Below are 71897 nucleotides of genomic sequence, written 5' to 3' on the forward strand. Positions count from 1 at the left end.
TTGAGTGGCCGGCCACCCCCTCCCAAACCCTAGCTTTGCTCCTCCACTTCATATTGTCCGGTTTGCTTAGCGAAGCTCCGCCGGACTTCTACACCGCCACCGACACCACGCCGTCGTGCTGTCGGATTCAAGAGGAGCTACTACTTCCGCTGCCCGCTGGAACGGGGAGGTGGACGTCGTCTTCATCAACAACCGAACGTGTGACCGAGTACGGAGGTGCTGCCCGTTCGTGGCGCCGGAACCGATCGTGATCAAGATCTTCTACGCGCTTTTGCAAGCGGCAAGTGATCGTCTACCGCAGCAACAAGAGCCTCATCTTGTAGGCTTTGGAATCTCTTCAAGGGTGAGACTCGATACCCCCTCGTTGCTACCGTCTTCTAGATTGCATCTTGGCTTGGATTGCGTGTTCGCGGTAGGAAAATTTTTGTTTTCTATGCAACGTTATCCTACACTTCACTCCCCGGCAACGGCGCCAGAAAATAGTCTTGATGACCCACAAGTATAGGGGGTGTATCGTAGTATCTTCGATAAGTAAGAATGTCGATCCCAACGAGGAGCAGAAGGTGTTGACAAGCAGTTTCGATGAAGGATTCACTGTAAATGCTCAGAGACAAGTATTCAGGGGGTTTTGATGTAACAGATGAATAAAGTACGAGTAAGTAAAGTGCGAGAGTAATAATTGCAGCGAGTGGCCCAATCCTTTTTAGCACAAAGGACAAGCCGGTTTGTTTACTTATAATGACCAAACGTTCTTGAGGACACACGGGAATTTAGTCTAGTGCTTTCGCTACATACAGCTGATTAATCTTCATTGTTTTGATAAGTGTTGTGTGGGTGAACCTATGCTAATGTACCGCCCTTCCTAGGACTAATACATACTTGTGATTATACCCCTTGCAAGCATCCGCAACTACAAGAAAGTAATTAAGATAAATCTAACCACAGCCTTAAACTCTGAGATCCTGCTATCCCTCCTGCATCGATATACCAACGGGGGCTCAGGTTTCTGTCACTCCGGCAACCCCGCAATTGGCAAACGAGTACAAGATGCATTCCCCTAGGCCCATAAATGGTGAAGTGTCGTGTAGTCGACGTTCACACGACACCACTAGAAGAATAACACCACAACTTAAATATCATAACATTGAATATTACTCAACCATACTTCACTACTAACATTTAGACTTCACCCATGTCCTCAAGAACTAAACGAACTACTCACGAGACATCATATGGAATATGATCAGAGGTGATATGATGATGAATAACAATCTGAACATAAACCTTGGTTCAATGGTTTCACTCAATAGCATCAATAACAAGTAGAAATCAACACCGGGAGAGTTTCCCCTATCAAACAATCAAGATCCAACCCGAATTGTTACAGCGGTGACGAGGTGCAGCGGTGGAGATGGCGGTGATGATGATGGAGATGATGACGATGGTGATGGAGATGATGTCCAGCTCGATGACGGTGACGATGGCGTCGATTTCCCCCTCCGGGAGGGAATTTCTCCGGTGGATTCCTGCCCGCCGGAGAGCTCTTTTCTCTCTGGTGTTCTCCGCCCCGCAGAGGCGGTTGTGGCTCTTCGTGATGTACCCTCTGGAGCTTAGGTTTTCGGGACGAAGACGTACGCGAAGAAAAGGAGGCGAGAGAGGGTTGTGGGCCCCCTCCTCACAGGGCGGCGCGGCCAGGCCTTGGGCCGCGCCGGCCTATGAGGTGGGCCCACCTCGGGTCCCCTCGGCTCCCCCTTCTGGCTCCCTTCGTCATCTGGAAAAATAGGATTTTTCGTATAATTTCCGTCAACTGTTGATCTTCCGAAATATTGCATTCTGACGGTGCTTTTTCCAGCAGAATCCTGGCTCCGGTGCGCGATCCTCAAATAATCATGAAACATGCAAAATAGATGAAATAACATAAGTATGATTTCCAAATATGAAATATATCAATGAATAACAGCAAATTATGATATAAAATAGTGATGCAAATTGGACGTATCACTTTCCTCATTATTCAGAAAAACACTTCAACATCGATAACTTCTAGGTTTGTTGGTCAAATACCAATAACCTTGAGGTTCTTACTTTAAAGTTGATCATCATATGACAAGTGTTCCGGATTTCACTATTAGTAACCTTTTAATATGATGAACAATTTCACTCATAATTTTATCATATCATGAAGACTTTTCGAGACCATGTCTGTACATGCTAGGCTCGTAAAGTATAACCTCAGTATTCGCATGTGCAAATCTGGCTTGCCCCCGTTGTATGCACACGTAGAATCTATAACACCCGATCATCACGTGATGCTTCGAAACGACGAGTCTTAGCAACAGTGCATACTAAGGACGATCACTTCATGGATATGCGAATATTGTTAGTGCCCCAATAGTTGGAGGATTGGGACGCCTTGCGTCTTCAACCTTCCTACATTCCCATAAAACTTATGAGTTTATGTAGTCTCACCAAATTATATTCTATCATCTTGCAATAAGGTCTTAGATATCACATATATCTCATACCTTGATTATTTCTGAAAACAAAATTTTCAGCTCCTTACTTTTCAAACAGATTTGAACTTCAAGTTTCACGGAGACAAGATAACTTTAGGTACTAATTGAAACCATAGCTCTTTGAATCAACAATGTGAGGTTTACTAAAAGTTTGCAATAGGACTTAATCATTTCTTGATTCCTTAACAATACGGTACTAGTCCGTAAAGTTTCTTGTCAGATTTTAACAGTATTTCTATCTCAATTACAAGACTAGCGCATGGTAGAAAATGGATGCCAATACTATAAAATTAATTCAAAATACTACTCAGACTATGTTTATGATAATTAGTTCATGTTTTAATCTAATTACTAATGAACTCCCACTTAATACAACATCCCTCATAGTTGTTAAGTGGTACACGATCCACATCCAATACACCAAAACCGATCATCGCGTGAGACGATGTAGCTTCAATGGTGAACATCAACATGTTGATCATATCATCCATATGACTCGTGTTCAACCTTTCGGTTTTCGTTGTCCCGAGGCCATGTCTGTACATGCTAGGCTCGTCAAGCAAACCCAAGTATTCCGCGTGTGCAACATGGCTTACACCTGTTGTATGTGAACGTTGAGTCTATCACATCCGATCATCACGAGATGCTTCGAAACGATGAACTGTGCAACGGTGCATACGAGGGGAGAACATTTTATTACCTTGATATTAATGTGAGGGATCATCTTATAATGCTACCGTCGCGATCTAAGCAAAATAAGATGCATAAAGGATTAACATCACATGCAATTCATATGTGATATGATATGGCCCTTTAGTCTTTGTGCCTTCGATCTTCATCTTCAAAGCACGGACATGATCTCCATCATCAACGGGCATGATCTCCATCATCGTCGGCGTAGCGTCAAGGTCCATGGCGCCGTCTTCATGATTGTTCACCTCATGTAGCAACTATTACAACTACTTTGAAATACTACTCAACATGAAATTTAAAGACAACCATAAGGCTCCTGCCGGTTGCCACAATACAATAATGATCATCTCATACATATTCATCATCACATTATGGCCATATCACATCACCAAACCCTACAAAAACAAGTTAGACGTCTCTAATTTGGTTTGCATATTTTACGTGGTTTAGGGTTTTCGAGTGAGATCTAATCTACCTACGAACATGAACCACAACGGTGATACTAGTGTTGTCAATAGAAAAAGTAAATTGAATCTTCACTATGGTGGGAGAGACAGACACCCGCAAAGCCACTTATGCAACACAAGTTGCATGTCGAACGTGGAGCAAGTCTCATGAACGCGGTCATGTAAAGTTAGCCCGAGCCGCTTCATCCCACCATGCCACAAAGATGCAAAGTACTCGAACTAAAGACAACATAAGCATCAACGCCCACAAAACAATTGTGTTCTACTCGTGCAACCATCTATGCATAGACACGGCTCTGATACCACTGTAGGGATTCGTTGCATAGAAAACAAAAAAATTTCCTACCGCGAGAACGCAATCCAAGCCAAGATGCAATCTAGAAGATGGGAGCAACGAGGAGATCATAGAGACTCACCCTTGAAGATTTCCAAAGCCTACAAGATGAGGCTCTTGTTGCTGCGGTAGACGATCACTTGCCGCTTGCAAAAGCGCGTAGAAGATCTTGATCACGGCGCCACGATCGGGCAGCACCTCCGTACTCGGTCACACGTTCGGTGTTGATGAAGACGACGTCCTTCTCCCCGTTCCAGCGGGCAGCGGAAGTAGTAGCTCCTCCTTGAATCCGGCAGCACGACGGCGTGGTGGCGGTGGCGATGGAGAACTCCGGCGGAGCTTCGCTAAGCGTTGCGGGAGAGGTGGAGGAGAGGGGGCAGCTAGGGTTTGGGAGAGGGGGAGGTGGCCGGCCACTATGAGGGGTGCGGCCACAATGGCTTTGGTGTAGCCGGCCCCCTCCCCTTGCTCCTCATTATATAGGTGGAACACCCAAGAGTTGGTCTACAAGTCTTCGAATAAGACCCCAAACCAAAACCTTCCATATGACATGAAACCTACCCAAGGTGGGATTCCCACTTGAGGTGGGATTCCCACCTTTCCTTGGGAGGGGGTGGCCGGCCACCTTTGGTGGAGTCCACCTGGGACTCCACCCTCTAGGGTTGGCCGGCCATGGTGGTGGAGTCCCTCCGGGACTCCGCCTTCCAAAGTGATTTCTTCCGGACTTTTCTAGAACCTTCTAGAACCTTCCATAAATGCACCGGATCATTTTCAAACTTATAAAATGACTTCCTATATATGAATCTTATTCTCCGAACTATTCCGGAACTCCTCGTGATGTCCGGGATCCCATCCGAGACTTCGAACAATACTTCGAACTCCATTCCATATTCAAGTTCTACTATTACAACATCAAACCTTAAGTGTGTCACCCTACGGTTCGCGAACTATGTAGACATGGTTGAGATCTCTCTCCGACCAATAACCAATAGCGGGATCTGGAGATCCATAATGGCTCCCACATATTCAACGATGACTTAGTGATCGAATGAACCATTCACATACGATACCAATTCCCTTTGTCACGCGATATTTTACTTGTCCGAGGTTTGATCATCGGTATCACTCTATACCTTGTTCAACCTCGTCTCCTGACAAGTACTCTTTTCTCGTACCGTGGTATGTGGTCTCTTATGAACTTATTCATATGCTTGCAAGACATTAGACGACATTCCACCGAGAGGGCCCAGAGTATATCTATCCATCATCGGGATGGACAAATCCCACTGTTGATCCATATGCCTCAACTCATACTTTCCGGATACTTAATCCCACCTTTATAACCACCCATTTACGCAGTGGCATTTGATGTAATCAAAGTACCTTTCCAGCATAAGTGATTTACATGATCTCATGGTCATAAGGACTAGGTAACTATGTATCGAAAGCTTATAGCAAATAACTTAATGACGTGATCTTATGCTACGCTTAATCGGGTGTGTCCATTACATCATTCATATAATGATATAACCTTGTTATTAACAACATCCAATGCTCATGATCATGAAACTATGATCATCTATTAATCAACAAGCTAGTTATATAAGAGGCTTACTAGGGACTCCTTGTTGTTCACATAACACACATGTATCAATGTTTCGGTTAATACAATTATAGCATGGTATGTAAACATTATCATAAACACAAAGATATATTATAATAATCATTTTATTATTGCCTCTTGGGCATATCTCCAACACCCCCCCCCCCCCCACGACATTGGGACGCCGGCATCCCAGAACATCTGAGGCCACCGCTACGGTGACGTAGATATGGTCGCGGATGGGAGGAGCCGGCGGCCCCATCTCGAACGCCGTCGGCGTGATTCACCGGCTGCTGCCGGCCTCGTGGTCGTTCGCGGATGGGGTCGCGTGCGTGTGGCCGGAGTGGAGAGTGGGGACTGGATAGGGACAGTCCCCCTCCCCCGGTCCACATTTAATAGGACTGGGGCACCGACAGCTGAGCCAGCCACGCGGACCAAGCAGACACGCGAGGATGCCGCGTGCCATCCGTGGCCACGCAAACCTGGCCCAGATTTGGGCCGGGTTTGCATCGTTCCGGACGCCGTGGCCATCCGCATTTGCGGTGCGTCGCCGCGTTGGGCCGCGTTTTTGTACGGCTGGACCCATCCGGACGCGCGGGCGCGGGATGGGTCGCCGCGTTGGAGATGTCCTTAGGCCGCATTGTCCGGATCTCCGAGGGAGCGGATCATTAAACTTCTTGATAATTGAATCTAGGTTTCCCATCTATGCTCGGAAAGAACTAAACATTTAGGTGAGATCCCATGAAAACATTGGCAACTAAACATTTTTTCTTTGCACAATATTATAAAGAGATAGGTATTGTTTGGCCGACGGTGTGTCACCTAGCCAAGTATTCTCCCAAAACCGAATCTTAAGGCCATTTCCTACGCTAACATTATGCTCCTCCGTGCGCAACTTTGTTTGCGTCCAGCCGGCATGCCCCGAAACAGATGCATGTATGCGCGCAATAGCTTGGCATGCATCCATCATTCAGTGTTGGATAATCTACTCTAACCTTGATCAAAGAATAGCTTGCGCACTGCGCCTGTTTAATTTCCTGAGCTGTCGATTCTGCATTTAGCAGTTCATTGTTGCTGGCTTGCTGCATGCATATGTGTAAAGAAAATGTGCCCTGACGTACGGCGCAAGCTTTTGTGCGGTTGATTTCAGCGGTTTCCCTTGTCGGAGGATGCTCCACAATTCCATTATTCTACTTTCGAGACGAGATAGATTCTCAATGATTTTGGCAAAGAGGCTTGAGGGAGAAGAAAGCGTGTGGGCGACATGGGATCAAAGAAAAAAGCAAAAGATAAGAAAAGGAGAGCTGCACACAGACGGAAAGAGCATTTCTTGGCCTCTTCTTCCTCTCTTTCCTCTTTATATCAAGGACCATGGATTGGTGGAAAAGGAAGAAAGCCAGGGTACGTGGAGCACACGGCCAGATCCTACTAGTAACGAATCAAATCATGGGATCACGTAGGCGAGGTAGGTTGTGTAGGATAATGCAGGTTGCGCTAGGGATTCGGGAGGCTACCAAAAGGAAAACATCGAGGCTTATATGCCTGGGGTCCTATCCAATCCACCAAAGCGCGCGCATTTTCAAAGCAAAAAAGCTATACCAGCATCTTTGAAAAGACATAACCTAGCAAGTGGAACTGGTATTGGGACTTGAGATGTCAAGATATACTACTACGTTAGGGATACTCAATTTAATCATACGTCCAAATGACATCTATTTGACCATAATTGCATCGCTTTGTTCAAAATAATAACAAGTTCGAACTATACAAAAGAAACATGTATGCAAACATGACTGATCGTCCTAGGAAAACTACATATGGCATTAACCAACTTCATCGTTCACCGTCCTAATTAAGATGCAAGTTTTCAGCCGGAACTCATTCTACAGATCCATTTAATCACAAGTGAAAACAAAACATATTTTGGCTTTAGGCGCTTTTTTATTGCTTTGTTTTGAAGAGAGGGAGCATAATTATTTCTCCTTGGCTAATGGCGAACGAGCTCTCTCATAAAACGAATAGCAAATTCTATGAGGAAACTGTTCTCACAAAGTTAGATATGAACAAATCTTCGACATTTTAGATTGGCCCTTCCTTTTCTGAAGTATTGGCAATATTAGGTAAAGAAAGATGGATAGACTATGTTCGTTTAATTTTTACTAAGTATTTGTTTTCACTGCTCTATAATGCATGGTTGTGTGCATGAAAGAATCGTCATGGGGATAATCGAGACATGTCCAACAAGGATTGTGCGCATGTAACCCTGCCGTTGGGGAGGGTATGGGTACATACGTGCTTTTGCCCACACCCATGCACACGAAGCACCCTACCCATTCCTACCCTCCCCATTTATCCATTGCACATTTAAAATCAGATTTACCATATCCATTGAGTATTTGGGTAGGAACGAAAGAATGAAACAAAGAACTGATTGCCGTCCTAGTGCATGAGCTCATAAATTCAGAGGAGGGAGATGGCGTGGACCTAAGAAGAGGGCCTATGGGTCATCGGAGCCCTGAGAGGCGGACCGCGTGTTGTGTCCTCTCCGTGAATCAGAGATGGAGCTCAGGCTCACAAATGGAAAAGATGCGGAGGAGAGGAGCCGAGATCTCGCGATGGAGGCCAGAGGTGCGGGCAGACGGAGCCTTGGGAGGCACGAATGTGGTGGCGGTGACGGAGGAATGCGTGAAGGAGGCGGCGGAGCGGCGTGACAGAATGACGCGGCGTGAGAGTGACGTGAGGGAGGCGGCGTCCACAGAGGAAGGAGCAAACCTGGAGAACCAATCTCTTGCCACCACCCGTGCAGTATGGTCGCCGTCGAGCAGGCCGTTATCGTTATCGATTTTGGAGAGAGAGAGAGAGAGGGGGCAATGAATTGGATGAAACAAGGATTCACATCGTTACCCTCCTAGTTTATGGATATTCCCTGGGTTTAGGCACATGTTGGTGTCCCTTACTATCATGTTACAAAGATGTTAGAGGTACAACCTAGTATGTTAGGGTTTCCCGCCTTTCTTTTTTCTACATTGCGATTGGGTCGAAAATATAATTTTAATTGGTGACAAATAGAGGAACTACACGTCTAAACACTCTAGGCTTCAGTCGAAGGCCCAAGAGGTGGATCAAAAACTGTGAACGGTGACAGCTCGGTGCATGTTGGTAAATTTCAAAATCTATGCATGATGGTAAGAACATGCAGATTTGAAAAAATGTGCATTGGCTTTACCAGTTTACCTAGCAGTTTATAATGGACAATGAAAAACCAATCAAAAAGATAATTACATTGTTTTGCCTAACCCTTTGGACGGAACTGTAGTTGAGGACCTTGATTGTTTTTTTTTTGAAACTTAAACCCATATATTAAGTTCAGCAAGCCGCCTCATTAAAAACCTTCCAGCCCCCTTCGGTACCCTGGAAGGAAAAGAGTGCGTCTGAAACATGCTGCCTACTAAACATAGTATTGTTACATTGTTGTGAACAACGTCATATCATTCATTACAGAAGACAAAATAAAACTTGGGGTATCACCCTCCCAAAACTGATTCTCATTTGATCTATAAGCATAATTTGCCAAATCATGAGCCACTTGATTAGCTTCCCTATGGAAGTGAGTAAACGAGATCTCCGTCATGTCACTATCCTTCTGGAAGCATTCAACTAGAATAGCAGCATAAGGGCTATTAATCTCCACTTCACCATTGCATGTTTTGATAATTTCCAGGGAGTCCGTTTCTACTTGACAGGAAGTACAACCCAGCTTCTCCAGAAGTTCAAAACCCCTAAGCATCGATGTTGCCTCCGCGGTCGCCGGGCTGAGCACGCATATTATCAAGTGTACAATAGTACCCCGCCATTACCTCCCCTTTATCATTTCTCAGAATTCCGCTCGTCGCACCAGAACCATCTGCAAAATAGGATGCATCAGTATTAAGTTTTAGCTTTCCCTTTGTCGGTTTCAACCACTTGAACTCCTTTTCCTTCGACTTCCCCTGGCTGGCTCCAAAATTTGCAGTGGGTGCCTTAATAGCAAAAGCTGAACTCTTTGGAGGGCTAACCCTATCTCCTTTCACTGCTTCCCTCCTGTGCCACCAAATATACCATCCTCCCACCGCTATTAATTCATGTAATGTGACCTGCTCAAGGTTAGGAACATCTTTATTAGGTGATCGGAGGATGTACTCAAGAATAACAGAGCCTGAACGATCAGCTAGAAGTGCATGTTGTATCTCATCCGTTAACCGCAATTCACTCCAGATTTCTTTTGCTCTTAAACAGCCAAACAGAATATGGCATATGTCCTCCGGGCCACTCTTACAAATTGGACATTGTGGAAACACCTTTATATGACGTCCTGCCAAGATGGCCATACCAGGAAGTACACCATGCAGCGCCTTCCATAGAATTTTTTTCACCTTACTTGTAATATTTAACTTCCACATATAATGTCCCATACTGGATTAATTAGAGCTGATCCCTATCCATCTCTTCTTCTTGTCATATGTCCAAACAAATGCTCCCACTGAATATGATAAGCAGATCAAACAGAAACATAAATTGTTCGTATAATGCCAAGCCACGAAGTCATCTGACAGCTGATGACTCAGAGGGATCCTCAGAATTCTTTCTACATCTACCTGCAAAAAAACTGATCTCACAAGCTCCTCATCCCAACTATTTTTAGCCGGATCAATAAGATCATTGACTGTCCTTAACAGAATATTTCCCCTTCTCGTGTACACTTTTCTTATCGGGCTTGATGGGATCCAGTGATCCTCCCAGATATTCACATTTTCACCAATACCGATTCTCCATATATGGCCCCTTTTAAATGTGTGTAAACCCTCCACAATACTTTTCCCAGTAAACGACGAACCACTCTTTGGACCCGCATATAAGAGGCTAGTATTTGGGTAATATTTGGCCTTGATCACCCTTGCACACAAAGAATCTGGCTTTGATACTAGCTACCAACTTTGTTTCGCTAACATGGCTAGATTGAAGGAGTGTAGGTCTCAGAACCCCATCCCTCCCATATTTTTGGGATACACATTTTTCACCAAGCAAACCAGTGCATCCTCCTTTGCCTCTGTATCACCCCGCCAGAAACCAGCCATTGCATCATTGATGTCTTTGCAAAGTTTTTTTTGGAATTTTGAACATCCCCATTGCAAATACTGGAATGGCCTGAATAATTGCTTTCAACAGAATTTTCTTGCCTCCCATGGACAGAAAGCGCTCCTTCCATCCTTTCAGTCTTTCAATAATTCTTTCCATTAAGTAGATAAAGCTATCAATACGATCTAACCCCACCATGGCCGGCAAACCAAGATACTTCTCAGATATAGCTTCTGTCATAATATTCAACTCCTGGCAGATATGAGCTTTCACATCCACCTCCACATTAGGACTAAAGAAAATACTACATTTTGCTTCACTCACCAATTGACCTGAACTTGCACAGTATTTTTTTGAAAGGAATACGGTAGGGGAAGCCCCTACAGTGATTTTATTTTTAAATTATAAGAACCCAAATTCGCATCTCCGGAGACTTGAACCTGGGTGGCTGGGTTGTACATCCACTTGAACTTGCACAGTATTGATCCAAAACTTGTCTCAAGGAGGTTGCATTTGTTAAATTCGCCTTCAACAGTATTAGGGAATCATCAGCAAATAATAAGTGGGAAACTGATGGTGCATTTCTGCAGACCCAAATACCTTCAATGCCACGAACATCCTCTCTATGAGTCAAAGCACTAGAAATCTCTGCACAAATAAGGAATAAGTAAGATGAAAGAGGATCCCCTTGGCGGAGACCCCTAGTGGGAATAAATTCTTCCGTCTCCTGGTCATTGTACCTCACTCTATACTTTACCGAACTCACACAAGCCAATAACAGATCCACAAAACCCCTGTCAAAACCAAGTCTTGTAAGCATTCGGTCAAGAAAGCCCCATTCAACACGATCATAAGCCTTGTGCATATCCAATTTCACAGCGCACAGACCCTCTTTTCCCAACTTCTTGTTCTTTATTTTATGCATGCATTCTTAGGCCAAGAGAACATTATCAGTTATAAGACATCCCGGCACAAAGGCGCTCTGAACTTGAGAGATAACTTCATCCAAGATCAGTTTCAGTCGAGCTGCTATCATTTTGGAGATAACCTTATAGAGGACACTACAGAGATTGATGGGCCTGTACTGGGATATGTTCTCTGGAGACAACTCCTTTGGTATTAGAACAATAACCGTGTCATTCCAACCTTGTGGTATAGTTTTATGATTGATAGCATCCAAAACCTACATTGTCAGACTCTCCCCTAGCAGGTGCCAACATTTCTTGAAGAAAAGCGCATGTAGACCGTCCCTTCCTGGTGCCTTCATATCTCCAATAGAGAATAAAGCCTTCTTCACCTCCTCTGCAGTATATGGCTTTTGTAAATTTTCATTCATCTCATTGGTAACCCTGGGCATCACTTTCTCCAAGAGAGCCGGATCTGGTTCGGCCACTTCTATAGCAAATAAACCCGCAAAGTATTTAGATATCATCGGATTCAGTTGCTCCGTCCCCTCAACCATATTGCCGTTCAAATAACTGAGACTTCTAATTCTATTTCTAGCCCGTCTACTAGTGGCAGAATTATGGAAGAAATTTGTATTTTTATCACCCCATTGCAACCAGTTTACTCTACTACGCTGTGCCCAGTATATTTCTTCCTGCTTTAGCAGCTTTTCCAACTCCGCAACCAAATCTCTGTCACGGGCAATATTCTCCTCTGTCATCTCACTTCGGGTAATATCTTCCATCTCTTTTCTAATTGAGTTAATCTTCCTTTGAGGTTTCTTTAGAATCATACGATCCCATCTGTGTAAATTATCATGTACCAAAGCCAACCCCCCTACCAGGCCATTCTCCACTTGATGGGCTGACGCCTCCCATGCATCCTTGACTATTTCTTGGAAATTCTTTTCTTTTAGCCATCTAGCCTCAAACCCAAGCAACAACGACCCCTGCAGCTCATGGTCTTGCACTTCACCAAATTTCAACAAGATAGGCCGATGATCCGACCTGCTATAATCAAGATTCTCAACCGTAGCGTCAGGGAATATTGATCTCCAAGCATCACATGCCACTGCTCTATCCAGCCGCTCCCTTATGCCTCCTCTATGCCAGGTGAACTTATCCCCTGTATACCCCGGATTAGAAAGCCCAGAATCAATTAAAGCATCCTGAAAAGCAAGCAAAAATTTGTTAGGCCTTATTTTCCCTCCCTCCTTCTCAAAAGAGTAGAGGATCTCATTAAAATCTTCCATCACCACCCAGGGCATTGATGTAACTCTTTTCATCTCTCTAAGACGCTCCCAAGATAAGTGTTTATTTGCCTAGCTAGGTTCACCATAAAATCATGTGAATCTCCAAATATTATCCTGCCCCAGCCCAATATAAACATCGATGTAGTGATCGGTTTTATGCCTCATGGACATCACCACCTCCTTCTTCCACATAAGCAATAGGCCACCCTTCCGTCCATCACTCCCCACAATTTCCTTTTGATCCATATTTAATCTTGTTTTCAGACATTCTGCCGGCCACTCCTCTAGATGTGTCTCCATAAGAAAAATAATATCCGCATTTTGACGCTTCTGAATTTTCACAAGCGTCGTGACAGCCGTAGTTTTCAGAAAACCACGGCCATTGTAACTTAAGAGTTTCATTGCTCCCGGACAACCTCCGATCCAGAGGTCGCCGATAAATTTTGGTTGTTTGTATCTTCTCATGTTCGTGTCCGTTTGGGAAGCTGAATCTTCTCTGGCGATGCCAAAGCAGCAATAGCAGCCCCTTTCCCCGGCTCCAATTGATTTATAATCCCTACCACCACGCTGGTTTTTCCGAGGTCACCCAATCCTTCACTATTACCCGATCCGACAGTACTCCTCTTCCTCGCATTAAACACATCGGCCATTTCTTCATCATCACGTTGGGCACCAGAGCCCCATGCAATATGGAGATTATCATATGTATCTTGGGTTGATCGCCCCTTCCTCTGCCTGATGGCATTCTTCCGCTTGTCTGATCCAGGCCACTGCCCCATCCTCTACCTCCTTGTGAATCCCGTCCTCTACTCCAACCTCTACCACGACCACGGCCACCAACTGCCAACATAAAATCACCCCACTCTAATTTAGATTCATCATGTTCACATGTCCCACATTCTTTGTACCAATGCCCTAGAATACCACATGCACCACAAAACAATGGTAGTTTCTCATATTTCAGCTGGTACCAATCCTTCTTCTTTTTGTCTTTTGTTATTGAAACAAATCTGGACAGCTTCTTTGTAACATCAATCTTTACCCTTACTCTAGCAAACTCACCGACGAAACCTACGGGGAGAGTAATCTGGACATCTTTTACTTCACCACTACACATACCTCGAATCACCGGTTCCTTAAGATATATAGTTATCCGGGAGTTGGAGCACTCGCACCCAGACGACAATCTTATTAAGAACAATGGTCCTAGGGTTTTGGAATCCATCATACTCTTCCATCAGCAAAGCAAAATTGTTAAAAAAGCGCCAAGGCCCCATATTCATCGCTTTATCCCAGTCTTCTAGGCAACCGAATTGGACAGAGAACAGATTCTCCTCGAGTTTTCTCTAGATTACCTCTTTTGCTGGATTCCATGAAGACCTCATGTCGGCGTATAGGGCGCTAGGGCTGAAGCCCCTCGTCGTGTGAACCTTCGCAACAGCAAGCCACTTCGTCTTCACATGTGGATCGGGCGCTTCGTCTTCCCACACAAAACCCTCTTCATCCTCTTCATGCAGATTCAATCTACCGAGGAGATCATCCACATCCTCTTTCCCTCCCGTTGTCGATCTACTCGATTCCGCCTTCTCTTCCATCGCGACCCTGAGGGGAGAGAGCCGCCGGCTTGGTGGAACTACGGCAAGAAGTCGTCGGAGGACAGAAACCCTAGCTTTTTACGCTAGGGGACAACCACGAGGAGGACCTTGATTGTTGACATGTTGTATCGTGGTCATTGCATATGAGCTACGGACAAAGCTTCGTTGGTCCGTGCTTTTCCCTGCACTGAGGCCATCTCCAACGGGGCGACGTATATCAAATGCCCAAAAGCGATCACACGCGTTCGTTTGCGTCACCCCGCGGACATATTTTGATCACGCATCTGTTTACGTCTGGGTATGCTCCCAGCAGGGCGACCCATTTTTTTGTTTTCCGAAATATTTAAAAAACATAATGTACTATAAACTATACAAATTACAGTTGGTAGAAGCCTAGACTACTTGCTGCCCGACGGTCTGGTCCCGTCGTTTCGTTCCTCCCTCGTCTACTTCTCCGCCGCCTGCCGTGCGGCCGCTAGAGCTCGGTGCGCCGCCGCGTCCTCTAGCAGGCACCGCCGCAGCGTCTCATTCGCGGCATCCTCGGTCTTCTTGAGCGTCTTGAAGGATTCTCCGCCGCCTTCAGGATCATCAGAAGAGCATGAGATGTCGGAGAAGTCATCCTCTGCGGCGGCCGCCACCCTGTGGAACATCTATGTGTCTCGGCGGAATATTCATTCAGTGGGAGGCGACGTTTTTGTCGACAGTGAGGCGTCTATGGTGACTTCGTCAATTTCAAGATCCAATCCGTCGGCTCAGGTTTTCGAAGGTGCTCATAGAGGTGGGTGTACGTGTGTGTGTTCATATAAGTGAGTGTATGCACGTGTATGTGAGCGTCTATGTTTTAACTGTGTTTCTCAAAAAAAAAAATCCAGATCGAGCCAACAACAGAAAGGGTACTAAGATCAGGGAAGCAAAATTTAGTAGTAGTAGGAGCAGTGGAAAAGGGGTTTGCGGGCTCTCTGGGGCGACAATACAATTTCTCGGTGTTCTTCTATGTACACGAGCCGCTAACGTTCGGCTGTAGTTCCTGCCAGCCATGTGCAGCTGGGCTTAATGTAGTTGGCAAAGGCCCATAATCCAGGGGCATTATCAAAAAACCATACAGGCATACACTGCACTGCAAGAAACAATGCAAATGGTACGAAGAAAGAAAACAGCGCAGCATCGAACAAACAAGTCGATTTATATATAATATTATTATTGCATGATATGTTTTAAACAAAACAGAAACTACATATTACAGCAATGAGTAGAAATAAAGCGAATCGGATTTTTGAAAAAAATATGATAAAAGCAGCACGGCATTGTTTGATGCGACGCTGCTCCCTCCTCCTCTCCCCACCTCCATCATATAGCAGCAGCAGCAGCCTAGAACGAACGAACGAGCGCGCGCGAACGAGTCGACGCCGGCATTGAATCAGTGGAGGTAGTAGGCGAGGAAGGAGACGAGGAGCGCGACGGGGGCGGCCGCGGCGGTGGAGGCGCCGCTGGTGGCCGGGCCGGCAGCCGCGCCGGCGGCGGCGCCGGCGGCGGGCGCCTCGGAGGGCGCGTCGGTGGTGGCCAGCACCGCGGAGGCCGAGGCGGCGGCGACGACGAGCGCGACGAAGACCATCTTCTTCATCTCCATCGGGTACGTACGGCGGGCGAGCGACGGAGTTTATTCGTCTCCGATCGAGCAGACCGAGTTTATTTGGTGGGCTCGTGAGTAGCTTAGGCGTTGCCGATGCGTGGAGCTGGGGATTTATAGTATGGTGCAGTTGGGGACGAGTGGTTAGCAGAAGATTTGCTAGGATTAGTGCTTGCTTAATTTGGGGTGGAAATGCAGCGAATTGTGGCTGGGGATTGTGCGAGGTTAGCGCGCCGCTGGACACGGCTGGTGGTGCCTTAATTTGGTGCCTTTTGGAGAGAAGTTTGCGGCGGATTCGCTGGATCGGTTGGGACGTCAGTACGATGAACCAGCAAGAAGTGATTATCAGTGTCTGTCTGGAAATGCAGGAGACGGGACATGTTTTCTACCACCTCGCAGAGGCAAATTTTGGATTCGGATAGAATGTATTCTCGGATATGACCTTTTCGCTCATACCAAAAGGTCCAAATGCATCTATTATATATATATAAATATTAAATGTATTTTAAAATGTCAAAACACTCTGAAAAAAAAAACAAAGTTTACATCCGAACATTTTGTAGCGGGGAAAGACAGTTTTTATGGGCTATATAAAAAGCAGTTAAAAACTTTGTGTGTTGACATAGAATATACAGATGAACACCACGAATGTATTGTGTTTCACAAAAAAATCGAAAGTAAGAGTACTCTGCTTAGCTCTACATGAATACGGACATGTTGAATGGAAATATGCGCCTTTTATAAGGAGAAATGTGAGACTAGAAACAAACACGAGAGCGGAAATTGCAGGAGTCAGTAAATGAACAGATTCTGATAGAAAAGGATAAAACATGTCAGGACACACTAGCAAAACAACACATTGGTTCGCAACTGCAGAAGGTTTCACATAAAGTAACAGACATAATTTAACACCTTTTTTTTTTTGAGAAAAACATAATTTAACACTAAAAAAAAGTATCAAGTTGCATGTACTATATGGGCTGCCAAGAGCGGAATGTACAATCAAAGGCGGACCTAGGATTTTTGTGAAGCCTGGGCATACAACAAAGTTGGAGTCTAATTAAAAGAAAATATCAAGGGAAGATGCAATTTTAACCAAGGAATTCAAGACTGAAGCCTGGGCAAGTGCCCAGGCAACAGGGATGCTGGATCCGCCCCTGTGTACAATGCACTGCACGGGCAAGAATATGGGCTACCAAGAGCGAAATGTACAATGCACTACACGGGCAAGGTGAGCTGTCCAGGTAGGTGAGCTGAAAATCTAAAGCATTCCCTCCATTTCACTAGAGTTAAACCTTAGTAGCTTTTCTGGCAAATGCATACGCTTTAGTCTGTGCGTTCCCTCGTTTTGGTCGATACCTCTAATCCGTTTTAAAAATGGCGAGTGCTGAGCGTCCCCCGGGGGATCCCACGCGCCGATCCTCCGGGTCGCCAGCCGTTCGATTGATCCGTTGGATGAGAACCCGCGTCTCGGTCTGTTGTGTCATGTCTACGACACTGGAAACCAGCAGGTCCCACCACGTGCGGAGCCCTTCCTTGACTTTTCTCGTCCACACACGAAGGTTTTCTTCCATCTCACCTCCATATGCTGCCATGTTTCTATCGCATGGAGCTCCCCCTCCAGCTAACGTGTAGCCATGGCTGCCCTGTAGGTGCCCATGCACTTTGCTGCCGCCTGTGGCTGCTGCAAGCTGTGAGCCATCTGTCGTGGGCGCTGCTGGAAGCGGAAGTGACGGGACTCGCCGGCGCTGCTAGACGATGGGAGGCGAGCTGCAGGATGGACGCCTCGTAGTTTTTAGTTGTCCACCGGCGGGTGCTGCAAGAGGCAGTGGCGGGTGCTACCTAGGGCGTCGGCGGCTGCTAGAATAGTCGGCGGCGAGTGCTACAGGCGGCGGCAGCTGCTGCTGCTACCAAGGACGTCGGCCGCTGCTACCAAGGGTGTCGGCCGTTGCTACAACAGGCGACGGCTGCTACTACCAAGGGCGGCTGCGGCTGCTACAATAGGCGGCAACCGCTGCTACCAAGGTCGTCGGCCGTTGCTACCAAGGGTGTCGGCCGTTGCTACAACAGGCGGCGGCTGTGCTGCTACAAAGGGCGGCCGTGTCTGCTACAAGGCTACAATATGCGGCGGCCGCTGCTACGGCGTCGGGCGCTACTACCAAGGTCGTCGGCCGTTGCTACAACAGGCGGCGGCTGCTGCTACCAAGGGCGGCGGCAGCTGCTACAACAGGCCGCGGCGAGTGCTACAAAGCGGCGTCGGCTGCTGGTACCAATGGCGGCCGCGGCTGCTTCAATGGGCGGCAGCGAGTGCTACAAGCTGCGTCGGCGGCTGCCTACAATGGGCGGCGGTTGCTACAATGGATGGCGACGACTTCTACAAGCGAGCTCGCCGAGGTAGAGTGCAGCGACTCAAGGGCGACCTTCCTCGATCATGAAGATGGCGGCCAGCGATGGGGCGACCTCACGGAGGTGGAGGACAAGGGAGATGCCCCCATGGGGCGGCGCGGGCCTGGTTGCCGAGATGGCCGCCGGCTGGCGTCGAGGCGAGCTCACGGAGGTGAGGTTGAGGACGAGCGAGATGTCCCCATGGGCCGGCGCTGGTATGGTCGCGGAGATGCTGGCCGGCGGCGGGGCGAGCTCACGGAGGTGAGTTGGGAGGACAAGGGAGATGTTCCCAAGGGGTGGCACCACTGGCGCGGGCGTGCTCGCCTAGATGGTGGCCGGCGGCCCGACGAGCTCACGGAGGTGGACGGGTCCCCGTGGGTCGGTCGGTGCGGGCGTCCTCGTCGAGGTGACGCCGCCGGCGAGCAAGCTCTGTTTCTCGAGGAGAGAGGAGCATCGGAGAAAATAATTTGGGAACCTGTAGCTCACCGAGGAAGAAGGCGATTAACGCAGGGAGAAGATAAAGACCGGTTGTTGTGGGCCCAATAGGACACGTGGCTTGCAACGGAGGCGGAGGATAGCACGAACGGATCCTCCGGGTGATCTAGAGCATTTTCCTTTAAAAATATATCTAAAAAAAATCTCACATTAGTGAAAAGAGGAAGTACGTTCTTCAGTGAAAACGGTACAACATGGTAGTGAATGTTCCACTGGCGATCCGTGGGTGACGTGGTGCCTATGGAAATAGGCAGTGGCCCATCACGGTCCATGCATCAGTCTAACCCGAATACCAGGCCGGAGCGCTAGTTTCCCAGGATGGGCCTGAACGAGACGGCTAGAGGCCCATGTAGGTTGTACACCTTCACTCACCTCTGAAGAAAAAACTTGAGCGTCCGTAGCGGCAGCGGGCCCACCTTTGAGACCGCCGCAGGCTGGCGCCGTCGCGTCGCAGTGGCCTGTGGGGTTCGCGTAGGTTTTACGGGCAGCGCGGGTGGCCCACCATCGCCGTCACCAAGACACGTCGGATTGGATACTCACTCTGCATCGCCGAGCTGCTACGCCACGTGATTGGTGATTCCCTGGAGCGATGATCAGCCGTCTTATCAAAGAATCGCGTGTCAGTCTGTGAGCAAAATTCAGCGTGTCAGGATTTAAGAAAGTTAGTGCAAAAATAACCCATCGCTGGAATAACCACAGTCCACAGGCTACGCGTATCGGCGTATGCCAGATCGAAATCCCGAAAGTGACCCGGCCACCTGGGGCAGTATTTGGACTTTGGAGGCGTTAACCCTCTTTTCCTTTCCACTGCGCTTCATCAATTATAATACTATACTAACTCTGTTCATGGAAAAAAATATCCTAACTTTGTCCGTGTTGGCACATCTACCCACATAATTAATAAGAAAAGCTAGTAAAAGACCCTGATATACTTTTTCTACTCAATAGAAAGACTACCGATGATCGATCTATGAGTCAGTACGTACTTCCACTAAGAAATCGTACTTGTAACAATTCGCCAAAGCTAAGTTTGTCAAGTTTGACGGGCACGAAAGTGTGATTGAGAATTTAGAAGCCACAAGAGTGTGATTGAGAATTTAGAAGCCACAAAGTGTGGCAAAAGCTGGCGATAAGTGTGATTGAGAGTTCTCGTTTGTTACTTTAGTTTTTTTTTCATCATCTTCTTCGATATGGTGAAGTGGTAGTGTCGTTGTCTAATCGACGGTACCTCGGAGGAGGGATCCTCACGAGGGGGAGAAGAAGTAGGGGCCATAGGGCGGAGTGCACACGGGACGGTGGTACGCGATTTACCCAGCTTCGGAACACCTGCACGATGACAGGGCCTACTGCTGCTTGTCTGGAATTATCTGGGCGCTTTCGCGATGTTACAATGAGTTGTGATTGTGCCTTTAGGGCTCCCGGGATCCGGCTTATAAAGGCGCATGGATCTAGGGTTTACATGGAGAGTCCTACCCGGATACAGGTTGCCTAACTACGATACAATGTCTTGCCGTGTACGTCAAGGATCCGCCCTTCCATCTATGTCGTACCGAATCCGGGTCCCTTAATGGGCCTTCGAGGATCCGGGTTCCTCCTCGAGGTCGGTCGGATCCGGCTCCCTGCTCCTGGGCCGGACTTCTTCCGTCAGGATCAACAGCAACTGGGCCGCCCGATGGGCCACATGCCTTATCACCATCTGTGGGTCACCCGGGCTTGCCGGATCTAGGCACTGTCGATGGTACACCCATGAAGTATACCCACAACAGTAGCCCCCAGAGTTCTCCGAGTTTCGCCTGCTGTTTCCGCCTTGCTAGTCCATTATGGTCTCCGGCAATGTTGGTAACGCGGAGAAACTTAAAGAACTCCAACTTCACATTTTCTTCTCTTCCCAACCTTTAGTCGGAAAATACTCCCATCCTGCGGGACTTCATCCATCGACGGTTCAAAATACGTCTCCGGGTTACTCCCCTGCTTTGCGAATGAGAGCTATTGATCTTCACGCGACTACCCGGAATCTTAAAAGACTCAAACGGTTCCGCCAATTCTGGCGCCATTTTCGCGCGATTTGCGCGGTAACTTATCTCTAGCCATTTTTACCGTTTAGGGTTTTGGACACGTGTCACGCATCCAACGGTGCGACGCTTGCGTTTCGACCACGGGATGCGGAGCACGAATCTCGTCCCTCCGGCCTATAAATATCCGCCGTCGACCCCTAATCCTCATTCACCCCCCTTTCTACCTCTCTGCGAAGCGCCGCCCTCGAGCTTTCTCTCCGCCGTGCCGGAATCTGCCGGAACCTCACCGGAGTTTCGCCGGAGCTGCTTCGCCACCGCACAGAGTTCGTCCTGTTCTTAACTTCAGCGAGCCACCGCGCAAAAACCTCGTCGCCGGCGACTCCGACCACCGCGGAATCCATCACAGTGAGTCCTCGCGCTTCGTCCTCGCGCCGTAGTTGGTAGGGATGAACTTTAGGATGACGACGTTGGATCCGACTAAACTTTGCATTTCCGCGATCTTTTTTATCTTCAGATGTCTTCCGCGACTCCGCCTCCAACCGCTGAGCCAATCTTGGCAACCCCAATCTCCTCCGCCCTTCCACCCTTCGTCCCAGTCCAGCTGGATCCTTCAAAGGATTCCGACAAGGACGCCGAAGGGACCTCTGCTAACCCGGAGAAAGCCTCTGGGAAGGATCAGGCGGAGCACAAGGCGGAAGAGATCGCCGCCAAAAAGTCGAAGGCTCGTCAGCGAGATTCTGAAGCCAAGGGGAAATGGTGGCCTTGTAACACCACTGAGATGGAGCTAAAGAACCTCGAGGCGGAAGGCTTCCTGCAACCCGGAAGCTGGAGGTCAGTTCCAAACGCCTTAGCTCCAGCCCCCCAAGACAACGAGATGGTGCTGACAAAAGCACTAGTGGAGCGGGGCTTCTCATTTCCGCCTTCGGACTTCTTCCTGGAGATCCTGAAGGTTTATGGGCTCCAGCCCCATAACATTTCTCCGAATAGCGTGCTTGCGATCAGCAATCACGTCACCCTCTGCGAGGGCCATCTCCGGGTAACTCCCGAGCTCTCCCTGTTCCAATATTACTTTACCGTCAAGAAGGAGAGGATCCGCCAGTCCACCGAGCTGGCGACGTGCGGATCCATCACTTTTATGATCCGCCCTGGCCGCGTCTACCCTCATACCGACCGCCACGAATCCGCGCGGTACTGGTCTGGGGGCTTCTTCTACTTGAAGGACGTCTCCGACCCGGCGAGCACAAGGAGATTGCCGCCGTTCAAGAACTACCCCGCCACCGAGCTTCCGGCATGGTCGCACTGCCCCCACCTCTCCGAGTCGCCCCAACTCACACGCGCCGTAAGGCGGATTTGCAAGCTCACGGGAGAGGGGCTGACAGGGAAGGACCTGACCCTGTCCTGGTTCACCAAGCGGATCCAGCCGCTCCAACACAGGGATCGCCTGATGTTCCAGTACACAGGGCGCGACGACCCGATGCGCGCAACAAAGGATAATCTCTCCGCCGATGCCATCGACAAGAGGATCCGGCTCCTCATCAAGATTCCGCGTGAACTTCACGTTCACGTGTGCAACAAAGACATTCACATGAATGGTTCCGGAACCGCGGTACGTCATCTTGACTTAGTCTACTGTTTCTTTTGCATTCAAACTTTTTGTCTAAGTGTTAGCTTTGTGCCTTAGCTCGAAGCCCTCGAGGAAGGCGAACTCGGAACTCTCGTCCGAGTCCCCACCACAGGCACCACGGATCCGGAGGCCGCATCGGAGGCGGAAGCTCACGATGCTCCGCGCCCTTCTAAGAGGAAGAGGCATGCTCCCTCCAGCCCCACCGCAAAACGCGCCCGCGAAGTGCTCAGCACCGCGGCAACTCGGAAAGCGGAGGCGGAGAAAAAGCGGCTCAAGCTTATTGACACCAGCAACAAAGGCCAGCCCGACATCCAGCAGTTCTTCAAGCCTTCCGGGTAAGCGCTTCGTTTCCGGAATACAAATTCTTCTGTTTTCACAAGTAAACCTTACTTAGTTGCTATGCTTTTTCCTTTTACTGAAGTTCCGGAAGCCAGCCCCCAAAAGCTCCAAGAGTCCTGAAGAAGAAGGTCAAGCCGTCTCCGGCTTCAGTTCCTGTCACATCTCGGAGTTAGAATAAGGTTCCCACGGTAACAGGGGCCGATTGGATTTGTTTGTTTGGCGGATATCCTGGAATCTAGTTGATTTTTGTTCGTGTTGGTGTAGTTTTGGTTTTTGCTCTTCTGATCTATGATTGTCATTATTGGTTGTGGTTGATCTATTATTCTCATTATTGGTTGTGGTTGATTCTCTGGTGCAATAGTCGGACAACTTTCCCATCAATCTGGTACAACAAGCTTTGCTACAAACAAGATTTGCACTGCTCCGGTGATGGAGGGGCAAGGTCGGAGGCATGCATTTGGTTCTATCTACTGTCTATAGTAGTCGCTAGATGGTCCAAAGATCTATATGTAATTCAATGAATAAGGTCCTCGCTCCATTGATGGAGCTAGTACCAAGGGAGGGGCATGGAGTTTTGTGTCCAGCGAATCTCATGAAATCTGGTAGATTTTCGTGTTCGCTAGTCTAGTTTCATATTTGTCTCTTTCGAGCTACGTTTTCTCGTTATTGATGATGGTTGCCACTCCAGTGTGTTGGTTTTTTTAAGTGTACTACTGTTGATGATTGGTAAATCCGTTAAGTTTTATTTTGCGAAAAGGAAATAGTGCCAGCTAGAGATGGGCACAAAAAACCAATGACCAAAAACCGAAACCGAAAAGACCGAGATCGAAACCAAAAAGAGAAATCAAAATACTGGTGGAAAATTTTATGGACCAAATTTAGTTTAGTCAATTCGATCATTTAGTTCCCAGTGACCGAATAGACCGATCGTTATGTGAGACCGCTCCAATCTCTAGAACCGTGTGGCGTGCATCAATTGTGTTATTGTTGTATGTCGATCAAACTGGTATAGCATGGTTTTGCTTTCGTTTGGTATCGTTGTATGCCGATCAAATTGCTATAGCATGGTTTGGCTTTTGTTTAGTACTGTTGAATGTTTATTCTTGACAATTGATAAGAATATATGCGTTGAAAAAATGCTTAAAATACCACTCGAGTGCTCCTGATTTTACGGAAAATGCATGAGCTTTGTGTTGAGTGTTGACAACATCGACCAAACTATTTGGTCATGATCGAATCTGAACGCGAATCATTAGGAACCCGAATTTGTCAGGTAGTAAAACAAGCAACTTAGCTCGGTCCTCATTTTTTCATTTTTGCGGGTAGGCTCTATCTTGAAATATTGAGATCGACTCGGAGCGCCGGAAGCCAGGAAAGAAACATACTCCGTAGAAACGATGAGGTGAGGCAAACTGGTACCGGATTGTTGAAATGATGCGATGCCCTCCAGATGCAATCAGGCTTGCGCGCGTGGTCGTGTTGCACAGCCGAAAGGAAAAGCATCGGCGGAACACACACACGTAGCCTTCCTGATGATGACCACGTGGACAACACCAGAGCTCCATCCGTACGGAACGAAACTGCGATCCAGCCACGCAAGTAGGATAAACACTGCCGCGTGGGGTCCACGTACGGCTCGGCTCGGCTCGCTGCGACGAACGGCGGGGGCGGACGGACCCAACTGAGACGCTGACCACCTGCCGAATGAGCGAGCTAGCATAGCATAGCAGGAACGCACCAGCTCGTGCGTATGTACCGCGGACCTGCGGCGCACTGCCAAAAGCAGCGCGTCGCCCGTGCCTCGTTTTACCTGCCAGGCATCGGACGGCGCAACAGGGACACTGGCCAGCTATGAATTCTGGGCAAAATTTATAGGGATCCTATATATTTTGGGATAGAGAGAGTAGACAACTGGGTGGCCAGTTTATGCGATGAGAACACGGCTCTCAATTTTAAAATACAAAAGTAGCCTACATTCGTTTTAAGCAATCTTCCCGGCTTATATTAATTGTATCACAATGGAGGGAGCAGAACATAAAAAAAAAAGTCTGCATTTGATTAGAGCTAGCAACATGTAAAAGCCACCCTTGGAAATCTCAAAAAAAAAAAAAAGCCACCCATGGAGTTCAAAGGGAGTATTTTATCTATACATCATATAAGAGAACATATCTCATCTTGGTCTAGAGAGGAATTCATAGTATTCGCTCGGGTTAGATTCTTATCATACCTTTAATTCAAAAGATGTCAAAATACATAATAGAATTATCATTATCTATCATATTTGGTTGGAAACCTAAAAGAATTAGCATAAAAGGGGGTTTCAATGCACCACCACACCAAGTAAATCATGTAGTTCATTTCCCCCATCGACCCCTCTCCTAGCGCTATAGTAATTTGAGAGTCCACCTGGGAATACCGGATCGATCGATGCCGTCTCTGCTGGAATAGCCAACCGCAGACAAACTAGGGTAGGCGCAAGAGTAGAAGGTTCGACGGTTTGCCGGTAGAGGGCTTTTTTCCCAATAGATGGATAGGAGTTTCAGATCTTGGCACCCAGAGTTCCTCCTTATCGCCTCGGTGCTCCTCCGGTCAGAGCAAGGGTGGAGAGGAGGGTCGCCGTCTCCTTGAATAAATTTGTGCTTGTTGGCGACCTTTGTGATGCATGTGGTGAAGGCACTCATGGCCGGCCATGTTGGCGAGGGTGGGAGCCTTTGCGATGGGCGGTGTTTGTGTAGTGAAGTTACTCCCGCCGACCATGGCGGTCAGAGAGAGTGGACGAACACGACGGTATCCTCCGCATCGGTCAGGTGTTGGTTCTGCCCTCCTGCGGTGGGGGATTATCGGTGTAGAGCTTCGAATCATGCAGGTTCAAGTTCTTTCTCGTCTTCCAAGTTGTCATGGTGGCGGTGTGAGGCTGGAACAAAGGTTGCTTCTTATGCTTGATCTGAGATCTACATGAAGGCAAGGGCGACGCACATTTGCGCCAGTTGGAAGTTGCATCTTGTGGAGTTCCCAAGCGAAGGCACAATCGTTGATGCTATCCCATGGCCTACGACGCCACTCCATGCTCGGTTGCTGCCGAAATACCTCTTCCTCTTGATGCTGAGGATCTTAGATCTCGGTGTGGGATTCAATATATGCCGGTGCCACCCCAAGTGGGTCAGTCCGTGATGGTGGTGTTGGTGTCCGGGCCTTGAGGTCTACGACTACCGGCGGTGAAGACGAAGGACCCAATTGTTTTTTCTGTTTATCTTTCAAGGTTCATTTTGAAAAGTCCAAGGACTGGCTTGTTATTTCCCCTTTCTTTTGGGATCCTCGATGTAAATCTATAGGCACCGCATCATTAATGCAGTTGCTAGGCCCTTCGGGTTTTCCCGTGCAAAAAAAAAAAAAAAAAAAAAAAGTCATGTACATACTTCCCCGCAAAAAATCCTTGTACATATTGTTGTGTGGATGTTGATTTTACTCCATAATAGAACGGAAAATAAATTTAATACGAATCCAACGTATCAAATCAGAGGGGAACGAAGACTCATATCCAATGTTATTAGTATCACAATTTTGTTATGCGATACTACAAACAACGAAAATTGAGTAAAACTATATTATATGATTTTAATACTAAGTAGAATCTATATTTTCATGATCTTGACATTTATGATTCCATGGTTCGTGATCCTACCGTACCGTTCATATCTAATTCAAAATCGCGACTCTGAAAATTTTGTTCTTAATAGTGTTGAATCCTTCACCACATATTCTTCTGTTGAAAGTGTGTACGATATCTTACATCCATCACTCGCTTCTTCCTTACCTAGTGACAAGTTCATGGTCAAATTCCAGTGAAGCTCTTAAAAAGCAAATCTGAAGAAAACAATGCAGAAATCAGTGTGCTACTACCTGTCTCGAAGAGATTTTTTTCTTCTCAGAAACCAAGTACGATTAGAAAAGCGCTAGGCGGCAATCCAACGGCAGGGACCGCCATAGAAGAAAAAAAATCGGCGCGGGGCCCCTGGAGGGGCATCCCGGTCATTCCCATTCCCAGCGCCTCTTCCTCCTCCCTTTTTATCTCTCTCCCCACCTCCCCACGTTTCGCCCCCATTTCCAAGCCCACCGAATTGCTCGCTCGCGATTCCTCTCCCCTCGCCTCCGACTCCTCCCCCTCCTAGGGTTCGTACCGGATCGATCTCCAGCTTTCAGGGCTCCGGCTCGACCTCGCGCCGGTCGATCCGGCTGGTTTCCCCGGAAATTTTCCGTGCTGATTTTTGTTCTGTTGTCTCTGTGCAGGGATCGCCGGAGAGGAATCGCGACGAGGGCTTTCTTGTACCAGGTTCGTCCCTCGCCAATTCTTCCGTCCCTACTGATAATTTTCTGTCTGTCTTGGTATGCTCTGTCGGTAGTCTCCGTGCCTTCCATGGTCAAAAGTTCCAATTTTTTTTGGCGGTGATTGCCCTGGTTGCGTAGAACCCGCAGACCAGCCCCGATTTGTTCAATTCTGTATCACTGCGACGAACCGAGAGCGAATTCGGTGCTCGGATGCACAGGCGCCGCGCGCCCTCCTTTACACGTATCCCGTTCGGTGTGCGTTTGTTGCAGCTAGCGTAGTTGATGCGGGCGGCGGGTGCTTTCTTTCTTTCTTTCGCCAAAGTTAGTGCGCAGATATGGCTTGCTACTTTACGGATTTGCTGCCCCGTTGCGTAAAGCGGCGTAAAGTTGGGGCCTTTCTTTACAATTAATTCCCCCCCTGCTCTGTTCTCGTCTGATGCTAGTGTTAGGTGATTGTTAGGCTGCTGTTGGCTAATTGTAAGGCAGGCAGGTTGCATCTTTTAGTACTACCTTCAGTTTGCTATTTGACCATCAAGCTGTTACCTTTTTTTTTAAAAGATGCTTGGTAGAGTAAGTTTACTTTTCTGGGGTAGGATTCATTTTGCTTCTACATGTCTGAAGATTACCTGTCAAACAGTTTTGCCTTGAAATGGCTAATTATGAACTGTGCGGTGATTGCTTGATACACATGTGCGCCTGTGCTGTTTACGCTTGCAGACTTCTTCTGTTAACAGTGATGCTATATCTGATTTCCAGTAAACCAAGCCATGGAGCACAAGGAGACCGGCTGCCAGTCCCGGGAGGGCCCCATCCTCTGCGTCAATAACTGCGGCTTCTTCGGCAGCGCCGCTACCATGAACATGTGCTCCAAGTGCCACAAGGAGATGACGCTCAAGGAGGAGCAGGCCAAGCTGGCCGCCTCCTCTTTCGACAGCATCGTCAACGGCGCCGATGCCACGAAAGAACATCTTGTCGCTGCCAACACGGCGGCGGTAGCCGTTGCTCATGTTGAGCTGAAGACGACAGTCATTGCGCAGCCTGCCGTTGTTGCTGGTCCCAGCGAGCCAGCCCCCAAAGGCCCAAGCCGTTGCAGCACCTGTAGAAAGAGGGTCGGCCTCACCGGATTCAACTGCCGATGCGGGAACCTGTACTGCGCGATGCACCGCTACTCCGACAAGCACGAGTGCAAGTTCGACTACCGGGCGGCGGCCATGGACGCCATCGCAAAGGCCAACCCGGTGGTGAAGGCCGAGAAGCTCGACAAGATCTAGGTGTGTCTGAAAAGCTCCACGAAACGAAGGTCCCAATCTGTGCTACCTCATCATCGTACGTGCGTCTTTGCTGCATTATCCTTTCATGTTACAATCTAGTTGTTGGGCATCCTGATGCATGGCACGCCTCGGCAAGCTTCAAGGGTTCTCTCACTCTCTGGCCAGTACGAACGGTCTCCATGTTGGCTATGTTGTGTAAGCTTTTATTCTATGGTCGTCTTTGCGAGGCGGCGGACTGTATCGTGGCTTTGCATTTAGCTAGCATCCTGTAATGTACTGTATCGTGTCCTGCTGTCTTACGGTTGTAACCGGTAATAGTAAAACCAGTAATCGTCGATGTCTGTTGTAATGGTGGCCGCCATGATCATCTTCGCATCTGGTGCTTTCTGATCTTGAGACCGCAAAATTGCTGATAAAATTGGCATCATCAGGTATCTTTGCTATCTCCACCAGAAGATAAAAGTTCAGTGTCAGGTGAGATGTTGGTGGAATGCTGCTGGGAGGTTGGTTGGTGCAGTCTTCCCCTACCTTATGGCATGTTGTGAGGTGGCCTGATATCTAGAGAACTATGGCACGTTGTGCTCGTCTTATGTAGAAGCTTGGTCCGACTAGGTTGGAAGATGATCGAAACGTCAGGCAGTGTGGAATTACTCTCTATGTTTGGCTGATGGGATGGGTTTCTTTCTACTTTCTAGGCGCGATCGTCCCTTGTGCTTGGCTTTGACGATCATGCCTTCCTTGGTTATCTACGAATGTGTTCACTCTTGTATCCCATTGTTTTTTGATTCTCCGTTGGCGGCACGCTCCCCTGGATGGATCTGCCATTGAATGTTTCGACGGGCTCCTCCCTCGCTGTCACCAGCAACACTTGGATCTTGGATCTTGTGTCGATGTACACTCCAAATAAACAAATTTCCTAAAGTTCATATGTGTATCTTCGAGTTCCCGACCCTCTGTTTTTGTGCATGTTCCAGTGTCCAGTGACAGTGACGCTTCCCTGCAATAATTCGGCACGATCCTCACTATTTCCCGTCTGCCAAAACTTCATTCAGACAAAAGAACGGAAGAATCAACCCACAATGTAATTCTCTTCCACCTCCAAACATTCCACAAGAATTATTTTCTTTTTCTACTTCTAGTCTAGCCTCGGAGAGAAGACTGTCAGGCTCCAAGGTTGAAGTAGACGGTGTAAAATTCATCTCTCAACGTGAACAACGGCTCCAGGAGGAACCCCCTCCTCGTCCCCCTGGCGGCGAAGCTGATCGGGTGGTACCGCCGCAGCGGCTCGGCCCGCTTGAAGCTCGCCGCCTTCAGGAACCCCGCTTCACCGCCACCGCTGCCGCTGCGGCAGCCGACCTGAACCTTGGCGCCTGCGGTCAACATGAAGCACCCCGGCCTGGTCCCGAGCTCCAGAGACACCGACCCCGGCTGCCCGTCGATCCCCAGTACGGCGTTGAACAAAGATCCCGGGCCCTTCTCTGACGACACCGTCAGGCCATTGGTGATCACCATTCCCGGCAGGCCGAACGGCTCGATCATCGCCGAGCTAGGCTCCTTCGTCGTTGCGGGAACCAACCGGAACGTGGCGTGAACGGCGTCGTCGGTGCCGCCTCCTTCGGGCCGCGGCTGCATCGTCAGGGAGGTGGCGATGGTGGTCGAGAGGACGAATGTGCTGCCGCCGGATTCTTGCGTGAGCGTCACCAGCTGGGAGTTGTACGACGAAGGGACAGGGGTGATCCAGTCTGAGATGGCGGCTCCGGTCTTCGCGTCCCAGTCTCCGGTGGTGAGGCCGGCGAGGAGGAAGGGGCCGAACAGAACTGCTTGCAGAGCTGCGTACGCTGGCCGGTCATCTGGACACATATATCACTTAACGTGAGGATGTTACATGAAGTTTTTATTTCAGTGGACTAGGTTAGCAGTATATCAAGTCAAGCTGAAGTTTGATGCACAGAAAAAAAAATCTGTAAATTTCAGACCTTTACTTATATTCTTAGGTTAATTCAAGGTGAAGTTTATCAACGCATAATAAAAAAAATGAAAAACTCAAACCTTTTATTGCTTCTGTTCTCAGGTTAATAGGTAACTGGATTTCCAGATCATCGCCGCTAACCCAGTGCTTGGTGACCGAGAGGAAAGACCCTGGTAAAAATCAAGATTGAGTGAGAACAATCATCTCTGGGGTTCATCAAACATTCAGTACATGGAAAATCCAGTCTTTCTTGCATTCTTGTGAGCCTACCTGGAGATGCTAGTTGCAAATCTTTGCCATTCAAAGTTGCTTTTGCCCCATTCACAGATGTCCAGGAAGGTATTCTCACATTCACCGTCGCGTACTGACCGTTCGTCTGCGCACCATAAAGCAAGCTGACTAAATACCGATCTTTCACAAACATTTCATCGTTGAAGAAGTTTTTGGTTTACCTTTGCAGATATGGAGAGTGAAACTTGAAGATTCTGATCAGACGAGCTGAGGGGTTTCACTTGCTGAGTAACAGTAAGACCTGCAGATTTCCAGTTGAACGTGTTCGGTATGTACTGTACAATGTATAGCGCCGGCTTGCTGCCTTTCTCCTCAAAATAGATCGAGTCCCCAAGCTTTGAGAAGGATTCTATCCCTGCGGATAATAGATGAAACAGTTGAGAACCTTTACATTTCCATTTGCAGGTTCTGAATCTTCACAACCGTCTACTTACCTGTCCCGTAGCAGCACCAAAATGAATCATACTTCGTCCCCCAACCATGGTAGCTCTCTGCCTTTGATTTTCCGGGGCCCTGGGGCAGCATGTAGATCATGACACCAGGATCCCTCCCTCTCTGAATGCTCAGGACACCGTTTATGAGGGCACGCTCGTAGTAGTCGATGTATGTGATTTCCTTTGTCCACCTAAACAGGTGGCGAGAAACCTGCATACATTCTTTAGCACAACGGTTCTTGAAATAAAAGTTCAGTTTGACGGTCATGAAGAGCTAAATCAATCACCTTGAGCATGTTGTAGGTAGTGCAGGACTCCTCATTCTCAGTGGTCAGAGTCTCTGCCAAACGTTTTGGGTTGTACCTGACAACATCATTTCAAACATGAAAATTTTGACACATTGCAGTTGCAAAAACTTGTGCCATCATTCTAGAATTCCTTACCAGAATTCACTGACAGATGTGCCACCGGTTGCATAGGTGTGGGAAGAATTTACAACGTCCAGAAAGAATGTTGCAATGTCCTGTTCCATGTATATGCTATTGTCAGTCTCACCTCCATCACAACTTAAAACTCCAGGAATGAATATTAAACTTTTACCTTGTAGAGAGGATCACCAGTAACCTCATATCTCATTTGCCCGCCGACAACAATCGGAATATGCGTATTGGTGTGGAAGCCAGAAAGACTGTCAGCCTGAAAGATAAAATGGAAGAAAGACATCGTCGCACATCGTTGTTCATAAAATGGAAGAAAGATAAAATGGAAGAAACACAGGGCAGCGTAGGAAGAAGCTCTCTTCAGACCTGAGCCGCAAGCAATCCCAGGAAGCACGGCTTGTCGAAGAGATGGGCGAGCACCAAGTGCCTCTGATCATTCTGGTGAAAGAAACGAAGCATATCAGCTTAGTTTCAGAATGAGCATCAAACACGGCCTGAACACGCATAGCAATGCGAGGAAATGAATTAGTAATTGGTTTACCGTGATGGCGTAGAGCTGGTAGAGCACGTCGTTCATGCCGCCGGTCTCTTCGTTGAGCGACGTCCAGTGCCGCTCGATGGTGTGCCGCTGGATCACGCTCCTGACGCGGTCGCCGAAGTAACCGGCCATGGCGACCACCATCTCCAGAGCCTTTCCGTTGCCGGCCACCGTGTACTGGTCGAGTAACCCCTGCATGATCTGTCATTCCACCGCAAAGAAAAGTTCAGTGTTGCAGCACAGCAGAGTTGTTCAGGTAGTATGGTTTGGAAGAGGAGGCCAGGAGGGTACCTTGTGGATGGTGTAGTAGGGCGCCCAGACTGGCTGGATGGCCTCGAAGCGGTCGAAGAACTCGGCGGGGAAGGCCGAGAGGTAGCCCCTGCCGCCGTTGGGCGCCGCCTGCTGGCAGGCGTGGAGGGCGTCCACCACGGCGGACATCTTGCCGGCGAGCGTGCCGTTGTGCGTGCTCGCCCACATCTTGGCCGCCGCGCTCATGTAGTGCCCTGCATTGCCAATTTGCCATGTGCGAGGTGAGGTGCTGCTCCATTTTGGTTCCATTATCTTTTCAGTTTCAAACTTTGTCTGTTCAGTTTCAAACTATTTTTTTGAACTCATGTTCAGTTTCAAATTTGAAACCTGGACTTATAGCCCAATGGACTGGGTATCGACTAAGACAAGCCAGCCCATCTAACTTGTTTATGGGCTAAAATCACAGCCCAAAGCTTCGTCCCGAAATTCTTCTTTCCGGGCCGAATTGCGCTGGAACCATCCACACCCCGTCCAACCCTCCAGCCTGTATTATGGTTTGCTCAAGAAAAAATCAGCCATGTACGGTGGGTAGGGAGCACCTTACGGGAATTCCCATCTCATCTGAGTTTCACAGTAATTTCACAGGAGTCTCATCTGACGCTGCGTCTAGCGTAATGTAACGATGGCCATCTCCACGGTTATTGGAAAGTGATTCGAGATGGCCACGCTGTGAGCACGAGTAGTAAGTAGTAACTGGCACGAGAGTAAGTGGCAAACTGACAATTAAGATGGCGTGCGAGCGTACGTACCGACGAAGTGGCCCCGGAGCTCGCCGTCGGCGGCCTCCCAGCCGCCGTAGGGCGCCCCCGGCGTCGGCAGCCCGGCCTGCTTCCGGAAGCTCCACACCAGCCTGTCCACGTCCAGGAGCAGCAGGTACTCCAGGTTCGTCTGCTGCGCGCGCCCGTACACCTCGTCGCCGGGGTCCAGCCGCACGTCGTGCAGCGACGCCTCCACCAGCACCGGCGGCCTCTGCTGCTGCAGCCCCTCCGCCGACGACGAGCCCACGGCGCCGCCCTTGAGCGCCCGGTACAGCATCGCCCAGTCGAGCTCCTCCGCTGGCGCGGCGCCGGCGGTGGCGAGGGGGCGTAGGTCCATCCACGTCGACTCCTCGGTGGGGTTGACGTGCTCGTGGAAGAGCTCCCGCAGCCGCCACTCCTCCGCCCCCGGCGTCCCCTGCAGCCGCGCCCGCACCGTGTGCGACGACAGCTGCGTCGGCACGTTCGTGCACTCCTTCGCCGTCACCACCGCCGCCGCCACCATTGCCAACGCCACCACCACCACCACCAAAGACGGCCCCGACGCCATTGCTCTCCAAGATGGGACACACTGCTCACTCGCTCAGTGTGGCGGCCACTAGTCCACTCTACTGCAACTACCGCCCGAGCTTTTATGGGCAAGAATCTCAAGTAATCCCAAAAGCTTTTAACGCCTCAATGGCTGTGCTGTAGGAGTACTACGTGAGCACAGCAAAAAGACAGCGTCTAATTAACAAGTCTCGAGAAATTTTATTGACTGTCTACGAGCGAGCGAGCGAGCGCGGCACGGTCGAGAAGAGAGTAAACACGAGCTTGGCTTATCGGCTATACTCGATCACGTGCGGCGCTCGCGACACGGCGTTCACTCCTTGTCACGTTGCGTCTTCTTTGTCCCGGTGCGTTCCCGTGAGAGAAGTAGCAGACCGGCAGGCACTAGCTAGCTTAGCTTTCTTTTCTACAATCAATGGCATATATGTATTTATAACAGTAAATAGGATATGATAGAGATGTACTAGCTAGCTTAGTAGTATCAAACGTAGTATCATGCATTGCATACATGCAAAAAGAGAGAGTACAGTAGAAGTATCATAGGTGTATAACGTATCATAGCACGTACTACTAAAAAATTTAATATAAAATAAATCTTGTACTCCATGCATTGTGGAGATAGTAACACTATTATATCATAGTAGTACTAGAACATGCTATGATTTACCATAGGTGGATAACTGACAATTTAGTATAAAACATGTTATAGTAATATCATAGGTGGATAACGTATCGTAGCACGTAGTACTAGAAAATTTAGTATCATAGGTGGATAATCGAGAACATACGAGTTTCTTCTCGGTTTTCTCAGAATTTCTTCGAGGATGACCGAGCCAGATCTTTCAACACTGACCGCTTGGTTTATTAGCTCATCCCAGAGCTTTCCGAACCTCCTTTGCGCGTCTACACGTAAACATGAGGTGTCATATATCTTCACAGCCTTGCATATGTTCTCTGCTGTTACGAATTAAAGATTCTTGGGCAAGAGAAACCGTGTCGACCAAAAGCTAGGCTTTGACCACATTGCAAACATTACACCATAGTACCATACTCGCAAGGTGTACCATGATGACAATAATAGCATAAACATGCGCCTAACTGGACGACATTTATGTTCACGCGGCGCATGTATGCGAGGTGCACGGATCAACATCTTAAACCAACCTCCAGAAATGTCAACACCATCACACCCACACACCCACACATGCTGCTTTTATTTTACAAGATGGATGCAAGAGCATTGTTTTTCTGACGCAAGATTCACGAGCATTATTGGTCATGGGGGATACTGCAACAGCACACATAGTAATTGTGCATCCCGTAGCACATGTGTCTGTCTTCCTCTGAAACTCTGGTCTGTCGTCCTCTCCATCTCACATGGATCAAGCAAGACTGTAACGGCACATTTCAGCTGTCAGCGGTAGCAGTGACTAGGTTGAAGTACACGGTGTAGAACTCGTCCTGGAGGCTCTGCAGCGGCTCCAGCAGGAAGTTCCTCTCCGTGCCGCCCGCCGCGAAGCTCAGCGGATGGTAGGTGCGCAGCTCGTCAGGCAGCCGACCTGGGCCTTGTCGCCGGGGCTGTAGCCGATGGCGCCGCCACCGGGGGCAGTCACGAAGCAGCCTGGCCTGGTGCCAAGCACCAGGGACACCGAGCCAGGGACCCATCCAGCCCGGGCAGGGCGTTGAAGAGGGCGGCATCCAGTCCTTGCAGCAGGGTGAGATTGAGGCTGTTGGTGATCCCCATGCTCGGCTTGTCGAATGGCGCGATCGTCACGTTAGGCTCTTGCAGCGGCAGAAAGCCGCCAGCATCGAGGGCCAGGATTTTGTTGATGAAGAAGGTGGCATGTACGGATGTGTCGCTGCCGGCCACGGGCATCTCGTCCATTGTCAGCGTACCATCGGTAGCGGACACCGACAGGACGAAGGTCTGTTTGCCGGAACGCTGCATCAGACTGATGAGATACGAGTTGAGCGACTGAGGGACTGGGACAATCCAGTGGTTGATGGAGGTGGCGTTCCTGGCGTCGACTTCCCACATCCCTGGGGTCAGGCCGCCATTGGAGTGCTCGCTGGTGTTCACGGTCTTGTTGCCGTGTGTCAGGCCGGCCAGGAGGTGTGGCCCGAACAGCACTGCTTGGATGGATGAGTACTCCGGTCGGTCATCTGAAAATGAAAATTCAGACTTTCAGACTATTCAAGTCCAGAGTGTACAGACACCTTACGTTCTGCCCAGAAAGATTCAGACATTGTCCGACATTTCGTACCTTTAATTGCCTCGGTTCTTAAGTTAATGGGAAACCGGAGCAGCAAGGTATCGTCGCCCCAGAGTTTGGTCAACGTGAGGAAATCACCTGTAAGAGGACGACAATCATGAAGCAGGGGATCTCTCATCTGAAATATCAGTATCATCTCATTAGTGAAGTTACCTGCAGATGTCAAGTTGAGTATTTGGCCATTCAAAGTTGCCGTGGCACCGTCTGTAGATGTCCATGATGGGACCCTCACGCTAAACTTTGCTGCTTGGGGATCTCCCTGCATTTATGAGGATGCAAAATAAATGATTTCTTTTTTTCTGATTCTTTGATCCAAGTATCAAACAAGCTGGCCAGGGCACAATGGCAGAAGGTCGTTATTCAGAAGTTACCTTTGCAGAAATGGAGATTGTAACTTCAAAGTGAGAATCGGTTGAGAACAGTGGCTTGGCCTGCTGCACCACAGTAAGGCCTGCCACCTTCCAGTCGAAGGTGCTCGGTATGTGCTGAACAATGTACAGCCCTGGTATTTCGCCCTCCTCCAGGAAGTATATGGTATCTCCTAACTTGGAGAATGACTCTATCCCTGTCAAATTGTCAATGTAATCTCGATTTCAGAAACAAAAGCAGCATCAGCAACACAATCACTTCCTCAGGTACTCAACACATACCTGTCCCGTAGCAGCACCAGAATGTGTCATTGGGACCTCCCCATCCCCCCGGCATCTTGGGGGAAGGCCAGAAGGGGGCGCGCCACTGATGCTCTTGGATCTCCCAGGACCCATGGGAAGAAAATAGATCATGACGCCAGGCTCTGTTCCCCTCTGGTTGCCCATGATCCCACTGATGAGCAATCTCTCATAGTGGTCAGCGTACTTGACTTCCTTTGTCCACCTGAACAGGTTTCGGGAGACCTGCAACGCAGTTCAGAAATTACATTCTGAAGAATATAATGCTTGTGATGAGAGGCCTAGAAAACAATAGTTCACCTTAAGCAAGTTGTAGGTGGCACAAGTCTCCTCGTTCGAACTGATTTTGATCTCGTCAACTAGTCGCTTCGGGTCATGCCTGGCATGTAAAAAGAAGTTCGGTAGGGAGAAGTCCTAAGACAAGAATATAGTGATCGATAATTATTATCACTCACCAGTGTTCCATGGTAGATGTGCCTCCTGTTGCAAATGTGTGAGAAGAGTTTACAACATCAAAGAAGAATGTTGCAATGTCCTGTGCCATGGGTTAGTTTAGTATTCATTTCAGTCACGTTATGAAAAATGGATGAAGAAAGCTCGCGTAATTTATATTTGCTGCTTGAAAAACAATCCGACATAATAGTGCACACTTACAAGTTCAAACTTATGACATTGCCCATCAAGGTAGATGTCTTTGTTAACAATCTAAAACAACTTTCCATTTACCTTGTAAAGATGGTCACCAACAACTTCATATCTCTTTTGTGCACCGATTAGGACAGGAACATGAGTATTAACATGCAACCCTGCTATATCATCATCCTGAAAGAGAAGGTTCACATCACCGAATGTTTCTTAAAAAGTCTGAAATCTCAAACATAATGAATCAAAATGAAACCCAGAGTTCCAACATGAAGGCTGAGTGGTCCGAGGAAGCATGGTTTGTCGAAAAGATGGGCCATAGTTAGGTGCTTCTGGTCTTTCTGCAAAGAGTTCAGAAACAATTCTAAGAATGCCACATATATACCACAATCTGAAGCCAAGATTACTAAACAGTACTAAATGTAACAGCAGTACAGCACTGATATTACCGTTATAGTATACAGCTGATACATCACATCGTTTAATCCACCGGTCTCCTCGTTCATTGCTTCCCAGTGCCTCTGAATAGAATACTTCAGAATCAAATTCTTCACACGTTCACTGAAGTAATCGGTCATCCACACCACCATCTTAAGACCTTTTGGATTTCCAGCTAATGTGTACTGATCCAGAAGGCCTTGCATAATCTGTCAAAACAGTAGAGTGACATGTATAGCTTACAACAACAAAGATATCATACACGATGTGACTTCACCAGGTGAACGTTCCAAATCAACACAACAAGTTGGATGGAATTCTGTTCTTGTGCAAACCTTGTGAATTGTGTAATACGGTGACCAGGCCTCGAAAAGCTCCTCGTACATGTCGAACATCTTCTCGGGATAAGCTGAGAGGTACCCTGTGTTCATCTTCTTCTGGCAGTGGTCGAGGATGTCTACCACCCTGGTCATCTTCTCCCTGAGGGTGTCGTTGTGGCCCACATGTGCGCGCTCGCGCTCAAGTAGTGCCCTGCGACCGAACACATACAAACAGTGTTTTTCCCTCGCTCGATTGGAGAAAATTCATTGAAGGGGAGAGATGAGACGACCAGAAGGGACAAGAACTGACCTACGAAATGCCCACGGAGTTGGCCGTCTGGCGCCTCCCAGCCGCCGTAGTGCTCGCCAATGGTGGGTAGGCCTGCCTGCTGCCGGAAGCTCCAGGTGAGGCGGTTGGCGTCAAGGTACAGAAGGTACTCAAGGTTGGTCTGCTGGCCCTGCCAGTACATGGAGCCTGGGTTGAGGCGAACATCGTGCAGGGATGCCTGGGACAGGTACTCCTCGGGGGCATGGTCGTGTCGCCACCACGAGTGAGGCTCCGGTAGAGTGCCAGCCAGTCGAACTCCGCCTTGGAGCCGAGCTTGCGTGGAAGGAGAGTCATCCATGTCGCCTCCTCCGTCGGGTTCAAGTGGGGCAGACCGTCGTTGTGCCTGCCCTGTGTGTCGTTGAACAGCCTGTCCACGCACAGGTGCAGCGCGGTGGCGCCCTCCAAGAACGCCATGCACAGCAGCAGCAGTGGTATCATGCTTCGTGCCATTGATTACTACGAGCCTACACTCCACAGACCACAGGTGATTTGCACTTGCGCAGGTCACAAGGGAAAGGGAAAGGCGTATATATAGGCATACAGAGATCAAGAAGAGCTCGGGAGCTCTCAGTCAGAATATCATTGACGTGTGGTAACTGAAAAGACAGTACACAGAAGTAATCGCAAAGTGAGGTGTTAAGAAATGATTTTTTTTTTAGCTTGGACAACCGAAAAAATTGACAAATGAAACATCCACAAAATTAGACTGTTTGTGTAACTGTAACACACTGCCTCCAACGACTGAGTGAGTGAATAGGACAAGGACTGACATAGTGTCAATCGGCCCATTCTTCGCAATAAAATTTTCAGCACACGTAAAGCCTGAGTTCAACCCTGCACAATCCACTTTTTATTTGACAGTTTAGGATCTCCTATCATGGACTAAATTACATATATTTGATTAGAATGTAATAACATGATTATTTGTGGCATTTGTCTCGGTGTTAAACTGTTAGGTGGAATGGGCATCATGAAACAATTAGTATGCTGGATCATTTACATGGCCATTAAACTGAAGCTTCTAATAGTACACAATCTCTCCGGACAAGACCGAATCCCAAAATAATTCCTCAAAGTTAAGGCATTCCCAAGTTATCTTCTAGAGCTTGTCTGTTTGCGCAAAAATTGACTTGCATGAAATTATGTGTAGGCTACTAGTAAATACTGGACGACTTACATGACCATTACAATGAAGCTCCTAATTAGACAAAAAAGACATAAAAAATGAGGATCCTAATAATATGCAATCTCTTCTTATTACAATACTAAATACCAAAATAGGTCCTCAAAGCTAAGATAATCCCAACTTATCTTACAGATCTTGTCTTTTTTGCGCCGTTGAACTTACCAGATTTGCAGGGATGAAACCAACCTGCTCATTCAGGTAGTACATGTGCAATACATACCATGATAGCTAATGTCAGCCTTTCTCAAAATTTGGCTTTTTGCTAGTTCATGAACAAACACCAACAATCAATGCCCACGACTGTCCAAGGTCCTCTATACTATGTAACTAAGGTACCTATTTTGAAAACCTCAGCAGTTTTTTAGTACACTGAGACAAGATAAGGAAACAGTTGTAGCTACATGGACAAAAGCTTCCACGACAGCTGACTAAGGATGATAATTTTTATAGAGACATGCAACAAAAGCTTTCACAATAGCTAATGCCAACCATGATCTTGTCAGCATTGTAGTTTCATGATCGGACAAACAATAGGAATCAATTATAGCTACAAGCAAACAAGTTTCCACAATTGATAGTGCCAGATCTGAATACCTGACAATTCGAGGAACCATGCAGTTGCACGAATAATAGCTTCAGTTGTAGCAGCTGCTCACTTTGGTATGTTTTATGGGGCCTTCCATGAGCACATCACACAGACTAAAGCCCTGAATCTCGCTTGGCGCGGCGAGCTACAAATGGTGATCGAGAGAGACAGAGAGCACAAGCTTCCTGTAACCAAAATAGCAACACAAAATATGTCCATCATGGTGAGCAAGAGAACAAGGTTTATTCACACACATAGAAACTCTGGAGAGAACAGGTTAGGTTTAGCTGTCTGATTTAGATCTTAGCCACATACATCTTTCACTGCCCTGTCTACGCTAAACATTGTAAATATGTCCAAGAGGGAAATTCTGGTTTACTTTTCCACTACAGAAAGAACATAATCTAAAATACTCACTTTTTTTGTCATTTGTCAACAAGGTAATCACTGTGGAACCTACAGTAACCAGCAACTGGAGATAGCCTGAAACTATGTGTGCACAGTAAAATTTGGAAAGATCATTAATAGCTGGATCACAGCATCAGCTGCAATTCTGCAATGATGGTGTATGTGTATATGTACTGTCTCCAGATTTCTACTAGCTCCTCAGTCCAGCTAAATCGGTCAATGCCAGAAATATTTTTACACTTTTCCTTTTTATGAAATGGAGGGAAATGTTTGTAATAACGTAAGTGTTTACCTCAAGCATGTAATAGGTGATGCACCACAATGTTTAGGATACTATGGCAATTTAAATGTACAGGTCCAAAACACCCCAGATAACCCGGAAGTCTGCAAGTGTAGCAGCATGTGAAGTTATTCCTAGAGAATTAGAGGATATATTTTTCACGTAAGCTGCTTACAAGAGCAATAAGTTACAATATAATTTTGGAAAACCACATTATTTCATCTTAACATATGAATGAGCTAAAGCGGATTGAAAAAAAAGACATGTTTAGCAGCCACAAACTTACAAGTATGGAGTATTAAGAATAACTAATTGTGGTTCTTTGCCGCAAACCTTCACTGATCTCGCTTGATACCTGAACTCAGAATGAGCAGGGCATAAGATATTTCCCATTCAATCCTCTCATATTCAACATCCCGTTGCTTATTCTGTTAGATGTATTATCTGCATAAAAACAGCTCCGCCTATCAGCAAAGCTATATGAATATGGCGACGGTTTTCACCAGTAATCTCCACAGGTGCAAGCTCCATCTGCAAGTAGATGAAACCGATTTTTGTCCCGGAGAGATATCTCCCTTCCATAAACTTTTGAAACAAACTTCGCAAAATTATGGCAGTCGACACAGATGCGAAGATTCTTCATAATCCGGATAGTCAAGCCTGGAGGAGTGTTCATCAGCCCAAAAGTTATCGCCAGCTTCTCACTGTGGCCAAGAAGCATTCGTTCTTTCTGCTCATCATCAACATCATGCAGGACACAGCTCAGGTCGGGAACAAAGCCAGCTGCTTTAAGATCGACATATAGCTCTTTTATCTTAGCATCTATATCTTTCTTGCTGGGATGGAAACGTTCACTTGAGCGGAAGGTGTGGATAACCTTGTCAAGAATCATCCAGCTCTGCCCTGGTTCTTTGGACACTGTCTTCTCCAGCATTAACTTCCTCACTCTGAAAACATCTTTCCACATTCCAGCAGCAGCATAGATATTAGAAAGAATCACATAGTTGCCAGCATTTCCTGGCTCCATGTCCAGAAGCTTCTGAGCAACAACCTCACCAACAGATACGTTAACATGAACTCTGCAAGCACCAAGCAATGAACCCCAAATTGCTGGAGTTGGATCAAATGGCATTTTTTCTATCAAATCCAAAGCTTTCTGTAGTCGTCCAGCACGGCCAAGAAGGTCAATAACACACCCATAGTGTCCAATGGTGAGCATTGCATTTTGTTCTTTAACTATGAGATCGAATATATCAAGGCCCTCATCAACCAGCCCGCCATGACTACAACCAGATAACACAGCCAATAGGGAAACACTGTCAGGCTTCACTTCTTCAGTCATAGTTCTAAAGAGCTGAACGACTTCATGCCCTATGCCATGTCTACCATATCCCATAAGCATCGCATTCCAGCTGATGGCTGATCTCTGAGGCATATGGTCAAATACTCTCCTTGAGTATAACAGCTTTCCGCATTTGGAGTACATATCTATCAAAGAATTCTGCAGAACAACGAAAAATGGTAACTCTTTACGAAGTATTAGCCCATGAACTTGCTTTCCATAATCCAGGGAGGCCAGGCCAGACAATGAAGTGAGAAGGGTCGTGAAAGTAACATAATTGCATTGCATCCCTGCACTGTATAACTGCCTGAACAAGTCCAAGGCTTCATCATCGAGGCCCAGCTGAGCATAGCCAGATATAATGGCTGTACAGGAAACAGTGTCTCTTTCTGGAAGCATGTCGAAAACCCTCCGAGCTTCTTGGATATTCCCTGACTTGGCATACATGTCAAGAAGGGAGCTTCCAACAAAGATGTGTGACTCGAAATTTGTCTTGGCAGCGAGAGAATGGACTTGCTTGACCTGGTGTATGCTTTGAGGGCCAGAGCATGATCTAAGAACAGTTGCCAAAGTGAACTCATTAGGCTTGCATCCTGCCAGTTAAAAGTACAAGGGTTGGATTACACATTTGACATAATGTGTGTAGGTTGCTCCTTGCAGGTAATCAAATACATATCCAATCGGTTCAGATTTTCGGGGGCTTGGAAACAAACATACAAACTGGAGGAATGAGTGAATGAAATCATGAAGAGTTACATAGCAGGTTGTTGGTAACCGTGGTGCAAAAAGATTGCTAAGTTTTGTTAAAGGACTGTGGTGCAGGACAAATGATAACAGAGATAACAAAGATACATCGGAACATGGAAAGATTGAAATGGTTTACCAGCTCTAAGCATTCGGACGAACAGCTCCAAGGCCTCGGCGTGCCGGCCGCTCTGCGAATACCCCGAGATCATGGCCGTCCACGACACCACATTCCGCTCAGGCATCCCGTCGAGCACGTTGCGCGCGTCGTCCAGCGCGCCGCACCTCACGTACATGATGACCAGCCGCGTCGCCAGGTACACCGGCGGGCGGTACCTCGCGATGACCATGTGCGCGTGCACCTGCCTGCCCTCCCTGAGCGCCCGCCTCTCGACGCACGACGTGACGGCGGCGTCGTAGTCGTGGAACCTCGCGTCGGCTCCGGGGACCGCCAAACCCGAGGTTGCGGCCGCACCACACATGCCGCAGCGCTCGAAGCGGGGAACCATGGCACGCCGGAACCCGCGTGCGACCAGCATGGCCCCGTTGCCGCCAAGAGCGCCGGAGTCACGCTCGCGCCGCCGTCGAGGTGGTGCGCATGTTGTGCCGCCCCGATTCTGTTCGTAGTTACGTGACTTAAATATATCGTCACTCAGCCTCACACAACAACAAAAATTTGGCCAAACTTTAATTTTGGTTTGACTTAAAAAAAAACTAGCACAAAAGTCTGTGAGTTGCTACGAGTGATTTTTTTTTCCAAACGATCCAAGGATCGGCTTTTTCATTACCAGGTGATAACGAAAAACAACGCGAGTATCTCTTGCCTACCAGGCAAGTTTACACACACCAACCCATATATACAAATATTGTCTAAGGCTAACCAGAACCGAAACGAACTAGCAGTTTTACATCCAACAAACGACACAGCCCACCAGCTTTAACAACTGGCAAAGGATTACGACAAAAGCCAGCCAAAATAGGGAAGTAACAAAGAACCCCCAGGCACCATCGTTTTTTCTTCAGACTTCACTGGGCAATATCATTATGATCGTCATCTTCCACACTGTCCTCTTCAACAGCATCGCTGTTGGAGATATGTCCAAGAGGCAATAATAAAAGTGGTTATTATATATCTTTATGTTTATGATAAATGTTTATATACCATGCTATAATTGTATTAACCGAAACATTGATACATGTGTGATATGTAAACAACAAAGAGTTCCTAGTATGCCTCTTAACTAGCTTGTTGATTAATGGATGATTAGTTTCATAATCATGAACATTGGATGTTATTAATAACAAGGTTATATTATTGTATGAATGATATAATGGACACACCCAATTAAGCGTAGCATAAGATCACGTCATTAAGTTATTTGCTATAAGCTTTCGATACATAGTTACCTAGTCCTTATGACCATGAGATCATGTAAATCACTTATACCAGAAAGGTACTTTGATTACATCAAACGCCACTACGTAAATGGGTGATTATAAAGGTGAGATTAAGTATCCGGAAAGTATGAGTTGAGGCATATGGATCAACAGTGGGATTTGTCCATCCCGATGACGGATAGATATACTCTGGGCCCTCTCGGTGGAATGTCGTCTAATGTCTTGCAAGTATATGAATAAGTTCATAAGAGACCACATACCACGATACGAGTAAAGAGTACTTGTCAGGAGACGAGGTTGAACAAGGTATAGAGTGATACCGATGATCAAACCTCGGACAAGTAAAATATCGCGTGACAAAGGGAATTGGTACCGTATGTGAATGGTTCATTCGATCACTAAAGTCATCGTTGAATATGTGGGAGCCATTATGGATCTCCAGATCCCGCTAATGGTTATTGGTCGGAGAGAGTTCTCACCCATGTCCACATAGTTCGCGAACCGTAGGGTGACACACTTAAGGTTTGATGTTGTAATGGTAGAACTTGAATATGGAATGGAGTTCGAAGTATTGTTCGAAGTCTCGGATGGGACCCCGGACATCACAAGGAGTTCCAGAATGGTCCGGAGAATAAGATTCATATATAGGAAGTCATTTTATAAGTTTGAAAATGATCCGGTGATTTTACGGAAGGTTCTAGAAGGTTCTAGAAAAGTCCGGAAGGAATCACTAAGGAAGGAGGAGTCCCTCCCCATGGTCGGCCAACCCTAGTGGGGGAGTCCAAGGTGGACTCCACCTAAGGGGGCCGGCCACCCCCCCACATGGAAGGGGGGAATCCCACCTCAAGTGGGAGTCCCACCTTGGGTAGGTTTCCCTACTACATGGAAGGTTCTTGTGTTGGGGTCTTATTCGAAGACTTGTAGTCCAACACTTGGGGATCCACCTATATAATGAGGGGCATAGGGGAGGGGGCCGGCCACCCCAAGACCACAAGGTGGCCGCACCCTATAGTGGCCGACGCCCCCCTCTCCCAAACCCTAGCCGCCCCCTCTCTCCTCCACCTCTCCCGCACGCTTAGCGAAGCTCCGCCGGAGTTCTCCACCACCACCGCCACCACGCCGTCGTGCTGCCGGATTCAAGGAGGAGCTACTACTTCCGCTGCCCGCTGGAACGGGGAGAAGGACGTCGTCTTCATCAACACCGAACGTGTGACCGAGTACGGAGGTGCTGCCCGATCGTGGCACCGTGATCAAGATCTTCTACACGCTTTTGCAAGCGGCAAGTGATCGTCTACCACAGCAATAAGAGCCTACTCTTATAGGCTTTGGAAATCTTCAAGGGTGAGTCTCGATCATCCCCTCGTTGCTCCCGTCTTTTAGATTGCATCTTGGCTTGGATTGCGTTCTCGCGGTAGAATTTTTTTTGTTTTCTATGCAACGAATCCCTACAGTGGTATCAGAGCCGTGTCTATGCATAGATGGTTGCACGAGTAGAACACAATGGTTTGTGGGCGTTGATGCTTTTGTTGTCTTTAGTTTGAGTACTTTGCATCTTTGTGGCATAGTGGGATGAAGCGGCTCGGAATAACTTTACATGACCGCGTTCATGAGACTTGTTCCTCGTTCGACATGCAACTTGTATTGCATAAGAGGCTTTGCGGGTGTCTGTCTCTCCTACTATAGTGAAGATTCAATTTACTCTTCTATTGACAACATTAGTATCACCGTTGTGGTTCATGTTCGTAGGTAGATTAGATCTCTCTCGAAAACCCTAAACCACGTAAAATATGCAAACCAAATTAGAGACGTCTAACTTGTTTTTGCAGGGTTTGGTGATGTGATATGGCCATAATGTGGTGATGAATATGTATGAGATGATCATTATTGTATTGTGGCAACCGGCAGGAGCCTTATGGTTGTCTTTAAATTTCATGTTGAGTAGTATTTCAAAGTAGTTGTAATAGTTGCTACATGAGGTGAACAACCATGAAGACGGCGCCATGGACCTTGACGCTACGCCGACGATGATGGAGATCATACCCGTTGATGATGGAGATCATGTCCGTGCTTTGGAGATGAAGATCAAAGGTGCAAAGACAAAAGGGCCATATCATATCACATATGAACTGCATGTGATGTTAACCCTTTTATGCATCTTATTTTGCTTAGATCGCGACGGTAGCATTATAAGATGATCCCTATCACTAAAATTTCAAGATAATAAAGTGTTCATCCTTAGTAGCACCGTTGCCAAGACTTGTCGTTTCGAAGCATCTCGTGATGATCGGGTGTGATAGAATCAACAAGTGCATACAACGGGTGCAATCCAGTTTTGCACATGCGGATACTATGGTGGCCTTGACGAGCCTAGCATGTACAGACATGGTCACGGAACACATGATACCGAAAGGTAGAGCATGAATCATATGATTGATATGATGAACACTTTGAGTGTTCGCCATTGAAATTACATCTTGTCTCGTGATGATCGGACTTAGGTGTGATGGATTTGGTTTGTGTGATCACTAAGACAATTCGAGGGATATTGTTTTGAGTGGGAGTTCACCTAGATTTTTAATTATATTGAATTAAAATTTGAACTCAATTTGTCATAAACTTAGTCTAGACTATTGCAAATATATGTTGTAGATATGGCGTCCCCAATCAATTTTAACCAGTTCCTAGAGAAAGAAAAGCTTAAGAGCAACGGTAGCAACTTCACCGACTGGTTCCGTCATGTGAGGATCTTCCTCGCTGGCGGAAATCTGCAATATGTGCTTGATGCACCGCTAGGTGACCCTCCTGCAGAAACTGAAACCGAGGAAGTAAAGAATGTTTACGCAACTCGGAAAGCTCGGTACTCTCAAGTTCAGTGTGCCATCCTATGCAGTCTGGAAGCCGATCTTCAAAAACGTTTTGAGCACCACGATCCTCATGAGTTTGTCAATGAGCTGAAAGCTATATTTGAAACTCATGCGGCCGTGGAATGCTATGAAGCATCGAAACACTTCTTCAGCTGTATGATGGAAGAAGGCAGCTCCGTTAGTGAGCACATGCTCGTTATGACCGGGCATGCAAAGAAACTCAGTGACTTGGGAATAGTGATTCCTAATAGACTGGGGATTAATCGTGTCCTTCAATCATTGCCACCTAGTTACAAGAACTTTGTGATGAACTACAACATGCAGAACATGAACAAAGATTTACCTGAACTCTTTGGCATGCTAAAAGCTGCTGAGATTGAGATCAAGAAAGAGCACCAAGTGTTGATGGTCAACAAGACCACCAGTTTCAAGAAACAGGGCAAGTCTAAGGGAAAATTCAAGAAGGGTGGCAAGAAAGCTGCCACGCCTCCTATGAAACCTAAGAACGGCCCTAAGCCTGATGCTGAGTGCTATTACTGCAAGGAGAAGGGACACTGGAAGCGTAATTGCTCCAAGTATCTGGCTGATCTGAAGAGCGGCCTTGTCAAGAAGAAGAAAGAAGGTATATCTGATATACATGTTATAGATGTTTATCTCACTGGTTCTCGTACTAGTACCTGGGTATTTGATACTGGTTCGGTTGCTCATATTTGTAACTCGAAACAGGAACTAAAGAATAAACGAAGACTACTGAAAGATGAAGTGACGATGCGCGTTGGAAACGGATCCAAAGTCGATGTGATCGCTGTCGGCACACTTCCTCTACATCTACCTTCGGGATTAGTTTTAAGCCTAAATAATTGTTATTTTGTACCCGCGTTGAGCATGAACATTATATCTGGATCTTGTTTAATGCAAGACGGTTATTCATTCAAGTCTGAGAATAATGGTTGTTCTATTTTTATGAATAATATCTTTTATGGTCAAGCACCTGAAAAGAATGGCTTATTTCTGTTAGATCTCGATAGTAGTGATACGCATATACATAACATTGATGCTAAGCGAATTAAATTGAATGATAATTCTACTTATATGTGGCACTATCGTCTTGGTCATATTGGAGTGAAACGCATGAAGAAACTCCATACCGATGGATTACTTGAATCACTTGACTTTGAGTCACTTGATAGATGCGAAGCATGTTGATGTCTACGCCCCCTCCTTTTCCTGTAGACAGTGTTGGGCCTCCAAGAGCAGAGGTTTGTAGAACAGCAGCAAGTTTTCCCTTAAGTGGATCACCCAAGGTTTATCGAACTCAGGGAGGAAGAGGTCAAAGATATCCCTCTCATGCAACCCTGCAACCACAAAGCAAGAAGTCTCTTGTGTCCCCAACACACCTAATAGGTGTACTAGTTCGGCGAAGAGATAGTGAAATACAGGTGGTATGAATATATATGAGCAGTAGCAACGGTGCCAGAAAATAGCTTGCTGGCGTGTAGTTGATGGTGGTAGTATTGCAGCAGAGTAACGCAAAGAAACAAGAAACAAGCGGCGATAGCGATATTTAGGAACAAGGCCTAGGGATTACACTTTCACTAGTGGACACTCTCAACATTGATCACATAATGCATAGATAAATGCATACTCTACACTCTTGTTGGATGATGAACACATTGCGTAGGATTACACGAACCCTCAATGCCGGAGTTAACAAGCTCCACAATTCAATGTTCATATTTAAATAACCTTAGAGTGCATGAAAGATCAATTCGACTAAACCAAGTACTAGCATAGCATGCACACTGTCACCTTCATGCTATGTAGGAGGAATAATACACATCAATACTATCATAGCAATAGTTAACTTCATAATCTACAAGAGATCATAATCATAGCATAAACCAAGTACTAACACGGATGCACACACTGTCACCATTACACCGTGTAGGAGGAATAAAACTACTTTAATAACATTGCTAGAGTAGCACATAGATAAATTGTGATGCAAACACATTGTAATCATAAAGAGATATAAATAAGCACCTCACTATGCCATTCATAACAGTGAATAAGTATTCTGTGAAATATAGCCTAAGAGACCCACACGGTGCACACACTGTCACCTTTACACACGTGGGACAAGGAGTCTCCGGAGATCACATAAGTAAAATTCACTTGACTAGCATAACGACATCTAGATTACAAGCATCATCATATGAATCTCAATCATGTAAGGCAGCTCATGAGATTATTGTATTGAAGTACATAGGAGAGAGATGAACCACATAGCTACCGGTACAGCCCCGAGCCTCGATGGAGAACTACTCCCTCCTCATGGGAGCAGCAGCGGTGATGAAGATGGCGGTGGAGATGGCAGCGGTGTCGATGGAGAAGCCTTCCGGGGGCACTTCCCCGTTCCGGCGGCGTGCCGGAACAGAGACTCCTGTCCCCCAGATCTTGGCTTCGTGATGGCGGCGGCTCTGGAAGGTTTTCTCTGGTTTCGTCGAACGTGATAGGGTTTTCGCGACGGAGGCTTTAAATAGGCGGAAGGGCAGCCTCGGAGGGGGCCTGGGGCCACCACACCATAGGGCGGCGCGGCCCCCCCTCTGGCCGCGCCAGGGTGTGGTGTGGGGCCCCCAGGGCTTCCCTCTGGTGGCTCTCGGGTGTTCTGAATGCTTCCGGGCAAAATAGGAACCTGGGCGTTGATTTCGTCCGATTCCGAGAATATTTCGTTACTAGGATTTCTGAAACCAAAAACAGCAGAAAACAGGAACTAGCACTTCGGCATCTTGTTAATAGGTTAGTTCCAGAAAATGCACAAATATGACATAAAGTGTGCATAAAACATGTAGATAACATCAATAATGTGGCATGGAACACAAGAAATTATCGATACGTTGGAGACGTATCACATGTCTAATGGGAAAAATGACTAAAACTCCATTCTCTGGTATGATGGAGCGAGCTACTGACTTATTGGAAATCATACATATCGATGTGTGCGGACCAATGAGTGTAGCATCGCGCGGTGGTTATCATTATGTTCTAACCTTCACAGATGATCTGAGTAGATATGGGTATATCTATTTCATGAAACATAAATCCGAAACTTTCGAGAAGTTTAAGGAATTCCAAAGTGAAGTAGAAAATCAACGCAACAAGAAGATTAAATTTCTACGATCTGATCGCGGAGGTGAATATCTGAGTTATGAGTTTGGCATGCATTTAAAGAAATGCGGAATACTTTCACAATTGACACCGCCGGGAACACCACAACGAAACGGTGTGTCCGAACATCGTAATCGAACTCTCTTAGATATGGTTCGTTCTATGATGTCTCTTACTGATTTGCCGTTATCATTTTGGAGTTATGCATTAGAGATAGCCGCATTCACTTTAAATAGAGCACCATCAAAATCCGTAGAAACGACACCGTATGAATTATGGTTTAATAAGAAACCTAAGCTGTCGTTCCTTAAAGTTTGGGGTTGCGAAGCCTATGTAAAGAAGTTACAACCGGACAAGCTAGAACCCAAAGCGGAGAAATGCGTCTTCATAGGATACCCTAAGGAAACTATAGGGTACACTTTCTATCACAGATCCGAAGGCAAAATCTTTGTTGCTAAGAACGGAACCTTTCTTGAGAAAGAATTTCTCACTAAAGAAGTGACTGGAAAAAAAGTAGAACTCGATGAGATTGATGAATCTTTACTTGTTGATTAGAGTAGCGCAGTACCGGAAGCTGTTCCTGTACCGCCTACACCGGCAACAGAGGAAGCTAATGATAATGATCATGAAACTTCGAACGAGGAAACTACTGAGCCTCGCAGATCGACAAGGGAACGTGCCACTCCTGATTGGTATGATCCTTGTCTAAATGTCATGATTGTGGACAACAATGATGAGGACCCTGCGACGTATGAAGAAGCGATGATGAGCCCAGATTCCAACAAATGGCAAGAAGCCATGAAATCCGAAATGGGATCCATGTATGATAACAAAGTGTGGACTTTGGTAGACTTACCTGATAGCCGCAAGGCTGTCGAGAATAAATGAATCTTCAAGAGAAAAACAGATGCTGATGGTAATATTACTGTCTATAAAGCTCGACTTGTCGCAAAGGGTTTCCGACAAATTCAAGGAGTTGACTACGATGAGACTTTCTCACCTGTAGCGAAACTAAAATCTGTGAGGATTATGTTAGCAATAGCTGCATTTTTCGATTATGAGATTTGGCAGATGGATGTCAAAACGGCGTTCCTTAATGGAGACATTGAGGAAGAGTTGTATATGGTACAACCCAAAGGTTTTGTCGATCCTAAAAATGCTGACAAAGTATGCAAACTTCAGCGTTCAATCTATGGACTGAAGCAAGCATCGAGAAGTTGAAACCGACGCTTTGATAAGGTGATCAAAGACTTCGGGTTTATACAGTGTCATGGAGAGGTCTGTATTTACAAGAAAGTGAGTGGGAGCTCTGTAGATTTCCTGATATTATATGTAGATGACATATTATTGATTGGGAATGATATAGAACTATTAAGCAGTGTAAAAGGTTATTTGAATAATAGTTTTTCAATGAAAGACCTTGGTGAAGCATCGTATATATTAGGCATCAAGATTTATGGAGATAGATCAAGACGTCTAATAGGGCTATCACAGAGTACATACCTGGAGAAGATTCTAAAGAAGTTTAGAATGGACGAAAGTAAGAAAGGGTTCTTACCTATGTTACCAGGCAAGGTCTTGAGTAAGACTCAACGACCGGCTACGGGAGAAGAAAGAGAAAGGATGAGTCAGATCCCCTATGCCTCGGCAGTAGGCTCTATTATGTATGCCATGCTATGTACTAGACCGGATATAGCACATGCTGTTAGTTTGACTAGCAGATATCAAAGTGATCCAGGGATGGAACACTGGACAGCGGTCAAGAATATCCTGAAGTACTTGAAAAGAACTAAGGATATGTTTCTTTGTTATGGAGGTGACCAAGAGCTCGTAACAAGTTACACCGATGCAAGTTGGAACACCGATCCCGATGACTCTAAGTCACAAATGGTACGTGTTTATATTGAATGGTGCTGCAGTAAGCTGGGCAAACTCGAAGCAGTGCACGGTGGCGAAGTCTTCAACAGAATCATTGTACATAGCGGCTTCAGAGGCTTCATCAGAAGCGGTATGGATGAAGAGGTTCATCGTAGAGCTCGGTGTGGTTCCTAGTGCATTGGACCCACTAGTCATCTATTGTGACAACATGGGTGCCATCGCCAATGCACGAGAACCAAGGTCACACAAGAGGCTGAAGCATATCAAGCTGCGTTACCACTCGATTCGCGAGTACATCGAAGATGGAGTAGTAAAGATTTGGAAAGTACACACTGATCTGAATGTAGCAGATCCGTTGACTAAAGCTCTCCCTAGGGCAAAGCATGACCAACACCAGAATGCCATGGGTGTTAGGTACCTTACAATGTAATCTAGATTATTGACTCTAGTGCAAGTGGGAGACTATTGGAGATATGCCCAAGAGGCAATAATAAAAGTGGTTATTATATATATTTATGTTTATGATAAATGTTTATATACCATGATATAATTGTATTAACCGAAACATTGATACATGTGTGATATGTAAACAACAAAGAGTTCCTACTATGCCTCTTAACTAGCTTGTTGATTAATGGATGATTAGTTTCATAATCATGAACATTGGATGTTATTAATAACAAGGTTATATCATTGTATGAATGATATAATGGACACACCCAATTAAGCGTAGCATAAGATCACGTCATTAAGTTATTTGCTATAAGCTTTCGATACATAGTTACCTAGTCCTTATGACCATGAGATCATGTAAATCACTTATACCGGAAAGGTACTTTGATTACATCAAACGCCACTGCGTAAATGGGTGGTTATAAAGGTGGGATTGAGTATCCGGAAAGTATGAGTTGAGGCATATGGATCAACAGTGGGATTTGTCCATCCCGATGACGGATAGATATACTCTGGGCCCTCTCGGTGGAATGTCGTCTAATGTCTTGCAAGCATATGAATAAGTTCATAAGAGACCACATACCATGATACGAGTAAAGAGTACTTGTCAGGAGACGAGGTTGAACAAGGTATAGAGTGATACCGATGATCAAACCTCGGACAAGTAAAATATCGCGTGACAAAGGGAATTGGTATCGTATGTGAATGGTTCATTCGATCACTAAAGTCATCGTTGAATATGTGGGAGCCATTATGGATCTCCAGATCCCGCTATTGGTTATTGGTCGGAGAGAGTTCTCACCCATGTCCACATAGTTCGCGAACCGTAGGGTGACACACTTAAGGTTTGATGTTGTAATGGTAGAACTTGAATATGGAATGGAGTTCGAAGTATTGTTCGAAGTCTCGGATGGGATCCCGGACATCACGAGGAGTTCCGAAATGGTCCGGAGAATAAGATTCATATATAGGAAGTCATTTTATAAGTTTGAAAATGATCCGGTGATTTTACGGAAGGTTCTAGAAGGTTCTAGAAAAGTCCGGAAGGAATCACTAAGGAGGGAGGAGTCCCGGAGGGACTCCACCTCCCCATGGCCGGCCAACCCTAGTGGGGGAGTCCAAGGTGGACTCCACCTAAGGGGGCCGGCTACCCCCCCCCCCCCCCCCACATGGAAGGGGGAATCCCACCTCAAGTGGGAGTCCCACCTTGGGTAGGTTTCCCTACTACATGGAAGGTTCTTGTGTTGGGGTCTTATTCGAAGACTTGTAGTCCAACACTTGGGGATCCACCTATATAATGAGGGGCATAGGGGAGGGGGCTGGCCACCCCAAGACCACAAGGTGGCCGCACCCTATAGTGGCCGGCGCCCCCCTCTCCCAAACCCTAGCCGCCCCCTCTCTCCTCCACCTCTCCCACACGCTTAGCGAAGCTCCGCCGGAGTTCTCTGATACGTCTCCAACGTATCGATAATTTCTTATGTTCCATGCTACTTTTATGATGATACTCACATGTTTTATACATACTTTATGTCATATTTATGCATTTTCCGGCACTAACCTAATAACGAGATGTCGAAGAGCCAGTTGTTGTTTTCTGCTGTTTTTGGTTTCAGAAATCCTAGTAAGGAAATATTCTCGGAATTGGACGAAATCAACGCCCAGGATCTTATTTTTCCACGAAGCTTCCAGAAGTCCGGAGAGGAAACGAAGTGGGGCGACGAGGCGCCCACACAACAGGGCGGCGCGGCCCAGGCCTTGGCCGCGCGGCCCTGGCGTGTGGGGCCCTCGTGGCGCCCCCTGACCTACCCTTCCGCCTACATAAGCCTTCGTCGATAATAGTTCCAGTACCGAGAGCCACGATACGGAAAACCTTCCAGAGATGCCGCCGCCGCCAATCCCATCTCGGGGGATTCAGGAGATCGCCTCCGGCACCCTGCCGGAGAGGGGAATCATCTCCCGGAGGACTCTTCACCGCCATGGTCGCCTCCGGAGTGATGTGTGAGTAGTTCACCCCTGGACTATGGGTCCATAGCAGTAGCTAGATGGTCGTCTTCTCCTAATTGTGCTATCATTGTTGGATCTTGTGAGCTGCCTAACATGATCAAGATCATCTATTTGTAATGCTACATGTTGCGTTTGTTGGGATCCGATGAATAGTGAATACTATGCTATGTTGATTATCAATCTATTATCTATGTGTTGTTTATGATCTTGCATGCTCTCCGTTATTAGTAGAGGCTCTGGCCAAGTTGATACTTGTAACTCCAAGAGGGAGTATTTATGGTCGATAGTGGGTTCATGTCTCCATTAAATCTGGGGGAGTGACAGCAACCCCTAAGGTTGTGGATGTGATGTTGCCACTAGGGATAAAACATCAATGCTATGTCTAAGGATGTATTTGTTGATTACATTACGCACCATACTTAATGCAATTGTCTGTTGTTTGCAACTTAATACTGGAGGGGGTTCGGATGATAACCTGAAGGTGGACTTTTTAGGCATAGATGCATGCTGGATAGCGGTCTATGTACTTTGTCGTAATGCCCAATTGAATTTCACAATACTCATCATAACATGTATGTGCATGGTCATGCCCTCTTTATTTGTCAATTGCCCAACTGTAATTTGTTCACCCAACATGCTATTTATCTTATGGGAGAGACACCACTAGTGAACTGTGGACCCCGGTCCATTCTTTTACATCAAATACAATCTACTGCAATACTAGCTCTACTGTTCTCTGCAAACATCATCATCCACACTATACATCTAATCCTTTGTTACAGCAAGCCGGTGAGACTGACATCCTCACTGTCACGTTGGGGCAAAGTAATTTGGTTATGTTGTGCAAGTTCCACGTTGGCGCCGGAATCCCTGGTGTTGCGCCGCACTACACTCCGCCGCCATCAACCTTCAACGTGCTTCTTGGCTCCTACTGGTTCGATAAACCTTGGTTTCTTACTGAGGGAAAACTTACTGCTGTACGCATCACACCTTCCTCTTGGGGTTCCCAACGGACGCGTGTTGAACGGAAAAGACATACGTCAACCACGCGCAGCAAGTAGATTTTCTGGCGCCGTTGCCGGGGAGATCAAGACACGCTGCAAGGGGAGTCTCCACCTCCAATCTCTTTACTTTGTTTTTGTCTTGCTTTACTTTTATTTACTTCTTTGTTTGCTGCACTAAAACAAAACACAAAAAAAATTAGTTGCTAGTTTTACTTTATTTACTATCTTGTTTGCCATATTAAAAACACAAAAAAATTAGTTACTTGCATTTACTTTATCTAGTTTGCTTTATTTACTATTGCTAAAATGAGTAACCCTGAAGTTGAAGTTCGTTCGTTTAAGCAACAAGGGGGAGAATGTTTAAAAGATGCTTGGTATAGAATTAGTGACGCTCATAATAGGAGCACTAAGAAACACTCAACCACTATCTTACTTAGGAATTTTTATGTTGGTATCTCTAGCTGGAATAGGTATGTTCTTGATTGTCTTGCGGGGGGTAATTTCCTAGGCACTCCCGCTTTAGAAGCTAGTTGCATAATTGAGAGTCTATTTGGAATACCACATATTAATAAAGTTAAAATTGAAATCTCTCTTGAAGATGTCATGAAAAAGTTGGAGACAATAGAGCAAAATCTTCCAAGAATTGAGACTAATTTGGGAGCATTACTTGATAGCACTGACAAACTTGATAAATCTCTAGGTGGAATTAATGAGAGAATTGCCATCTTAGAAGCTTGTGCTATTCATGATAATCAAACCCAAAGGATTAGTGAACTTGAAGAGGCTATGGGAACATTGGGTTCAACTTTTTCTTCTATTAAATTTAAGGAGAAAGCTTATGTGGGTAAGGAGCAAAAGTTCATGTATGTCTCTAAGGAGCCTAAACCAAAAAACCATTATAGGCCTAAAATTGACAAAGCTCTTAATACCACTATAGATAATAGAGCATCCAATGCTTCGTCTCTTGATAACACTTGATGCACACTTTCTGCGTCTAGCTGAAAGACGTTAAAGAAAAGCGCTTATGGGAGACAACCCATGATTTTACTACTGCACTTTTATTTTATATTTGAGTCTTGGAAGTTGTTACTACTGTAGCAACCTCTCCTTATATTAATTTTGTTGCATTGTTGTGCCAAGTAAAGTCTTTGATAGTAAGGTTCATACTAGATTTGGATTGCTGCGCAGAAACAGATTTTTTGCTATCACGAATTTGAGCAAGAGTTTCTGTAGGTAACTCAGAAAATTCTGCCAATTTACGTGAGTGATCCTCAGATATGTACGCAACTTTCATTCAATTTGAGCATTTTCATCTGAGCAAGTGTGGTGCGCCTATAAAATTCGTCTTTACGGACTGTTCTGTTTTGACATATTCTGCCTTTTATTTCGCATTGCCTGTTTTGCTATGCTTGATGGATTTCTTTATTCCATTAACTTTCAGTAGCTTTGTGCAATGTCCAGAAGTGTTAAGAATGATTATGTTACCTCTGAACATGTGAATTTTGATTATGCACTAACCCTCTAATGAGTTGTCTTGAGTTTGGTGTGGAGGAAGTTTTCAAGGATCAAGAGAGGAGGATGATACAATATGATCAAGGAGAGTGAAAGCTCTAAGCTTGGGGATGCCCCGGTGGTTCATCCCTGCATATTTCAAGAAGAATCAAGCGTCTAAGCTTGGGGATGCTCAAGGCATCCCCTTCTTCATCGACAACATTATCAGGTTCCTCTAATGAAACTATATTTTTATTCCATCACATCTTATGTGCTTTACTTGGAGCGTCTGTATGTTTTTATTTTTGTTTTGTTTGAATAAAGTTGGATCCTAGCATTCATTGTGTAGGAGAGAGACACGCTCCGCTGTTGCATATGGACAAATATGTCCTTAGGCTTTACTCATAATATTCATGGCGAAGGTTGAACTGCTTCGTTAAATTGTTATATGGTTGGAAACGGGAAATGTTACATGTGGTAATTGGTATAATAACTTGAATAATGTGATACTTGGCAATTGTTGTGCTCATGTTTAAGCTCTTGCATCATATACTTTGTACCTATTAATGAAGAAATACATAGAGCTTGCTAAAATTTGGTTTGCATGATTTGTCTCTCTAAGGTCTAGATATTTTCTAGTAAGGGTCGAACAACAAGGAAGACGGTGTAGAGTCTTATAATGCTTACAATATGTCTTTTATGTGAGTTTTGCTGTACCGGTTCATACTTGTGTTTGCTTTAAACAACCTTGCTAGCCTAAACCTTGTATTGAGAGGGAATACTTCTCATGCATCCAAAATCCTTGAGCCAAACACTATGCCACTCGTGTCCACCATACCTACCTACTACATGGTATTTCTCCGCCATTCCAAAGTAAATTGCTTGAGTGCTATCTTTAAACACTTCAAAAGTTATTACCTCTTATTTGTGTCAATGTTTTATAGCTCATGAGGAAGTATGTGGTGTTTATCTTTCAATCTTGTTGGGCAACTTTCACCAATGGACTAGTGGCTTCATCCGCTTATCCAATAATTTTGCAAAAAGAGCTGGCAATGGGATTCCCAGTCCCAAATTAACTAACCTTCATAATTTTACAAAAACATAGACACTCCTCCATGGTATGTGATTGTTGGACGGCACCCGAGGATTCGGTTAGCCATGGCTTGAGAAAGCAAAGGTGGGGAGGAGTGTCATCTAAATAAAACTAAAATAAAAAGGCACTCCTTCATGGTATGAGATTGTTGGCAGGCACCCGAGGATTCGGTTAGCCATGGTTTGTGAAAGTAAAGGTTGGAAGGAGTGCCACCCAAAAATAAAAAAAATGTTTCATGGGAGCCGCTCTTTGAAGGTTTGTCTGGCAAGGGGGTTAGAGTGCCCACTACCATTCGTTGACAACAACAAACACCTCTCAAAAATTTACTTTTATGCTCTCTTTATGTTTTCAAAATAAAAGCTCTAGCACAAACATAGCAATCAATGCTTCCCTCTGCGAAGGGCCTTTCTTCTACTTTTATGTTGAGTCAGTTCACCCATTTCCTTCTATCTCAAGAAGCAAACACTTGTATTAACTGTGCATTAATTCTTACATACTTGCATATTGCACTTATTATATTACTTTATGTTGAAAATATCCATGAGATATACATGTTACAAGTTGAAAGCAACCGCTGAAACTTAATCTTCCTTTGTGTTGCTTCAATGCCTCTAGTATGAATTTATTGCTTTATGAGTTAACTCTTATGCAAGACTTATTGATGCTTGTCTTGAAAGTACTATTCATGAAAAGTCTTTGCTATATGATTCAATTGTTTACTCATTGCATTTACATTGCTTCGAATCGCTGCATTCATTACATGTGCTTACAATAGTATTGATCAAGATTATGATGGCATGTCACTTCAGAAATTATCTTTGTTATCGTTTACCTACTCGGGACGAGTAGGAACTAAGCTTGGGGATGCTGATACGTCTCCAACGTATCGATAATTTTTTATGTTCCATGCTACTTTTATGATGATACTCACATGTTTTATACATACTTTATGTCATATTTATGCATTTTCCGGCACTAACCTATTAACGAGATGCCGAAGAGCCAGTTGCTGTTTTCTGCTGTTTTTAGTTTCAGAAATCCTAGTAAGGAAATATTCTCGAAATTGGACGAAATCAACGCCCAGGATCTTATTTTTCCACGAAGCTTCCAGAAGTCTGGAGAGGAAACGAAGTGGGGCGACAAGGCGCCCACACAACAGGGCGGCGCGGCCCAGGCCTTGGTCGCGCGGCCCTGGCGTGTGGGGCCCTCGTGGCGCCCCCGACCTACCCTTCCGCCTACATAAGCCTTCGTCGATAATAGTTCCAGTACCGAGAGCCACGATACGGAAAACCTTCCAGAGACGCCGCCGCCAATCCCATCTCGGGGGATTCAGGAGATCGCCTCCGGCACCCTGCCGGAGAGGGGAATCATCTCCCGGAGGACTATTCACCGCCATGGTCGCCTCCGGAGTGATGTGTGAGTAGTTCACCCCTGGACTATGGGTCCATAGCAGTAGCTAGATGGTCGTCTTCTCCTAATTGTGCTATCATTGTTGGATCTTGTGAGCTGCCTAACATGATCAAGATCATATATTCGTAATGCTACATGTTGCGTTTGTTGGGATCCGATGAATAGTGAATACTATGCTATGTTGATTATCAATCTATTATCTATGTGTTGTTTATGATCTTGCATGCTCTCCGTTATTAGTAGAGGCTCTGGCCAAGTTGATACTTGTAACTCCAAGAGGGAGTATTTATGCTCGATAGTGGGTTCATGTCTCCATTAAATCTGGGGGAGTGACAGCAACCCCTAAGGTTGTGGATGTGCTGTTGCCACTAGGGATAAAACATCAATGCTATGTCTAAGGATGTATTTGTTGATTACATTACGCACCATACTTAATGCAATTGTCTGTTGTTTGCAACTTAATACTGGAGGGGGTTCGGATGATAACCTGAAGGTGGACTTTTTAGGCATAGATGCATGCTGGATAGCGGTCTATGTACTTTGTCGTAATGCCCAATTGAATTTCACAATACTCATCATAACATGTATGTGCATGGTCATGCCCTCTTTATTTGTCAATTGCCCAACTGTAATTTGTTCACACAACATGCTATTTATCTTATGGGAGAGACACCACTAGTGAACTGTGGACCCCGGTCCATTCTTTTACATCGAATACAATCTACTGCAATACTAGCTCTACTATTCTCTGCAAACATCATCATCCACACTATACATCTAATCCTTTGTTACAGCAAGCCGGTGAGATTGACAACCTCACTGTCACGTTGGGGCAAAGTAATTTGGTTGTGTTGTGCAGGTTCCACGTTGGCGCTGGAATCCCTGGTGTTGCGCCGCACTACACTCCGCCGCCATCAACCTTCAACGTGCTTCTTGGCTCCTACTGGTTCGATAAACCTTGGTTTCTTACTGAGGGAAAATTTACTGTTGTACGCATCACACACCTTCCTCTTGGGGTTCCCAACGGACGCGTGTTGAACGGAAAAGACATACGTCAACCACGCGCAGCATTCTCCACCACCATCGCCACCACGCTGTCATGCTGCCGGATTTAAGGAGGAGCTACTACTTCCGCTGCCCGCTGGAACGGGGAGAAGGACGTCGTCTTCATCAACACCGAACGTGTGACCGAGTACGGAGGTGCTGCCCGATCGTGGCACCGTGATCAAGATCTTCTACGCGCTTTTGCAAGCGGCAAGTGATCGTCTACCGCAGCAATAAGAGCCTACTCTTATAGGCTTTGGAAATCTTCAAGGGTGAGTCTCGATCATCCCCTCGTTGCTCCCGTCTTCTAGATTGCATCTTGGCTTGGATTGCGTTCTCGCGGTAGGAAATTTTTTGTTTTTTCTATGCAGCGAATCCCTACAATCGCATCCTGCATCTCTGATCCTCAGTGACCTTTGCATAGGAACAGGCATGTTCCGAGCTCCTGCAGTGGCTGACATAGGCATCCCAAATGGGCCTGCCGAAGATGGTACCCGGGGTTTACTGGAGGCCCAATACCCGAAGAATAAGAAGATTCGGGAGCCCAAGATTTACTAAGGAAAGATAGAGTTGTAATAGGAAGTGTTGTTTGTAATCTGGCGGGATGAGTTAGAAACCGTCCCGGACTCTGTAAACTTGTATAGCACGAATTCCTCGCTCCACCTCCTATATAAAGGGGGAGTCGAGGGACGAAGAATCAATCGAATCATTGTCTGCAAACCCTAGTTTTCATAATCGTCGAGTACTTTTCGGCTGAAACCTTCGAGATCTACTTACCCTCTACTTCCAACTAAACCCTAGCCTACAATCCATAGGCATTGACAAGTTGATACCTTGTCAATTGGCGCCGTCTGTGGGAACTAGAGGCGTAAGGAGCTGATCTCGATGGCACGCTCAAGATCTTCGACATCGTCAACCGCAAGCAACACAATGGATCGAGGTAAACAGATCGCTGCTGGTCTTGTCGATTTTGTTCCTCACCCACCCTCCCGTTTGGATGCATATGCGTATCTGGCGGAGCCCATGGAGATGACGTTCGGAAGGTTCCACTTTCGCGTCGAGAAGGAAGGATCGTATCGTGTCGAGATTCCGATTTCGTCGGGATCGTCGGCGGTCGATTCCGATTTTTCAAACTATGCATCGTCAACCGAGTCAGGAGAAGAAGAAACCTCGGCGACATGCTACGTCGCACCGAGCAAGAGAGAAACTCGCCAAGATCTTCAACGACATGTCGTTTGAGTCATCTGCGGACTCATATATAAGCGATGGCTCAAGCGATGTCGACAGTTGCGACTTCATCGACAAATCTCTCACAGTGGGCAAGGTCTTCATCAATCTCAACGATGATGTCACCAAACCCAACGTAGATCTGAGTACAAAATATCATCAGATTTACGCCATTGAAGATCAAGAGGAGACATCTGAGGCTTTCGACAGTCTGGGAAACCCATACGTTGATCCCTCCAATCTGCGACAAGGCCTGGGCAACAAATACGTCGGGCCAGAGCCGCGAGATAGAGTTCAACTGTCACAAGCAGCGTGGGACAGAGCCACGAGAGCTATGAACGGCACAGAACCAATGGCTACTACGGCCACACCAGAAGAACTGCAAGCATATCAATATAGGCTCGCACGAGCTGCCAGGGAATTGGAAAAACAGACAGCTGAGTTGGACAGGAGAAAGGAGGCAGCCTCTGCATCCAGCAGGAGAAGGGCAGATCTAAGTCGACAATCTAGAACCACGGGTGATAGCCATCGGGAGGCGCGAAACAGAGCAAGATCAAGGCTGCAACACATACCCGAAGCAGAAAGAGAGCACTTGGTCCAAAACCTCGACATGTCCTTTATGTCGATAGATACAAGAGGAAACATCATCCCTAAGACACCAGAGGCTGGGTATATGGCGACACATGCTTTTATCCTTGCATCTAAACCACCTCCAGGTGATCCAAGGGAAACACTGTACAATATGGCGGTAGCAGGAGTTGGAGCTATGGGGACAGCGTTTGTATCAACGCCTCCCGAAGGAGCGGCAAGACAAAATAGTCCACGACCTGCGGCGACAACGGCGGCGGCACGAAGGGCCAAGTGGAGCAAGAGACACAAACGCACAAGCAAGAGTCGACGAGAGCGCGGCGAGAGCAGAAGGGATCATCGGCAATCTCCGGAGTTGAACGACGAAGATATGTGTGGCTTGCCATGCTTTACGAGGAGAGTCCGAAAAACTCGAGTCCCCTCAGGATTCAAGTTACCCGATAACTTCAAGAAGTTCGACGGCCTCCAAGATCCAGAGGATTGGCTAGTCGACTATCTGGAAACGGTGAAGCTCACAGGAGGAACTAGGGCAACAGCCATGCAAAGCATCCAGGTGCACTTGAGTGGAGCCGCACGATCTTGGATAAAGAAACTCGCCCCAGGATCCATCGACAGCTGGGAAAGTTTCGAGGATGTGTTCGTCAAGAACTTCAGATCCACGTGCAAAAAACCCGCGTCGTTAGAGGAGTTGAGAGCGTGTCGACAAAAGCCAGATGAGCCAATGAGGAAGTACATCCAGAGGTGGAATATCATCAAAAACTCGGCAGAAAATATATCTGACGAGAGAGCAATAGATGCGTTTGTTGCGGGAGTCGGGCGTGGAGATTTTGTCGAGGACTTGGGAAGGACCAATCCAAAGACAATATCCGCGTTAATGGAGATAGCAAATAAATGGGCAGATGGAGAAGACGCTGTCCACAACAAACGACACAGGTCGCCAGAGGAGGATCGCGGTCGAAACTATCAACCAAGGCGAAGATTTCCTCGGACGTACCAGAACTACGACGCTCCAGGACAAATTTCGGCAGGTTTTCGGACAAATACAGGAGGAAGCAACAGAGATGATTACCAGAGAAGCAAGTGAACAGCGAGGTGATAACAGGATGATTCACGCAACAGGCAAAATAGCGGGCCTAGGTTCCCAAGACCTTTCGTGTCCCCCGAAGAGATGATGAACGGACCGTGCCGGATGCATTTTTCCTCGACAAAGAACGGCAAAAGACAGTCAGGGCACTTGCGGAAGGACCGTCGAAATTTTCGAGCAATGTTGCGGTATGCAGAGAACGCCAATGCGCGAGCAGCACAGAGAAATCCTCGGGAACCCAGGAGTGAGATCCACTTGCCGCCTCCTCCTGCGATTACGAGATGACAATCGGCATCAGCTCGGAATAGCGGCAGCACTCGCACCACCACCCTATGTTGATCCTAACTCCAACGGAGCGGTGTCGATGATTCAGAAGGGAAGGCCGTCCAATAGAGCTCGAGAAAGTAATCTCACGACAGGTGTTTATGGCAGAGAAAATGCCTCCACCAACAGCTTGAGTACCTTAATTGGTCGGACAAGACATCGGCTTCACAATAGCAGATCATCCGCAGCAAGTTCCTCGACCGGGGCAATCAGCACTTATTTTGCCAGCGATTATCGCGGGATTTGATGTTTCTCGAGTGTTCATAGACGGCGGCAGCAGCTTAAACCTTATGTATGCCGATACATTGAGGAAGATGAACATATCCTTAGCAAACTTGAAACCAACAGACACAAGGTTCCACGGCATCACACCAGAGAAACCAAGTTATCCATTGGGAAAGATCAATCTCGACGTTCAGTTTGGGACCCGAGAAAATTACAGAATCGAGAGGCTTGAGTTCGAAGTCGTGGATTTCCCGTCGCAATATCACGCTCTGTTGGGACGACCAGCATATGCTAGATTTATGGCGGTGCCGCACTATACATACTTGTTGTGGAGGTTGCCTGGACCAAAGGGACCAATCACAGTCAAAGGAAGTTTTGCCTTAGCCGATAAGTGCGACAAGGATTTCCACCGGTTGTCAGAAACTTTCGGGATGCAAGCTGAGTACTTGGCGTCAAAAAGCATGACTAATTACGACGTACTGCCAGACGTTGGGAGGCCAAACAAAGAGTCAACTTTCAGTACTGAGAAAAATTCAAAAGAGGTGCAGATTCACCCGACAGACCCAAAAAAGACGACATCTATCGCAAACGACATGGATATCGCATAGGAAAGCGCGCTCGTCGAGTTCCTCCGTGAGAACTGGAAAATCTTCGCATGGTGTCCAGCTGGCATGCCAGAGTACCTGTGGAACTTGCCGAGCACCACCTAAACTTGGATCCACTAGCGAGACCAATCAAACAACCTTTGCGGCGTTTTTCGGAACCAAACCGCAAAGCCATGTTATCAGAAATCAATCGACTACAAGAAGCTGGATTTATAAAAGAGATATTTACAGAAGCCACATGGGTAGCAAATCCCGTGCTGGTGCCGAAGAAAAACACTAAGGTCCTTCGCATGTGCGTCGACTTTACGTGTCTCAATAAACATTGTCCAAAGGATCACTTTCCCCTCCCGAGGATCGATCAAATTATCGACTCCACGGCTGGATGTGAACGTCTTTCCTTCCTGGATGCATACTCTGGTTATAACCAGATCAGATTGAAAGAAGAAGATGAAGTAAAAACTGCGTTTATTACACCTTACGGCGTGTTTTGCTACAGAACAATGCCCTTTGGTCTAAAAAATGCGGGAGCAACATATCAGAGGATGATGCAGAAGTGTTTGGCGACACAGATTGGGAAGAACATGCAAGTATACATCGATGATGTCGTCATAACATCAAAAAAGGGGGCAACGCTGATTGAGGATCTCAAGGAAACCTTCGACAACCTCGATAAGTTCTGCCTCAAACTGAACCCAACGAAGTGTTCTTTCGGCGTCCCAGCAGGAGAACTTCTGGGTTTCCTAGTCTCAGCAAGAGGGATTGAAGCAAATCCCGATAAAATACAAGCTATCGTAACAATGAGGAAGCCAACAAAGTTGAAAGAAATACAACAGCTAACTGGGCGAGTCGCAGCTTTGAGCAGATTCGTCGCAAGGTTGGGAGAAAAAGCGTTGCCGTTCTACGCTTTGATAAAACAAGGAGATAAATTTCAGTGGAACGAAGAAGCCGACAGAGCTTTCGAGGATTTGAAGCGTACAATCTCGACACCACCAATCTTGGTGGCGCCAAAAGAAAGGGAACCTCTCCTGTTGTATATCGCAGCCACGCCCCAAGTAGTGAGCACGGCGCTAGTTGTCGAAAGGGAAGAAGAAGGAAAGCTCCACGGCGTGCGAGAGGCCAAGATACTTCGTTAGCGAAGTTTTATCGCCCTCAAAACAAAGGTATCCGCAGTACCAAAAGATAGCATACGGAGTGTTCACGACAAGCACGAAAATTGCGTCACTATTTTTCGGCACATCCGATCATAGTGGTCAATGAAGCTCCTTTGTCAAATATATTGAACAACCCCGAAGCTACGGGTCGTGTCTCCCTTTGGGGAATAGAACTTTCCCTCGGGACATCACGTATGAAAAAGAAAAGCAATCAAGTCGCAAGTTCTGCCGGACTTCATCGCAGAGTGGATGGAGTTGCAAAATACAGTACCTCCAGATTTGTCGAGAACTTGGACCATGAATTTTGACGGGTCCAAAAGACTAGAAGGAGCTGGCGCAGGAGTAGTACTCATATCACCTGAAGGCGACAAATTGAAGTACATCCTTCGGATGACGTTCCCTAACGCATCTAACAATGAAGCAGAATATGAGGCTCTAATACACGGGATGAAGATGGCGAAAGCTGTGAGCAACTCGACCGAAAATCTTTGGCGATTCACGCTTGGTGGCACAGCAAGTTATGAACCAATGTGACGCAATCAATGATAGCATGATGGCATACAAGGAGGTGTACAACGAGCTCGAGAAGTTGTTCGATGGATGCGAAGTAAACCATGTTAGTAGATTGAGCAACGACGAAGCCGACGTTCTTGCAAACATCGGGTCGCAATGCCTTGCAGTCCCGCCTGTGTGTATTCTGGGAAGAGATAACGAGAGAGATCCACTAAGTCGACAAAATCAAAAAGAAGAAGAAGAAACCCTCGGGGGCTACCAAGGACAAGCAAGAGGACGAAGAAGAAGATCGGGACCTGGTCATGGTGATACAAATACCATGGATGCAACCGTACATATCATACATCCTAAGGAAAGAAATACCCGACGATCCAGCTTGAGGCAAGGCGAGTAATTCGACGCTCCAAAGCTTTCACGGTGGTCAAGGGAGAATTGTATAAGCGAAGTATTTCAGGCGTCTTGCAAAGGTGCGTCACACCCGAAGAAGGAAGAATAATCCTGAAGGATGTACACGAAGGAATATGTGGCCACCACGCAAGTAGTCGAGCTATCGCAGCCAAGGTCTTTCGGGCAGGATTCTACCGGTTGACGGAATCGAGGACGCCAAGGACATAGTAAGAACTTGCGACGCGTGTCAAAGGTTTGCCGCAAAACCTCATTCTCCAGCAGAGCTAGCACCAATACCATTATCATGGCCCTTTGCTCAATGGGGACTTGATATGGTGGGCAAGTTACACAAATCCTGGCCAGGAGGAAAAGAGTACATGCTTTGGTAGCTGTCGATAAGTTTACAAAGTGGATAGAAGCGAAGCCGATAAATTCACCGTGCACGGAGCATCCGCAGAAAATTTGTCAAAGGCCTCGTCTTCAGATTTGGAGTGCCACACAAAGATCGTCACGTACAACGGCAGTAACTTCACATCCCATGAATTCAATGATTATTGCGAAGAGGTGGGTATCAAGCTGAACTTTGCGTCAGTTGCACATCCTCAAACCAATGGGCAAGTCGAGAAAGCCAATGGCATCATCTGCAATGGCATCAAGAAGCGCTTATTAGGACCACCGGAAAAAGCTCGACATACCTGGCCGTAAGAACTACCAAGCGTGTTGTGGAGCATCCGAACAACACCAAACACGGAACGCAGAAACTCCGTTTTCCCGGTTCATGGAGCGAAGCGGTACTACCAATAGAGATAGAGCATAACTCTCCACGTGTCGCTGAATATGATGAAGAAACGTCGAGAAAAGCGTTAGAAGATGACGTTGACGCACTTGATGAAGTTCGAGATGAAGTATTATCTCGGGTAACCAAATATCAACGGGACTTGAAGAATTACCACGATCGACGTTTACGGCCAAGATCTTTCCGTGGGAGACCTAGTTCTTCGGCTCACGCAAAAAGTCATGAAAAACTCGAGTCACCATGGCTTGGTCCTTACATTGTCACGGAGGTAATCGGAGGAGGAGCATACAGGATAAAGGACAAGAAGACAGGGTGGAGGAGCCAAACCCCTGGAACGTGGCGCAACTTAGGCGGTTCTACGCCTAGAGTCGAAATATAGTCTTTGTAAAACTTCAATGTACTGAAACGCCCGCGAGTTTTCAGACGCACTCTTTTCCTTTTTCGGGGCACCGAGTGGGGCCGGAGAAGGTTTTTAATGAGGCGGGCTCGCGGTGCTGCAATATAATAAAGATAGTGACAGTATAACTTTTCTTCTTTATCGACATGATCAAAGTCTTTGCTCCGACGAATTTCAAATATAGCTCATCGACAAAAGAAAAGCCTTGCTTTGGTATTCAAATACCTCGTGAGACGATAGAAATACAAAATAGTACTCAATAAAAAGCTCGGGGCTCATCTCCGCCATAAATATATAAATGCCTTGGTTCAAAACCTCGCAAATATACACCGAAACACTCGGGGGCTAGACAAACAGAGAAATATAATGATTGCTTTACAATATAGTCATGGATTACAAACAAAAAATATCTACAAGAAGAAAATAACTAATCTTGATTCAATATGTCATCAAGAGTAACTCTGTTTTCTTCAGGAGCAGCACCAAGAAAATCGGCATAATGGCCATCGGCAAAAAAGTCGGCATCCATCCGAAGCAGGTCCTCAATCATTTCTTCGGCTATAGGCGTAACCTTCGTGTTAATCCTGTCAACACCAACTCTCCGACGTTTTACCTTTTGGTGAACTTTCTCGACAACCTGGGTAAGGTCAAGTTTCGAGTGGCGAGATCTGGAGCATGATAAGAGCAAATGCGGCGCCGGCTACCGGTTGAGCTTTGACAAAATCATGGATACTGCGAGCATCCCCGAACCTTTCCATCAAGTCGGGAAGAGTTTTTGGCTGGACGTTCCGAGGAAACATGGAGTTGTAAACCATGGACAAGGTCTTGGTACGAAGTCAAGGAAATCGCGAGTTTGAGAGGCGCGATCTTGAAATCTCGACAATTTGGCGGGTCCTTTACGGGGTAGCCCAAAACAAAGAACCATGGTCCAGGGAAAGATTAACAAGGAGGGTTGTCCTAGCATTTACCCTCTCTTCCTCGGCGGCGGCATCAGTAAAGGCACCTATCAAAACAAAGAAGTGGAAACCTTTAAAAAGACAGTAGCATGAAGATGGAAGATATCAGAGGATGAAACAGGCATACCCGACATATCTGCACTGGCTTCATTCATTAATTCGAGCATGAAATTTTCTCGAGTAGTCGCCTTTTCAGCTTCGGAAGCAGCAATTTCTTTAGCAGCCACGGCCTCGTGAGCTTGTTGAAGAGCAATTTTTCGGCTTCGGATGACTTACGAGATTGCTCCATCATCACAAGTGTTTGCTTCTTCGCATACTGAAGTTGTTGCCGAAGTTCATCCAGTTCTTGCGACAAGGTATCGTCGACAGGAGCGGTATCAGCAAAAGCTCTCCTCGCGTGGGAAGAAGAAGGCGAAACATTGGAAGGAGCGGCAGATGGAGTATAATTGTCAAATATCAACTGAAATTTAAACAAGACAACATCAAACAACCAGCAAAGATAGAAGTTTTCATTAATTTCTTGGAATAATTACAAGGGCATTACAGTGGAGCTAAGGAAGTACGTGTCGCCAAATGACTACTTTGGCGACAGGAGCAAAAGAAATAGAAAGAAAAACAGAGGCATGCAACTAGACCTCCGGCCTTGACGAGCTAGGAGTCGACGATAGCTTAATCCCGAGATACGCCAAGATCTTCTTGGTGTTGGGCTTGGCCGCCTTAATCAGTGACTTCCACCTTGACTGCTCTATTTGCTCGGTGTCGCCAACTTTTATCCAGTCAATAGTCTGTCGACTGTCAGCAACCAACGCGACAGTGTTCTCAACGGCGACCTTCATATTTTCTTGGCGCACCTTCAGTCCAAGGTCTTCCGAAGTATTGAACATCTTGGCGAGGTTAAGGAAAGTTGCGGGTTCTTCTTTCTTCGGGAAGAAGTAAGGGAACAACGCCGACAATCCTGCACTAGCATTCGCCACGCCTTCACGAATTTCGCGCCCGTGAAACTCCAGAAGAGAAAGTGCGTCAAGGAGAGGATCGTTGACGGGATTATCCGAGGATCAAAATCCTGGTTTGTTTGGGCTGCCACACAAGACAAGACATCAGTCAACAACCAAGAAACAGGAAGTGCAATAAAATAAAAGAGATTGATAATATTACTCAGAGTACGTCGACTTTGCGACTTCAGACGCTTGAGGATTCCTTCTTCACGAGAAGCTTGTGCAGCTTTGTGCTCATCGAAGGCAGCTGTCGCATCCTCAAGTTTCTTCTGCAGTTCCTCGACACCAGCAGCTTTCGCCTTAGCTTCATCAGCTTCGACCTTGGCTTTGCTAGCAGCGAGTTCGGCCTTCTTGAGAGCCGCCTCACTTTGCTCAAGTTTTTGAGCAAGTGCGTCGGCGCGTTCGTTGGCCTCTGCAAGTTTCTCTGTCAAGATATAGAAAATAGAGAGAAGAAAGATCAAAAATCGCGGCGAGCAACAGGAGTGACAAATTAAGAAAAAACAGCAAGTATGAAAGTCGTTACCTTCGGCTCTGTTAGCACATTCACGGTACCCAATAAATTGGGAACCGATGCGGAGAAGATCCTTGATCATAGGCTGTTCAACGTGAACACAGTAAGAGAAACATCGGCATGAAAAAGAGAAAAGGTGTGACAAAACAAAATAAGAAAAATATAGATGTCGACAAACTTACATCATCTAAGAGCAGAAGTCGACGAACTGCCCAACCGAGGGCAGGATCAGCAATCTTTTCCACCCTTGCCCTTTTTGGTGAAGGGGCACGGGGGCTTGATGGCGGAGTAGTGGTGACGACGTTTTGTTGAGGAGGCGACGTTTCTTCTCCTTCAACTAGCGTGTACGAGGCAAGTACGATCGTGACGTGCTTGTCCGAGGAGCCACGTCAGTAACTGGTACTTCTTCCTCCTCATCACTGTTGATCAAAAAATCGGCAGTATAAAAAGCAAGACAAGATAAATATTTCGAGTACAAGAATAGAGAGAGATAAAGACGACTTACGAGCTGACGAGGGATTCAACATAAGGATCGTAAGCTGCCTTCGGATGGGAAGGAACAACTTCTTTAGCCTTAGAGGTGCCAGAATCCTCGGCATCAGTTCTTTTCCTTTTGTTCCTTGGAGAAACAGCAGGAGGAAGGGACTGCGTTGACTCAACGGCTTCGTACTCAACTTCTTTTTCATGAGAAGCCGCAGATTTGTGAGAACCCGCGACTTCACTTTCAGGAACAGAAGAGCCTTGAGTATCTTCGGCAACGATGGCCATTTCTTCGACTTCTCCACCCTCAGGAAGAGGAGGAAGGGAAGTCATAATAGGATGGTTCTGTAAAAAATAGTGACAAAAAGGAAATTAAAGAGAAGACAATACAATGAGATGCGTAACAAGATAAAAACTCGGGAAGACAATATACCTCGGGGAGTGGATTGGTGGAGCTGTACGGTTCCACGCGACTTGGGGAAGGAATTGGGTCTTTGCCCAGACGAGAAAGTCTTCGAAGCAACTTCTCGAAGTCCTTGGTGGACAGATCATCGGAGATTCTGTTGGCGTCATTTTTACCAGAGTACGTCCAAAGGGGATTTTTGCGAGCCTGAAGAGGCTGCACTCTAATCTTAAGGAAGTAGGCGATGATTTGAACACCCGAGACAGCTCCTTGCCTCGAGTGTTTTGAAGTTGATGAATACGAGACATGAGTGCCTCTGTCGCCTTTTTCTCTTCCTCAGAAGCCTCGG

General features: G+C 46.6%; 3 protein-coding genes and 1 non-coding gene across 4 annotated transcripts; 1 reads left to right on the top strand and 3 right to left on the bottom strand.

Moving 5' to 3' along the window:
• The first annotated feature begins 27085 nt into the window (after positions 1-27085).
• LOC127312997 (zinc finger A20 and AN1 domain-containing stress-associated protein 8) lies at positions 27086-28936 on the top strand. The gene is made up of 3 exons (XM_051343537.2): positions 27086-27172; positions 27290-27332; positions 28085-28936. Exon 3 carries the CDS (start codon positions 28096-28098, stop codon positions 28597-28599), a length of 504 nt encoding a protein of 167 aa, XP_051199497.1. The 5' UTR covers positions 27086-27172; positions 27290-27332; positions 28085-28095; the 3' UTR covers positions 28600-28936.
• Positions 28937-29662: 726 nt separating this feature from the next.
• LOC127312996 (uncharacterized) lies at positions 29663-34058 on the bottom strand. The gene is made up of 12 exons (XM_051343536.2): positions 33330-34058; positions 32563-32774; positions 32275-32472; positions 32100-32171; positions 31894-31989; positions 31737-31816; positions 31581-31656; positions 31294-31504; positions 31021-31214; positions 30839-30944; positions 30649-30738; positions 29663-30449 (listed from the first exon to the last, which is right to left on the bottom strand). The coding sequence occupies exons 1-12, from the start codon at positions 33883-33885 to the stop codon at positions 29761-29763; spliced, it is 2580 nt and encodes an 859-aa protein (XP_051199496.1). The 5' UTR covers positions 33886-34058; the 3' UTR covers positions 29663-29760.
• Positions 34059-34944: 886 nt separating this feature from the next.
• On the bottom strand, positions 34945-39003 carry LOC127315316 (uncharacterized). The gene is made up of 11 exons (XR_011749748.1): positions 38536-39003; positions 38241-38436; positions 37917-38114; positions 37737-37808; positions 37552-37647; positions 37281-37360; positions 37126-37204; positions 36808-37050; positions 36529-36722; positions 36149-36416; positions 34945-36047 (listed from the first exon to the last, which is right to left on the bottom strand). It is a non-coding gene; the product is annotated as an uncharacterized protein (transcript).
• A 550-nt stretch (positions 39004-39553) lies between these two features.
• LOC127312994 (putative pentatricopeptide repeat-containing protein At3g13770, mitochondrial) lies at positions 39554-43757 on the bottom strand. The gene is made up of 5 exons (XM_051343535.2): positions 43239-43757; positions 41300-42948; positions 41026-41117; positions 40334-40510; positions 39554-39663 (listed from the first exon to the last, which is right to left on the bottom strand). The coding sequence occupies exons 1-2, from the start codon at positions 43636-43638 to the stop codon at positions 41513-41515; spliced, it is 1836 nt and encodes a 611-aa protein (XP_051199495.1). The 5' UTR covers positions 43639-43757; the 3' UTR covers positions 39554-39663; positions 40334-40510; positions 41026-41117; positions 41300-41512.
• Positions 43758-71897: the final 28140 nt, after the last annotated feature.

This window comes from Lolium perenne, chromosome 7, assembly GCF_019359855.2.
Source record: "Lolium perenne isolate Kyuss_39 chromosome 7, Kyuss_2.0, whole genome shotgun sequence".
NCBI lineage: Eukaryota > Viridiplantae > Streptophyta > Magnoliopsida > Poales > Poaceae > Lolium > Lolium perenne.

Excerpts from the sequence above, each read along its gene's own strand:
- LOC127312997 (XM_051343537.2), top strand. The coding sequence starts at position 28,096 with ATGGAGCACAAGGAGACCGGCTGCCAGTCCCGGGAGGGCCCCATCCTC.
- LOC127312996 (XM_051343536.2), bottom strand. The coding sequence starts at position 33,885 with ATGGCGTCGGGGCCGTCTTTGGTGGTGGTGGTGGTGGCGTTGGCAATG. Across the intron at positions 32,775-33,329 it reads GCTCCGGGGCCACTTCGTCG|GGCACTACATGAGCGCGGCG; the intron begins GTACGTACGCTC and ends TTGGCAATGCAG. Across the intron at positions 32,473-32,562 it reads CCTACTACACCATCCACAAG|ATCATGCAGGGGTTACTCGA; the intron begins GTACCCTCCTGG and ends GTGGAATGACAG.
- LOC127312994 (XM_051343535.2), bottom strand. The coding sequence starts at position 43,638 with ATGCTGGTCGCACGCGGGTTCCGGCGTGCCATGGTTCCCCGCTTCGAG. Across the intron at positions 42,949-43,238 it reads CGTCCGAATGCTTAGAGCTG|GATGCAAGCCTAATGAGTTC; the intron begins GTAAACCATTTC and ends TTTAACTGGCAG.